Source organism: Arachis stenosperma, chromosome 6, assembly GCF_014773155.1.
Source record: "Arachis stenosperma cultivar V10309 chromosome 6, arast.V10309.gnm1.PFL2, whole genome shotgun sequence".
NCBI classification, from domain to species: Eukaryota; Viridiplantae; Streptophyta; class Magnoliopsida; order Fabales; family Fabaceae; genus Arachis; species Arachis stenosperma.
The window spans coordinates 126,163,601-126,235,689 of record NC_080382.1 but is presented as its reverse complement, the minus strand read 5'-3'; the positions used below and the strand labels follow the sequence as shown (position 1 = coordinate 126,235,689).

Genomic DNA, 72,089 nt, shown 5'->3' with positions numbered 1-72,089 from the left:
GATATTTTGAAAAAGATTTAATTTTTAAAATGACTTAGCTAACAAGAAACAACAAGATAAGATTCTAGAATTTAAAGATTGAACCTTTCTTAACAAGAAAGTAACAAACTTCAAATTTTTGAACCAATCACATTAATTGTTAGCTAATTTTCGAAAATTAGATATAAAAGATAAGAAAAAGATTTTTGAAAAATAATTTTTAAAATTTTTTGAAATTTTCGAAAATGATAAAAAAAATGAAAAAGATATGATTTTTGAAGAAGATTTTGAAAAGATAAGATTTTTAAAATTGAAATTTTGACTTTGACTTGTAAGAAACAACTAATTTTAAAAATTTTTGACCAAGTCAACCCAAAATTTCGAAAATTTGAAGGGAAATAAGGAAAATATATTTTTTTTATTTTTGAATTTTTAATTATGAGAGAGAAAAACAACAAAATTACTCAATGCATGAAATTTTTAGATCAAAACAATGAATGCATGCAAGAATGCTATGAATGTCAAGATGAACACCAAGAACACTTTGAAGATCATGATGAACACCAAGAACATAATTTTGAAAAATTTTTGATGCAAAGAAAACATGCAAGACACCAAACTTAGAAATCTTTAATGCATGGACTCTAACAAACAAAAAATGCATATGAAAAACAACAAACAACACAAAACAAGAAAACATCAAGATCAAACAAGAGGACTTATCAAGAACAACTTGAAGATCATGAAGAACACTATGAATGCATGGGATTTTCGAAAAATGCAAGAAAATTTTTAAAAGCATGCAATTGACACCAAACTTAAAGATTGACTCAAGACTCAAACAAGAACACAAAATATTTTTTATTTTTATGATTTTATGATTTTTTTTTGGATTTTTTATTTTTTTTTTTCGAGAATATTTTTGAAAAAAACGAAAAAGAAAAGAAAAATTTTGAAAAAAATTTTTGAAAAGAAAATTACCTAATCTGAGCAACAAGATGAACCGTCAGTTGTCCATACTCGAACAATCCCCGGCAACGGCGCCAAAAACTTGGTGGACGAAATTGTGATCCATATTCTTTGTATTTGTATGAAATCATTATTATGGCACCGGTTGAATTCACAACTCCGTTCAACTAACCAGCAAGTGTACTGGGTCGTCCAAGTAATAAACCTTACGTGAGTAAGGGTCGATCCCACAGAGATTGTTGGTATGAAGCAAGTTATGGTCACCTTGTAAATCTCAGTTAGGCAGATTAAATTGGTTTATGGTTTCGAAAATTAATAATAAACTAGAAAATAAAAAGGGATAGAAATACTTATGTAAATCAATGGTGGGAATTTCAGATAGGTGTATGGAGATGCTGTGTTCCTCTTGAAACTCTACTTCACTACTCGCTCTTCCTTCAATCCTTCTTACTCATTTCCATGGCAAGCTGTATGTAGGGCATCACTATCATCAATGGCTACTTTTAATCCTCTCGGGAAAATGGTCCTATGCGCTGTCACTGCACGGCTAATCGTCTGGAGGCATCACCCTTGGTTGATAGCTACATCCCATCCTCTCAGTGAAAATGGTCCAAATGCTTTGTCACAGCACGGCTAATCATTTGTCGGTTCTCAATCAGGTTGGAATAGAATCCATTGATTCTTTTGCGTTTGTCACTAACGCCCAGCCTTCAGGAGTTTGAAGCTCGTCACAGTCATTCAATACCGGAATCCTACTCGGAATACCACAGACAAGGTTAGACTTTCCGGATCCTCATGAATGCCGCCATCTATCTAGCTTATACCACGAAGATTCTGTTGGGGAATCTAAGAGATATGCGCCCGGCCTAAGGTAGAACGGAAGTGGTTGTCAATCACGCGCGTTCATAAGTGAGAATGATGATGAGTGTCACGGATCATCACATTCATCAAAGTGTTGTGCAACATATATCTTGGAATAAGAACAAGAGAGAATTGAATAAAAAGTAATAGTAATTGTATTGAAACTTGAGGTACAGCAGAGCTCCACACCCTTAATCTGGTGTGCAGAAACTCCACCGTTGAAAATACATAAGTAAAAGGTTCAGGCATGGCCGAATGGCCAGCCCCTTGAGTGATCAAGAGACCGAATAATCAAAGGCTAAACAGTCAAGAGATTAAACTGTCAAAAGATGATCTAATACAATAGTTAAATGTTCTATTTATAATAAACTAGCTCCTAGGGTTTACATGAGTAAGTAATTGATGCATAAATCCACTTTCGGGGCCCACTTGGTGTATGCTTGGGCTGAGCTTGATCAATCCACGAGCTGAGGCTTCTCTTGGAGTTGAACTCCAAGTTATGACGTGTTTTGGGCGTTCAACTCCGGATCATGACGTTTTTCTGGCGTTTAACTCTAGACAGCAGCATGTACTTGGCGTTCAACGCCAAGTTACGTCATCAATTTCCGAATAAAGTATGGACTATTATATATTGCTGGAAAGCTCTGGATGTCTACTTTCCAACTTCGTTGAGAGCGCACCATTTGGAGTTCTGTAGCTCCAAAAAATCCATTTTGAGTGCAGGGAGGTCAGATTCCAACAGCATCAACAGTCCTTTTGTCAGCCTTTTTTCAGAGTTTTGCTCAAGTCCCTCAATTTCAGCCAGAAATTACCTGAAATTACAGAAAAACACACAAACTCATAGTAAAGTCCAGAAATGTGAATTTAACATAAAAACTAATGAAAACATCCCTAAAAGTAGCTTGAACTTACTAAAAACTACCTAAAAACAATGCCAAAAAGCATATAAATTATCCCCTATGAGGAATCTAGGAGAACGTCTATGTGGGACTTGATGCATGCTGGTAACCCCCTATCCCAACCTCCCTATCTGTGCGGAAACGCTCAGCTAAACGATCCATAGTCACCGGCGCGGCTGTGTGAAGCTGGAAGGCGTCATCAAGGAGGATCTCATCAAGCATCTCCTTCTCCTCCTGTGGGTACCAGAAGGACCACCCTCAGGCCAACCAGGAGGTGATATATCCCAATCTCACATAGGCTGTGCTCCGCCGCTCCCAGATGCATGCCAAGCTCTATGTGACGGAGGAGGAGGTGGAGGTAGAGGCCTCTCTGTCCTGTGGTATGTCTCCATGCTCCTCTTGGTGGGCGTACTATGCCTCCTCATCAGACTTAACTACAACCACGACCCATCGTTGGCGGGCCCTCTCCCTCCTCACCAGCTCGCCAGGCTGACGCTCTCCGTAGCCCATGTCCCTCCGAGTAGTTCGTCGAGCATCATTCTTACCATCCCTCGCACGTCGATGTCGATCTGGCACGCCTCGAGGAAGGGCGAGATTGTCCCTGGGCTGGCTGGTAGTGGGCTGTACGTCAGGGGGTAACTTTGCCAGCCTCAGGTCCTCCAATACCTCCTGCCCCGATAGATGCCTAACACGACAAGCCCCACACCACTAGTCATAGTACTCCAAGGTCGGCCTCGTATCAAACGTGTGGTGCACAATGATCCAGCGACCGGGCTCAAACCTCTGATGCTATCTATCGTACCACCCCTTCAGCTTGAGTAGCCACCATACATCCTCACCTCGACCAGTAGTAGTCAGGTACCTGTCAATGAACATGTTGTGTTAAATACTTCGTTAAGTCATAATAAATGAAATATTTTAACGGATAAGTAAGTAGAAATACAGCATCAATCTCACCCATCAAGATTTACTGGAGTGCCCGGTACCTGCTGCACTCCATTAAACTGCCGTTTCACCCAGTCAACGTGGTGAAATCGACGATATTAAAGCACAACAGGGGGACGGCTGACAACCATGTCCCCCACTCCTCCTCCTCACGAAACCAGGGCGGACACAATGCCTGCAGGGCAGGGTCATCGTAGACTCTCCATGCAAACTGAAGAAAGAAAGTTTTCACTATAACACAAACACAATTATTATATGAAATCTCTTGAATTATCCTTATAACAAGCACACTAAAGGATACGATATCTAACTAATTATAGAAAATAAAAACATACGCATAATAACTACTGACCTCGTCGAGCCGTAGCCGGTCGAGGGAAACCCTCCAACACAGGATCCTGGTCTCATGTTGATCCCTGCTTTGCTGCGGCAATCCAACCAACCTAACACATCGAACGAGAGCAAAAAAGGATTTGTTAAGTAACATACCAAAAGATTTGACAAAATTATTTAACTCAAATACATAAAAAAAACATTTCTGACCTCGCACCCAGCGGATACTAGTAGACACCTCTATCTAGTGGACACCACTGGGAGAATCTCTGATAAATCCAGGACATCTACAATGGAGTGCAGCCAGCGATATCCGTGATGCCCCGCTGAGCCGCCAAAGAAAGGGACTGATATGTCCAGCCCAGCAGAGCGGAGCCCCAGGAAAATGCTCTACACTCCGCAAAGTCTCTGAGCAACGGTAGCCAATGAAGATGCACCAGATTATTGGACTTGTCGGTCATCAGATACCCTCCGATCAGTAACATGATATAACACCTGGCGTATTGTCGGAGGGGATCGGGATCGTCTGTCTGTGGCATCTGGCGGACACGATCCCGTAGCCACACAAGCTTCAGCGTGAACGACTCCTTCCTCTACGCCGCCTGCTGTGCTGCCACGGGAGGCCAAGCACCGAGGAGCTGCTCCACCAATGCCCACGTCTCCGTATGGTACCACCTACCAAAGTCACAGAGGCAACCCTTGACGGGATTACCGTGTGCACGTAGGCCTAGGTGGTACGCCACGTCCTGCAAGGTGATAGTGACCTCACCTCATGGGAGATGAAACGTGTGCATCTCTGGACGTTATCGCTCCACCAGTGCCGAAATTGGGGAATTGTCAAAGGTAAAATTCCTGAGGGACACGGTGTCGCCGAATCCGTCCTCAGCCAGATACGGGACGATGGCGTCCGATGGAGGTAAAGTATGGCTCACTCGTCGGGGCAGTAGGAGGCGAGGCCTATGAGTAACGACAAACGAAAATATAGTTAAATTATATAAAATCAATTATAATTAATATATTATTTGTTAACATTTTAAAAATTAATTTTACTTCTCATAATATTTATCTCTCAAAAGTCTCAAGATTAATTATTTTTATTGTTACTTTTATTACAAATTAAATAATATAATGCAACAAAATAAAGTTTTAAATTTTAATAAAATAAAAATATCAAAATTTATTAACGTAACTAGTGTTATACTATAACAGCATTAAATTTATAAATACTAACAAAATAGCACAGAAATAACGGGTTCCAAACTAATCATACCTCAATTCATACGAACCTAGCACAAGCAGATAGAGTTCTAAATTAAGCCTACAGACCTAACTACTAACTCGTATACCAATGTTTCAGATATTCATGACTACCCTAACAATGGCAACATCATTAAATTTAACAACGATAACGAAACTAATCTCAAAGTCGGCAGCACCGGCGTAATGTGTCATCTCGTTCAGCTTGTTTATGTCCCCATCATTCCCCACTTGGCGTGTCATCACCGCTTGAGTCAAAGGTATAATCAGAAAGGGTTAAAAGAGGAGAGAAAGATGTTGACAAAGTGAAACTGGGGCTGGAAGTCGGCTGTGAACGACTTCTATATATAGGCGAGTACGGGCCATATCTCGTTTATAGTGTAAACAAGATATGACACATTGACGTGTTTATCTCGTTTACAGTAAATGAGATATGCGTATTGTCATCTCGTTTACACTGTAAACAAGATATAAAAAGGAAATTTAAATCGGTAATTTTCCAAAAAAAAATTTATTTTCATAATTATTATATTTATTTTATTTATTAAAATAAAAAATCCTTTATTCAAGTAGTAAATTTAATTGTAGTTATGAATTCATCGAATTTTAATTTTTTTAATTTGTAGGTTTAGATATGAAAAATATTGGTGAACATAATGTTATGAGTTTTACTAATTTATAGATATGAAGTTATTTTTTCTTTTAATGGTTCATGATTAGATAAGTTTTAAAAACCATTTATTAATCTTTGATTTTTAATTTAGTTTTATGATTAATATCTTTGATAAGTATCCCCAGATTCAATTTGTAGATCCAAATCTAATAAATAAAAAATAAAAAATTATATATATGAGAAACTTTTGGGGTAGTCATTTTTAATATTTTTAACCATTATTTAACTAGCACAAATACTAAATTGTCTTTAACAAATAAATTTTACTAATTTATCTGTGTAAACTCTAAAAAATGTGAGTACAAATTGTATTGATTCATATTTGCAAATTTTGATAAAATATAGATATAAACTATAATATGATTTTGAGTCGCCCTACACATACAAGCCTTTTTGTCAAACAAGTCCAACCAAGTTAACCATAATCTAACAAAACCCACTTACACAAAGTGCGCGTGAAATCACGCCGTTCTTTTTTGTATTTTTTCTTCTTCTTCTTTGCATTCCTCCAATGTTTGTATCCCGCGTTCCTCCTCATCCTCCTTCTTCTTCTCCTTTTTCATTGTATTTCTCCTTCTTTTTCTTCGCGTTCATTCTTTTTCTTTGTGTGTTTCATCCTCATCGTCGCTCTTTTTATTACTGTTGTTGTTGCTTCATTTTTTTCTTCCTCTTATTATTGATTTTGCAACATTATGTATTTTTTCTTCTTTGTTTGATTTTTTCTTTGAAGAATAATTATAAGAAGAAAAAGAGCAGAAGATGAGGAAGAGATAAAGGAAGGGTTTTGAATTATGTAGAACTTATCAGAATAAAAATACACTTAAATTTTTTAACAATAACACATAAATTTCTTAATTTTTACACAAAAATTTTGCTACAAATACACAAAAATATTTTTTATTGCTGTATTTTTTATTCTTTTTTTCCTTATTTTTTCTTTCTTTTAATTGAATAAATGTAGGTTTATCCTCTTTCTAGAAATTTTGCAGTATTATGTATTTTTTTCTTTTTTATTTGATTTTTTCTTTTTTTTTCTTATTAAGAAGTAAAATAAAAAGAAGAAGATGATAATGATGAAAAAAAAAGGAGGAAGAGGAGTTTTGAGTTATGTAGAATTTATCAGGAAATGACACCGAAATTTGTTAACCATTGCACAGAAACTTCTCAATTTTGACATTGAAATTTTTTAATTGTGACACAAGATTTTAAGAGGGTTATATCATTAAGTAATTTTGGTGCATTCTATATTTAATTTCGGTGCATTATGGATCTAAATAAGGTGCACTCTTGGTTTGAACTTGTTTTTGGAATGCACCTCAATTAATTCTGACATTAGAATAAAAACACACCAAAATTTTTTAACAATAATATATAAATTTCTTAGTTTTTACATCAAAATTTTGTTATAAATGTACAAAAACATTTTTTTTAATGCTACATTTTTTTCGTATTTCTTTCTTTCTTTTAGTTGAATGAATGTAGGTTCATCATCTTCTAAGTAATTTTGTAGCATTATGTATTTTTTTCTTCTTTATTTGATTTTTTTTGTTTGTATTCTTATTAAAAGAGTAAATCAAGAAGAAACTTAAGAAGGTAAAACAAAAAGGAAAAGATGAATAAGAAAAAAAGAAGAAGAAGAAGATGATGATGATGATGATGAAAAAGAAGAAGAAGCAGCAGCAAAAGATGAGGAGGAGGAGGAGGAGGAAGAGAAAGAGTTTTGAATTATGCAAAACTTATCAGAATATAAATACATCAAAATTTCTTAACAATAATACATAAATGTCTTAGTTTTTACATCGAAAATTTGCAACAAAAACACAAATGTTTACAATTACACAAAATTGCACAAAATCCAAGTGAACGAGACCAAATACACCTCAATTAACTCAGAAATGCACCAAAATTACTTAATGATTGCGATATACAAATTCGGTTTGAAAACAACACAAAAAAATAATTGAATTATCAACAAAACACATCCAAATTAATTTTGAATCAAGCAACATCATCAATATGGTAAAAATTCTACGATAACGACAATATTAATGACGATAACGATATGTATAAGAAGAAGACGACGATGACTATAACGATGATGATCATGATGATGAAGATGATGAAGATGATGAAGGAGAAGGAGGAGAAAAAATTCTAATGAGAAAAGAAGAATGAGAGGAGGAGGAGGAGGAGGAGGAGGAGGAGGAGGTTGTAAACCCCGCGTAACTACTGAATAATTAGCAAATAAATTAATTATTAATAAAAAATTAGAAAATAGAATTTTATAGTTTAATGAGTTAGAATTAAGAGTAAAGTATCGTTTTTGTCTCCAACGTTTAGGGTAAGTCCCAAAGTTGTCCCTAACGTTTTAATCGTCCTATTTAAGTCCCTAACGTTTTTAAAACTGACTCAATGTTGTCCTGCTGTTAGGGATCCGTTAATAGAATTGACGGTGGACAAAATTGAGACGATTTTGAAACGTTAGGGACTTAAATATGACGAAAATGTTGGGGACAAAAATGATACATAGAAATAAATTTTAATTTTATCCTTCAATAATATCAATTTTTTACTATACATAGTATTCAATTATTTTTTAACCACATCTAAGTAAATTACACTTAATCATATTACTTTCATTTTAAATTAATTAATTTTTTATAATTTTACTCTTAAAAATTTTTAGTTATCATGAAATGTTTGTAGAATGACTACTATATAAACTTGTAGAAAAGAAAAAAATAATATATATACAATAAAATATAAATTATATCTTTTGTCTCTAATGTATCAAAATTCTTTAAAATTATAAAAAAATAAATTTATTTAAAATGAAAGTAATGTGATTAAGTATAATTTATTTAGATGTAATTAAAAAAATTAAATACTATGTACAGTAAAAAATTAATATTATTGAAAAATAAAATAAAATTAAAATTTATTTTTATGTATCATTTTTGTCCCTAACATTTTCATCCTATTTAAGTCCCAAAAATTTTAAAATCATCTCAATTTGTCCCGCCGTCAATTCTGTTAACGGATCCCTAACGGCATGACAACATTGAGTCCATTTTGAAACGTTAGGGACTTAAATAGGACGATTGAAACGTTAGAGACAATTTTATGACTTACCCCAAACGTTAGGGACAAAAATGATACTTTACTCTATAATTAATTAAAACATTAATTTTGACACTAATTTTAAAAATTTTGTCCCGAAAATTAGGCCAAACCGGGCCCAAGGCCCAATCCAACTTACTTAAACACATAAGCATCAACTCTTCTCGCCCTCCAACATAATGAAACACTATGAGCATCCATGGAAGGAGAAGGAAGAACTTTCACTCCAATCCTTCACTAAATTTCACATATCTCATAACTCCGAACTCCGATCGCGGTGCCATTTGCGACTACGCGTCCACCGCGTCGAGCTCTAGAAATCCCAATACTCAATTTGGTAAGAACTATAAAGCACAGACACTTTGCTGAGTTGCTGTGTCAGCATGTCGAGCACATTTTGAACACGTCACTCACCGACACTTGTCCGACACGCGTGTTTGCTGTGTCCAACCGTATCTCAATAAAAATAAAAAATTCTTCTCCGAATATGCTTGGACACAGCTAAATACCATCACGTGTCAGCGTGTCCAGTCTTATTCTTAACATATATTCTTGAAATATATTTAGATATAGTATATATTATTATTTTTTAAAACAAAAAATATTTTAAATACTTGATATAATTAAAATAGACATTAATAATAATTAAAAAATTAATTTATATTTTAATATCAATAAAATATTAAAATATCATTACGATTTATCTAAAAAATACTTTATATTTCATATGTATGCGTGTCCCCGTGTCTTATAAGATTTTAAAATTCGCGTGTCAGCGTGTCCCGTGTCGTGTCGTGTCCTGTGTCCGTGTCAGTGCCGTCCATCGCAGGGTAAGAAAACCATGTTTTCATCCTCAACCTCTCTTCTCCCAATTTTGAAATTTCAAGGTTGTGGGTATTGAGATTTTTAATTCTTTGATGTTTTAGAGTCCAATTAGCTTGAGAGATTTGCGGGTTTTCATTCGATTAAGGCACATATAAGGTAAGAACTCTCAAGACCTTGTAAATTCTTGGATTATGTGAGTTTGAGTATTGAAATTTGGTATATGAATCTGATAATATGTGTTAAGTAGAGTATATGTGAACTTGGAACTCATGTGAAGAGATTAGAAGCTTGGTGGAGCTTTAGGTGCTAGAATCTTGAAGGTTGAGGATCTTGGGCTGAGTTTTGTGCCAACTTGTGGTCTCTTTAGTTTATGAGAGAAATCGACCAAGGTATTATTTTAGTTTCTCGTATATAATATGTAATGTGTCGTAAAAACTTAGGCTAGACGACCTAGGATAAAATGAATTGTGTGTTTGATGCCTATTTAGTGATTTTAGTTAATGCATTATGGGTTAGATTGATGTGGATATTTGGTACGTTGGTGAAAGGTATGAATATGGTGTATGGTTAATGAGGTGATGGCTTTAATGAACTATAACGATACATTAATGATTGATGTTGTAGCGAGATTAATGAACATGAGTTATTATTGTTGGTATATTGATGAATAATATGTATTGAATGTAATTATTGGAGTTGGACTTGATGTTTTTGCGGAATGGGATATCATGATATGAAAATAAAGTGTTGAGGTGTGGTTTGGTATGTATTGGTGCTGTGTATAGTTGTCAAAAATTAGTAGGAAATTGTAATTTGGTGAAAATAGAGGTTCGAGCATTTTTGTGAAAAATTAATTTTTGACTGAACTTTGGCGAGTCATAACTCGGCTTCCAGATCCCCAAATCTTTTTAAACGTCATTTGAAAATTGAATCCGTGAAATTTACGCCGTTTAAAGAACGAATTCAAAATTATTTCTAATGAAAAAGTTATACATGTCGGAAGTTAGATGTGAAAAATGTGAATTCTGCACTATTAGTAGTTTTTTTAAGGAAAATGAAGGGGGCACGTACGCGGAAGGATGGCTGCCTACGCGGCCATTCGCCTCTGTCCAGTACACTCGTGTACGTAAGCAAGGTTTGCATACGCGGCCTGGGAAAATGTGGCACACGCATACGCAAAAACATGGCTGCTTAAGCGACCATTTGCCTCTATCCAGAATGCTCGTGTACACGAGTTGGGAAAAATCAGACCACCGCATATGCGGGACATGGTTTGCATACGCAAGCCCTATTTTTCAGCAACTTGAGTTTTATTATTTAAATATGATTTTGAACTTCTAAACTTCTATTTTTACTCTCTAAGACCCTAGAATTGAATTGTAATGATAGTGAAGGGGTTGAACTAGAAAGCAGAGGTAACTTGGAAGTAAAGGGAGCCTGAAATATGATTAATTATGTATGAGAAGTGCATTAATGTGATACATACATACATACATAAATACATACATACATACATACATATATATATATATATATATATATATATATACAATTTTTTATTTTACTTATATTCAATTTATTTTAATTTTAAAGTCACTCATTTTAAAATTAATAATATTTTATTCAACTATAAATTTTATTAAATATATACAAATTAAAAATATAAACAAAAAAAATTTATTAATCACAATTTATTTTTTTATGATTGTATGATATCTATTAATATTATTTTTTCAATAAATACTTGTAGTATATAATAATAGGTAAAAACTCACATGCAGTTATTTTCATATGAAGTTAATAGTTAAAAAATTTTAGATGATATTTAGTCAAACTTGTCAAATTATCTACCGGTTCTTAAATATCAACTTCACATGAAAATAACTGCATGTGAATTTTCACCTATAATAATATAATAATACAATAAATATAAACTAATTAATAAAATATTAAAATTTGAAAATAATAATTATTTTTATAGAAACAAAATAAAAGTACTTATAATAAAAAATAATTAAATTTTATATAATTATTTAATTATACCGGGTTAACCAGTTCGACCAGTGGTTCACCGATTGAACCAATGACCTAGTAACCCAGTAACCTTATATCGGTTCGGTTCTCATGTCCATTAGGCTGGTATGGAGTGCAATAATTTGCATGAGTTTAATGCAGGGTAGACTTGTAATTACTTTGTCCAAAAGATATTTTTTATGTTTGGGTCTTACAAGTAAGTGGACAAACTTCAATAAATTATTATGGTTTCTATTTTTCCTTTTCCTAATACTGGTCCAGTATAAATGGTTATGGATTTGTGAAACAAAACATCTTCTTCATTTACTGAAATCAGCTATCTTTTGTGCAAAACAATGATCTGTTTAGAGAAAAGTTTATAATTTAATTCTAATAAATAAAAAATTTTAATATAAAAATACAACAACGATTAAATTTTGTAAAATATTTATTATTCAATACTAAATATTTTTTTCTATAATATTTGTATAATAATTAATAGATAAAAAAAGATTATGATACATATCGAATTTTGTTAATGTTTAAATTAAATAAATTGTATTTTTAACTGCGAAACAAATTTTATTTTATTTTGCGAGAATATCATTCTTTTATAATAGATAATTATATAATTATTTCTTTAATTACATCTAACTGAATTACTTTTAATTATTCTTAAAATTAATAATAAATTATCTAATATAATTTAGATACATTAATTTATAATTTAAAATTATACGCTATATTATTTAAACTAATAGATTCTAAATATCAATATTAAAATTTAAAAATTATTAGTTCAAACTACGTCCAACTATCACATTTAAAATAAATCTAAATAGATCCAAAAATAATAATCAATGTTGTTGTATTTTTAGATTGAAATTAAATTTTTCTCTAAATAGATCCTTTTTTTGCACAAAAGATAGCTGATTTCAGTTAATGGAGAGGATGTTTTGTTTCACAAATCTATAACCATTTATATTGGGCCAATATTAGAAAAAGGAAAAATAGAAACCATAATAATTTATTAAAGTTTGTCCACTTACTTGCAAGGCCCGAATATAAAAAATATATTTTGGCCAACGTAATTATAAGTCTACCCTGCATTAAACTCATGCAAATTATTGTGCTCCACATCAGCTTAATGGACGTCAAAACAGAACCGGTGTAAGGTTACTAGGTCACTGGTTCATTGGTTCAATCGGCGAGTCACTGGTCAAATCGGTTAACCCGGTATAATTAAATAATTATATAAAATTTAATTTTTTTTATTATAAGTACTTTTATTTTGTTTTTATAAAAATAATTATCATTTTCAAATTTTAATACTTTATTAATTAGTTTATATTTATTGTATTATTATATTATTATAGGTGAAAAGTCACATATAGTTGTTTTCATGTGAAGTTGATATTTAAGAACCGTTAGATGATTTGACAAGTTTGACTAAATACTGTCTAAAATTTTTCAACTATTAACTTCATATGAAAACAACTGCATGTGAGTCTTTACCTATTATTATACACTACAAGTATTTACTGAAAAAATAATATTAATAGATATCATATAATCATAAAAATAATAATTGTGATTGATAAAATTTTGTTGTTTATCTTTTTAGTTTGTATATATTTAATAAAATTTATAGTTAAATAAAATATAATTAATTTTAGAATGAGTGACTTTAAAAATAAAATAAATTGAATATAAGTAAAATAAAAGATTGTTATATATACTATAATTTGGCTATATTAATAAGAAGCATCCTAGCATAGTGGTATCATCTTTTTCCTTGTATCCTTGAGGGCAAGGATTCAAACCCCCTTTTGTGAAGCATTTTACAATTTTCCAAATATCAAAAGTTTGACACTTGGCAACACTGGAGCGTCATAGATTCGCTTTCAACCTATTGTATCATCACCTCTCCTCTTCCTATAGGCTAGTTAACTCTTGGCCATTCTTAGCCACCACTTTCTATGCCACCATAGAACTTCCCATTTATATATAGCCATAATGAAAATGTATATGAACGAATATGGTAACTAGTCAACTCTTACCCATTCTTAGCCACCACTTTCTATACCACCATAGAACTTCCCATATATATATGGCCATAATGAAAATGAATATGAATGAATATGGTAAATAAGTCATGATTGAGGATGTTTGATGATGAGTATGCTATGTTTTCTCTCTGGTTGTAAGGGTGACAGGGCATCGATTCTCTCTAATGGTGACAGGGCACATATTCCATCTAATGGTGATAGGGCACTCTTCCTCTAATGGTCAGCCGATGTGCTGAGATATTTATGCACAACAGAGAGATAATGCTCGGATTAGCTACCAGACATGTCGGGTTGGTTGTATAACCGACAAATAAGCTCATTAGCCATAGCACAGACATACATCATATGAATATGTTTTGTTTTGTTTTTCAGATGCAAGTCGAGAGACACCTCGTTAGACATCTGGAGTTTCTATCGCAGCGGAGTAAGATATTACTTTTTGGGGTGTTTATGTATATGTATATATATGTATATGTATAGACTTCTCCCATGTTATGTTTTGCTGCTATACCTCATAGAGGCTTTTGATGGAGAACTAGGGTTTATTTTAAGTTCTTTAGACTTGGGATTATATGTATGTATGTAAATATTCTCTGGCCAGTCTTAGCTTCGCAGGTTGAGCTTCGAGCTTGAATATTTTGTATCCTTGACTCTCCACTCTTATTTTATAATATATATATATATATATATATATATATATATATATATATATATATATATATATATATATATATGCTTTCTTCATACGCAAGTAAACGTTATCTTGAGCGTTGCGCTTTTATTTTCACGACTTTGCTTTAACCAACCTTCAAGGCTCCTCGAATATTATATTCCTTCAACTATATTATGTACGTATGTTTTATTTTAGAGATCGTAATATCACACCACCTCTGTTTTACAGCTTAAGCGTAAAGTCCTGTGTGGTAGGGTGTTACATTATGCTATCAGAGCAGTTCGTTTTTGTAGAGCTTGAGGGACTAACTGACTGTACTTCTGGGCATATTCTGGGAGTCTTTACATGCTAAATTAGGTTATCTAACTGATATATGTGGCATGAATGTTCATGAGCATGTATTTGGGGCTTGAAAGCACTAAACTTGCGATATTGAGATTGATCAACTTGATGTCACTTGTTTGGTGTGAACAAGGACCCGATGTTGACTCGTAGACACAGTTGCAGGTGAGGCAGAGGTAGAATAGGTAATGTGAATCCTGAAATAACGGGAAACGACCTTGTGGACTTTATGGCTCCCCTGGAAAACATGGCAATATACCTTTATGGAAAACATGGCAATATACCCTAGAATTTGCCTTGCTTTTGGCAACATACCTTTATGAAAAATTTGTTGATAGACTTTTGCCAATGATGCAACCAAAGGTGTATATATGGAGAGCTTTTCCACATGTGGAACTGATGACTTCAGAGTATTTTGCCCCGAACTCCTGGCCTTATTAGGCGAGGGGGCTGGATTCTTTCGTATCGTTAAAACTACTCTCAAAATGTCTTTGTTCCTCATGTATTCTAGAGCAATTTTATGGATTTCTTTCATAGATTTGACATCTTTAGAAGTGAGATATTTTCTGAAATCTTCTTCGAGTAATCCAGCTATGAGACAAAGACACATGACTTCAAGAGTTCGTGTGTTAACTTCCAAAAGTGTCTTATTGAAGTGATCTAGATAATCTCAAATGCTTTTTCCAACTCTTTGCTCTACCCCAAATAGTGAAATGGGATGCTTAGCTTGAGTTTGTCTTGTAATGAAATAAGCAAGAAACTTTATCTTGATATCGTGAAACGATAAAATATAACCAAAAGGTAAATTATTAAACCATGCCATCGTAAGCCCAAATAGTGTCACCATAAATGTCTTACACTTTATAACATCTCCTACTCCCTCTAAGTTCATTCATGCCTCAAAGGCGTCAATTTGCTCTTGAGGACCTGACTTGCCTTCATACTCTAGTCTATTGGCTTGTCAAAGTATTTGGCAGCCTGAGTTGAAGAACATGCTAAGTGAATGGAGTTTGTCCCATGATTATGTGTTTCCAAGAATTCCTATGCCTTCTAGGACTCGGACTCCTTTGTGAAGTTCGCTTCCTTTTAGACTGACAGACTTGGAATTAAACTTTTCTTGTCTCTCATGATTCCGATGTACTTTCTCATGTCGAAGAGACTCTCTCTTATTCCTTCGTGGCAAATGGGATCATTGGCATTCGTGCTCATGTCTACGGCATTAAAATCTCTTCAACATTCTCTTTTCTCGGTTGTTCCATCAACCTCTTATCATATGACTCCAATATCGGGATTGTCGAGATGGCAAATATTTAGCAAGTTTACGCTCTAACTCCTGCATCTTATGACGCATCTCCTGCATTGCATGAACATAATCTGCCAGGCCCAATCCTACGAAGTGCTGAGCTTCGGTATTATGGTTCTGATGGTGCTCAAAACCTGGAGGAACTTGATGCTTATCCATGGTGTTGAGGTCAGTTTCGTGCCCATCTTTGTGAAGCCTTTCTTTATGGGGAGTGTTTGGGTTAACAGTTAATTGTATTTTATGATAAGCCATGGTACTACGCGTATGAGGGTCCCCACAGATGGTGCCAAATGTCTATACCTGATGCAAAATTTTTCAAAACTACAACTCGGCAAGTACACCAAATCGTATCAAGTAATACCACGGTGAGTGGGTTATTGTTCCCACGAGAATTAATGAATTAAGCAACAATTATTAATTGATTATTCTAAATAGACAAATAAAAAATAGAGGAGTGAATTATTCAAACGTGTAACCAGAGGCAAACAGTTAATAAAAACAATGATGATGAGAATGTTAAGGTTTTAGAGATGTTCACTCTCTAGGAAAACAATCATTGTGTTCATTTATTTAAGGCATGCAGAGATCAATCACGACAAATCATAAATAATCAAATTCCAATTCTTAGACAACTCAATTTCTCTTTAACCTAATTAATCCCTAATTCCTTAGTCAATTATTTAAGAAAAGAGGTGAAGCACAAATCTGATTTAGATTCAAATAAGATTCAAGAATAGTCCTTAGGTTGAACTATATGTCACTTATCCAAACTAGTCCTAAACAATTAAAACTTACAAGAAAGAATGATTTTCAAAAGTTTTCTAATCCGAATTATATGTCACTTATTCAAATTAGAGCAATTGCAAATGATAAAGTATCTCACACTCTTCGAAACACTATTCCTAGTTAAATAAAAAAGTTGTGAGAAAGAGTTTTTAAGCTAATTCCAATATTACTTTTTCCAAAACAATATTCAAAATCTAAAATGGAGTTAGAATGTTTTCCAACAATTTTAAATCTTTAGGGATAAATAACGAAAACTCAATCATGAAATAGATCAAAGCATAAACCTCAAATAAAGTAAAACACTCAGATTAATAATCTATAAAAGAGATAAACAGAGCTCCTAACCTTAACTAAAGAGATTAGTTGCTCATGGTAGAATGAATACAAAACTGTAAAGTGTGGTGTGTGGTATATGATGATCAATCCCCATGTTTGTGGACAAGGACTTACTTAAAACCTAAACAATAACCTAGAATTCAAACTAAATTAAAACATAATCAAATCTAATTCAAATCAAATCTTTTCTTAATAAATCTTAATTAGCTAATGATCTTTATTGCAATTGTAATTCAAAACTTGGGGCCTTTCTTAATTGAAATCATGGGCTTGAAACTTAATATTGGGCCACCAAAGCAATCACTTGAAGTTGGAGAGATTAGTGAAAGAATGAGGTGATTGGATTGTGTGAAGAAGAGAGAAGTGGGGTAGATGGGGATCCTGTGGGGTCCACAGATCCTGAGGTGATTCTGTGGGGTCCACAGATCTTGAGGTGTCAAGGATTTCTCATCACTGCATCTTTTAGGCGTGTAAAACGCCCTCTGTAAGCAATCCTGGCATTTAACGCCAGACTGCAGCTTGTTTCTGGCATTAAACGCCCAAATGTAGCCTGTTTCTGGCGTTTAACGCCAGCCTGATGTTTGTTTCTGGCGTTAAACGCCAGCTTGGTGCTTGTTTCGGCGTTAAACGCCAGACTGATGCTTGTTTCTGGCGTTTAAACGCCAGACAGCTCTTCCTCCAGGGTGTGCTTTTTCTTCTGCTGTTTTTGATTCTGTTTTTAATTTTTGCAATTATTTTGTGACTCCACATAATCATAAACCTAATAAAACATAAAAGAACAATAGAAATATAGATAAATAAAAATTGGGTTGCCTCCCAATAAGCGCTTCTTTAATGTCAATAGCTTGACAGTGAGCTCTCATGGAGCTTCACAGATGTTCAAAGCATTATTGAGACCTCCCAACACCAAACTTAGAGTTTGAATATGGGGGTTCAAAACCAAACTTAGAGTTTGATTGTGGGGGCTTTGTTTGAATCTGTATTGAGAGAAGCTTTTCATGCTTCCTCTCCATGGTTGTAGAGGAAGATCCTTGAGCTTTAAACACAAGGTAGTCCCCATTCAATTGAAGGATTAGCTCTCTTTTGTCAACATCAATCACAGCTCCTGCTGTGGCTAGGAAGGATCTTCCAAGGATGATGCATTTATCCTCATCATTCCCAGTGTCTAGGATTATGAAATCAGCAGGGATGTAAAGGCCTTTAACCTTCACTAACACGTCCTCTACCAATCTATAAGCTTGTTTTATTGACTTGTCTGCCATCTCTAATGAGATTCTTGCAGCTTGTACCTCAAAGATCCCATGTTTTTCCATTACAGAGAGTGGCATAAGATTTATACCTGACCCCAGGTCACATAGAGCCTTCTCAAAGATCATGGTGCCTATGGTACAGGGTATTAAGAATTTACCAGAATCTTGTTTCTTTTGAGGTAGAGTTTGCTGAACCCATGTATTTAGTTCACTAATGAGCAAGGGAGGTTTATCTTTCCAAGTCTCATTACCAAACAACTTGGCATTCAGCTTCATGATGGCTTCTAGATATTGAGCAACTTGCTCTTCAGTTACATCTTCATCCTCTTTAGAGGAAGAATAGTTCTCAGAGCACATGAATGGCAGAAGAAAGTTTAATGGAATCTCTATGGTCTCTATATGAGTCTCAGATTCCTTTAGGTCCTCAATAGGGAACTCCTTTCTGTCTGGAGGATGTCCCATAAGGTCATTCTCATTGGAATTCACATCCTCCCCTTCCTCTTTGGATTCGGCCATTTTGATTATATCAATGGCCTTGCACTCTCTTTTTGGATTCTCTTCTGTATTGCTTGGGAGAGTACTAGGAGGAGTTTCAGTGATTTTTTTACTCAGCTGACCCACTTGTGCCTCCAAGTTTCTAATGGAGGACCTTGTTTCATTCATGAAACTTAAAGTGGCCTTAGATAGATCAGAGACTATGTTTGCTAAGGTAGAGGGGCTCTGCGCAGAATTCTCTGTCTGTTGCTGAGAAGATGATAGAAAAGGCTTGCTATTGCTAAAGCTGTTTCTTCCACCATTATTAAAGCCTTGTTGGGGCTTTTGTTAATCCTTCCATGAGAAATTTGGATGATTTCTCCATGAGGAATTATAGGTATTTCCATAAAGTTCACCCATGTAATTCACCTTTGCCATTGCAGGGTTCTCAGGATCATAAGCTTCTTCTTCAGAAGATGCTTCTTTAGTACTGTTGGATGCATTTTGCAATCCATTCAGACTCTGAGATATCATATTGACTTGATGGGTCAATTTTTTGTTCTGAGCCAATATGGCATTCAGAGTATCAATTTTAAGAACTCCCTTCCTTTGAGGCGTCCCATTACTCACATGATTCCTCTTAGAGGTGTACATGAATTGGTTATTTGCAACTATGTCAATGAGTTCCTGAGCTTCTGTAGGCGTTTTCTTTAGGTGAATGGATCCACCTGCAGAATGGTCCAGTGACATCTTAGAGAACTTAGATAGACCATCATAAAATATATCCAAAATGGTCCACTCTGAAAGCATGTCAGAAGGACACTTTTTGGTCAACTGCTTGTATCTTTCCCAACCTTCATAGAGGGATTCACCATCTTTTTGCTTGAAGGTCTGAACATCCACTCTAAGCTTGCTCAGATTTTGAGGAGGAAAGAACTTGGCTAAGAAGGCCGTGACCAGCTTATCCCAAGAGTCTAGGCTATCTTTAGGTTGTGAGTCCAACCATGTTCTAGCCTTGTCTCTTACAACAAAAGGAAAAAGCATGAGCCTGTAGACTTCAGGATCTACTCCATTAGTCTTAACAGTATCACATATCTGCAAGAACTCAGTTAAAAACTGATAGGGATCTTCTGATGGAAGTCCATGAAACTTGCAGTTCTGTTGCATTAGAGCAACTAGTTGAGGTTTCAGCTCAAAATTGTTTGCTCCAATGGCAGGGATTGAGATGCTTCTTCCATAAAAATTGGAAGTAGGTGTCGTATAATCACCAAGCATCCTCCTTGCATTGTTGTTGGGCTCAGCCATGTCTCTTTCTTTTTCAAGATTATCTGTAAGATTTTCTCTGGATTGTTGTGTTTTAGCTTCTCTTATCTTCTTCTTCAGAGTCCTTTCAGGTTCAGGATCTGCTTCAACAAGAATGTCCTTGTCCTTGCTTCTGCTCATATGAAAAAGAAGAGAACAGAAAAGGAAGAGAAATCCTCTATGTCACAGTATAGAGATTCCTTTTTGTGAGTAGAAGAAGAAAAGAATAGAAGAAGGATGAGAAAAATTCGAACACAGAGGAGAAGAGAGGGTTCAAATTTTTAGATGAAGAGAATAGTTAGTAAATGAATAAATAAATAGAAAGAGGTGAGAGAGAGGAGTTTTCGAAAATTATTTTTGAAAAATGGTTAGTGATTTTCGAAAATTAAATCAAAATTAAAATTTGAAATAATTAGTTAATTAAAAAGAATTTTGAAAAAGATGGATGGTGATTTTCGAAAATTAGAAAGAGAAAAGTGGTTAGGTGGTTTTGAAAAATATAAGAAATAAACAAAAAGTTAATTAGTTACTTAAAAAAGATTTGAAAATTAATTTTGAAAAGATAATGAGTTAGAAAAAATTTTTGAAATTGATTTTGAAAAAGATATGATTTGAAAAAGATATGTTTGAAAAGATATGATTGAAAAGAAAAGATATGATTAGGAAATTAAAAAGATTTGATTTTTATAATTAAAATTGATTACTTGACTAAAAAGAAACTAAAAGATATGATCCTAAAATTTAAAGATTGAACCTTTCTTAACAAGAAAGTAACAAACTTCAAATTTTTGAATCAATCACATTAATTGTTAGTAAAGTTTTCGAAAATCATGAAATAAAGATAAGAAAAAGATTTTGAAAATCAATTTTAAAAAAAAATTTCAAAAATAACAAAAGAAAAAAGAAAAGATTTGATTTTGAAAAAGATTTTGAAAAGATAAGATTTTTAAAATTGAAATCTTGACTTGACTAACAAGAAACAACTTATTTTAAAAAATTTTGACTAAGTCAACCAAAAATTTCGAAATTTATGAGTAAAACAAGGAAAAGATATTTTTTTAATTTTTTTGAATTTTTAATGAGGAGAGAGAAAAACACAAATATGACTCAAAACATGAAAATTTTGGATTAAAACACATGATGCATGCAAGAATACTATGAATGTCAAGATGAACACCAAGAACACTTTGAAGATTAAGATGAACATCAAGACTTATTTTTGAAAAATTTTCAAGAAAAGAAAAACATGCAAGATACCAAACTTAGAAATTTTTCATGCTTAGACACTATGAATGCAAAAATGCATATGAAAAATAACAAAAGACACAAAACAAGAAACTATGAAGATTAAACAAGAAGACTTACCAAGAACAACTTGAAGATCATGAAGAACACCATGCATGAATTTTTTGAAAAATGCATAAATTTTTAAAAACATGCAATTGACACCAAACTTAAAAATTGACACTAGTCTCAAACAAGAAACACAAAATTTTTTTTTTGATATTTTTTATTTTATTAAATTTTTTTGGGTTTTTCGAAAATTTCTTTTTGGAAAAACGAAAACAAATAAAAAATTTTGAAAGATTTTTGAAAATTTTTTGAAAAGAAAATTACCTAATCTGAGCAACAAGATGAAACGTCAGTTGTCCAAACTCGAACAATCCCCGGCAACGGCGCCAAAAACTTGGTACATGAAATTGTGATCTCAATGGCACCAACAACTTGGTACGCACAATTGTAATATCACTCTTTTTCACAACTTCGCACAACTAACCAACAAGTGCACTAGGTCGTCCAAGTAATAAACCTTACGTGAGTAATGGTCGATCCCACGGAGATTGTTGGTATGAAGCAAGCTATAGTCATCTTGTAAATCTGAGTCAGACGGATTCTAATGGTCATAATGGTTTTCGAATATAAAGATAAATAAATCATAAAATAAAGATAGAGATACTTATGTAATTCATTGGTGGAAATTCCAGATAAGCGCATGAAGATACTGTGTTTTTTCTGAATTTTTGCTTTCCTACTGCTTTCATCCAATCATTCTTACTCCTTTCCATGGCAAGCTGTATGTAGGGCGTCACTGTTGTCAATGGCTACTTCCCATCCTCTCAGTGAAAATGGTCCAAATGCGCTGTCACAGCACGGCTAATCATCTGTCGGTTCTCGATCATGTTGGAATAGAATCCAATGATTCTTTTGCGTCTGTCACTACTACGCCTAACACTCGCGAGTTTGAAACTCGTCACAGTCATCCCATCTCAGATCCTACTCGGAATACCACAGACTAGGTTTAGACTTTCCGGATCTTAGGAATGGCCGCTAATAATTCTAGCTTATACCATGAAGACTCTGATCTCACAAAATGGGAGGCTCGATTGTCAGGTGAGGCAACCATGCGTCGTGGTTTAGGAATCTAAGAAATACACACTCTAGCTTTCGCAGGTAGAATGGAAGTGTTTGTCAGGAACGCGTTTATAAATGAGAATAGTGATGAGTGTCACGGATCATCACATTCATCAGGTTGAAGTGTGAATGAATATCTTAGAATAAGAGTAAGCGTGAATTGAATAGAAGAACAATAGTACTTTGCATTAATACTCGAGGAATAGTAGAGCTCCACACCTTAATCTTTGGTGTGCAGAAACTCCACCGTTGAAAATACATAAGAATAAGGTCTAGGCATGGCCGAGAGGCCAGCCTCCAAAACGTGATCAAAGAATCAAGAGATAATCCAAAGATGTCTAATACAATAGTAAAAAGTTCTATTTATACTAGACTAGTTACTAGGGTTTACAGAAATAAGTCTAAGTGCAGAAATTCACTTCCGGGGCCCACTTTGGTATGTGCTTGGGCTGAGCTTGAGCTTTACACGTGCAGAGACTTCTCTTGGGGTTAAACGCCAAGTTATAACGTGTTTTTGGCGTTTAACTCTGGTTTGTGACGTGTTTCTGGCGTTTTACTCCAGAATGCAGCATGAAACTGGCGTTGAACGCCAGTTTGCATCGTTTAAACTCGAATAAAGTATGAACTATTATATATTGCTGGAAAGTCCTGGATGTCTACTTTCTAATGCAACTGAGAACGCGCCATTTGGAGTTCTGTAGATCCAGAAAATCCATTTCGAGTGTAGGGAGGTCAGAATCCAACAACATCTGTAGTCCTTTTTCAGCCTCCTATCAAATTTTTGCTCAGGTCCCTCAATTTCAGCTAGAAAATACCTGAAATCACAGAAAAACACACAAACTCATAGTAAAGTCTAGAAATATGAATTTTGCATAAAAACTAATAAAAACATCCCTAAAAGTAGCTAGATCCTACTAAAAACTACCTAAAAACAATGCCAAAAAACGTATAAATTATCTGCTCATCAGTAGTCATACATTGACTTAATCACACACACACACACACACACACACACACACACACACAAATCTTATCTGTATAAAAGATAACTCACGTTTGCATGCCATTAGGCCAAATCCTCATCCGTATGACGGATGGTGGTAGAGGGGCATTCTGTTGGGACACTTTAGACGAATCACCCACCACGGGCTCTATCGCTGGATCTGTAGGGGAGCGTAGTAGAAGGAGACACGTAGTTTGGATTCGGGACTATGATGAATTGCTGGTCCGCTGGACCCATCTATGACGTCACATGGATTGACGGGATAGTCGGGGTAGAAGGTGATGATTGAGCAGTCCCTGGGGATTCGGTGAAAATCTTTCCTCTACCATGATCATGAGACACACTCGATCTACCTCTGTTATCTATCGTCATATCTGCAAAGAGACTGTATTATTAACACTAATCAACATATATACTACACAAATCCTTCAATATTTATATTATTTAAAAAAAAATTGATATAACCTCCCTTAAATTTGGACATATATCCATATTTACGGATTTTACAAATCTAACCAACCTCAATTCACAGCATCAGTCAAAACTCAATTAAATTCATAACAATTAAACTTAATTAAACAAGAAGCCTTCATAATTCAAATCCAAAGCAATAATCCTTAATCTCATGAAGGTTGGAGATATAACATGTAAACTAGAAGACTAAAATTTTATACCTTAGAGTGATAAATAAGCCTCAAACATGACTAATTTAAAATCTAGAACATCCATGTTGATGCATGATTAACAACATAACAAATATGGTACTAGTATATACATATGTCTTGAAAGTTTAAAATCATATACAAATGAAATCACAAACACAAGTTCTATTTCAAACATTCTAGAACCTTTAAATCAAGGATAATTAAATTTTCTTACTTTCACAATTACTCAACAAATTAACATAATCAAGTATAATAAGATGTGCATATATAAATCCAATGCAAAAGCAATATGCAAAACTGTAAATATGAATTCGGTTGAGTGAATGGGATTGTGCCATGGACTTCTACAACTTAGCAATTCAATCTACAGAGATGTGTGTAACAAGTTATTATTTAAATTTGTAATGACCTATATCACATGGAAACACATTATTATAAAACACAACTGGATTGTTATAAGATTAGATTTGTGCAAAATGAAAGTTCAACTATTTATTCTTAATGGCTAACTAAAAATTATAGTTAAAAAAAAAATTCATTTTAATTTCATAATTTATAGATCAAATAACAAAAATAATTTATCAAAAACATACACACAACAAATAATGAATATATTAGTATTATAACCAAATTCGCATGTTTATATCTCGAGTCTTATACTAATTTTTTAATATAACTATTTTTATTTGATACCCTTACATAAAAACCCATCAATTTTCTCAAATAACTAAAGTCGTATTCTTAGAACAAACTTTTTTTGTTCTTATATTAAGTTTATAATTAATATAAATACAATGAAATAACATACCTTATTATCATACTATTATAAATAATATTGAATGATTAATTGAGTTGTTACAAAATTTTAAAGTAACAAAATTCAAACTCTAAACCCAATTTCACAGTAATCAATTCCAAACCCTAAACCTAATTTTATGGTAACATAATTTAAACTCTAAACACTAAATTTACATAAATCTGTTTAATTTGTTCATAGAACATATATTAAAATCTATTTCACAGCAAAATCCAAACATTAATGGTAAAAACGACCAACTTACTTGAAATGGAGGAGGTGGTCGGTAGCATAGCAGACTCTTTGTCGCAGTGGTGAGGCAGTGCAGATTTTTTACAGGGCAAAGGTATGGCTTGAGCAATTCTCTAGTCGCGGAGAAGGGATAGTGCAACGAGAGGAGGGAGGCGGCAGCGGTACTGACGAGGTAGCGGGAAAAGGAGACAGGTAGAGAGAAAGTGGGAAAAGAAAAAGCGTATAGAGAGAGAGAGAGAGAGAGAGAGAGAGAGAGAGAGAGAGAGATTTTGAAATGAAGGAGGAGAGGGTTCGCACTTTGAATTTTAGGATTCTTTACCAGCGGATAAATCCAACGATAACGCATTGCGGTCACTAAAATGCAGTGTTCTACTAAAATGGATTTACCGACGAATTTTTCTATGAGTAAATCCCAAACTAAATTTCGCGTCTATTTTTCTCGTTTTTCCTCAAATTATTACCGGAGAATTTATCGTCAGAAACGAAAAATTTGCCGATAATGATTTGACCTGATGAATTCTACATAAAAATTGTCTCTAAATTCGTCGGTAAAACCGACGCTAATATGTGACGCTAAATCCAATAATACTCAGTATTTTTCTTATAGTGTTAACCAAATTGTCAGTATATATTTTTGTCTAGAACAATTAGATATTTTTTATATTTTTTAATTTTTTTCATAGTTTTATTTTTTGTTTTTATTATTTTAAAGATTATTGGAATTGGTGAGAACTTTGATTTTAAATGTTGGAAACTTAAATAAAAATGTCGAAAATTTTGTTTGAGGTCAACTTGACATTTTATATAATAATAATTTCATTATACATTGTAGAGATAAGTATTAGGATATATAAATTATTATTATCCTTAACATGCTATGACATACACAAAACACTAAGGTTCAAGTGTTCAACGGAAAAATCAAGAACATACATGAATTTTAATTCAGATAAGAAAAAAGAATTCTAACATGTGATGATGAGGGTTTTATTGTAAATTCCAATTAAAAAAATTAGGCCCTGATAGTTTACAAGGAAAAACAGTAGAATAGTTTTATTTGTAAATATAGTAAATTGACATGTAAACAAATAATTATATTATTTCAAAAAGCTTATAGTGTCTTATTTTTATTTTTATTGTTATTTAATTTCTTTGGAATTAAGTGTTGGAATGCGTTACTCCATGCTCCCATAATTCTTTTATCATGGCATGGCAAATGAAAATGATGAAAATAAAACTTGGTGAAATTATGAAATTGCATTATAAAATATAAGCGAGATTAACTAAAAGAAAAACAATACTTCAACTAAATATCTATTCACATCGTTGTCAATACTTAATTATGTACCAAATGTTTTGATTCAAAAAGGAAAAGAAGAATTTTAATTACTAGGGAAATAATGAAAATTTTTGATAATGTGTATAATGAATTTTAAATTTGGTCTAATATAAGAAAAAAAAAATTTACATAATTATTTTAAAAAATTAATCATCTCAATTTTAATTTATCAAAAAAATTTATTTAAATATCCTCTTTTTCTCGTATTCATTTGTTATTCCATCCTCGTTCATCATTCTACTTCTGTGGTGTTAGAAGCTTCATCCACGTAATTATTATTAAAATAATCATATGATTACTTAGTAAAATAACCATCTAATATTTATTAATTGTATATATTTAAATCGAATCGAATAAAATATTCAATTAAAAATTAAAATAACTATCTGCATACAACTAACCATAGATTAAAATATTAAAATTAAGAATTAACCATCTAGTATATTTGACCATTTTTGAAATTAAAATATCAAAATTATTATTAGGGTGGTAGAAATTTAAGAAGAAGTGAAGAGAAGTGAAGACATGAAACAACTAAGAAAAGGAAGTAGACAAGAAAAAAAGAATACAGAATAGTTTTTTTTGAACTTTGATTAAAAATTTGAAAATGAGTTAGTTAATTGACCATAAATGATAAAGTTTTAAGCTTACTCTTGGTATAGTTTTTAACACTTGGCTGCAGATATACTACCAATAATGATTTGGATTCTACGCTGGCTTTCCTTTTGGGAATCATGGGTGCCGCTGCGGATAGATCTGCCTTTGCTACGGAAGGACAGCAATTGGCTGTGACGGCGACGACACGGCGGACGAACAGGGGCACGAGATGATGCTTTGATGGCGTCGGCAGTAACCCGCAGTGTCGTTGGCAGAAACTCGCGGCGGTGACGACGGCACGATTTCAACGACAAGGGGAACGGGAGAGGGGCTTCGGATATGGAGACTGGGGAGGTCACAATCACATTAGAGGTAACCATTAGTAATGAAATGAGTTCAATGGGTAATCCTAATTTTTTTGAATTCAAAATTTAAAATTATTAAAAATTAATTAATTTAATTATTATTTAAATTATTTTTTTAATTTTTATTGTACATGTTGTACACTAATATCATTGTTTTCTCGGACTTTCTCAAAGAAAAATTACACGAGCTCAACTGAAAATTGAATGAAAATAAGGGCATGCTTTGAAGTTTGGAATACATGTAGGCCTTGTGTCTCAGACTCTAATCAAACATGCATCCCCATACAATAATACAATACAATACAGTACAAAATAAAAGTAAAACATTTGTGGTACCCCCACCTTTTTCCAAAAAAAAAAAAACCCATCCACATGCACGTATACATGCATGCAAGCAGTATGCCGAACCCCTTCTTTCTGCTCCATCTTCATGCTTCTTACAATATTCTTTTTTTTCCCCTTTTGTATTTTCAATTTTTTATTCTGTTTAAAAGTTAAAAAAAATATATAAATATGTATATATATATATATATATATATATACTTGCGTATATAAATATTGTCATATATATAACTACTCATCATCCTCACGATCATATAGGAAGTTTTGGGTGATGGTGGTGGTAATGGTGGAGAAGGATAAGATGAATAATATAAATAAATTGAAGGTCATGTTTTCCTTTTGGCAATAGACTGATGAGGCTTTCCATCAAATAACTCATCAATATAGTTCTCTATATCTTCAGGTTGGTACTTGATATACTTCTCTGTTTGGCGGCCAGGATCCAATACCTGAGCGTATTTTCCAAGAAAAGCCCTGTAAGCGGGGATGATTACAGCGGAGATGGAGACCCTAAGCTCTGATTGGAGCTGCCCGTCCTTCACAACCCACGAGCTCTGTGTCCTGTGGATCTCGTCAAACAAGGCGTTGAAGGTCTTGAACCTTTCCTTTAGTTTAGGTTTATCAACCTTGCCGTTCACCGTCAGCTCCTCATGTTTCAGGGATTCTAACACTTTGTGCCATGTGTCTCTCATATATTTTTTGTGGTATGCTCGAAGCTCTGAGGATCTCTTCCGACACCAGTTGTCTCCCATCACTTGCGCCATCTCAATTGACCCCTTTATCTTTTGCAGAATGTACCTGATCTCATCATACCAATCTAGTTTGTTACCTCATTATGCTTGTCATGCGCCACTCGCTCTATGGACAGTAACTTGCACAAACCACAAAAATTGGATCTCGACGAACATGCAATTACAATTTTAACATGAAAAAGAAAAATTATAGCAACTAAAATACTAAACAATATAAATAATAGATATATTAATAGTTCAATAGGTATACAGATAATTATATCTATTATTTTTAATTAGATAATTATCTTTTTATTCGATTTATTTATATACAATTAATAATAATTGGATGTTCAATTTACTAGATATATAAATAATTATCTTAATATTAAGATTTAAAAGATAATTTAGAATAAAATATTTTTTTATTTTATTGAGTCATTTCTAAAATCTATTATTCATATTATTTACAAAAGTTATTGTTTACCTAATAAAATCTTTTTAACATAACTAAAAAATAAATTGTTTTCCACTCTTAAATTTGGTGTAGTGCCGGTCACCTCTTTTGAATGATTAAACATGGACATATTCATTTATCAAAATGGAAAAGTTTAAGGGCCCGCAATTTTATTGAATTTTGGCTAGCATGTAACCAGCAGAAGAAGGTGAGCCATTAGATGAAATCTCACACCATCAAATCATCATTGATGGCTAGTTGATGACTAACAATCACAAAAATTGCTGCCCCCTAACATTGTTCTATAAAAATTATTTGGGGCAAAGTTTGCTGGCAAAAAATAATCATAATTTGTTTTTTTATTCATTAAATATAACTAAAATAAATATATAATATTAAATATAATAGATATATAATTATAAATATTATATATAAAATATTATAAATATTAATTAAATAAATTAATTATAAATTATTATCTTTTTATCTTTACTCTTAATATTTTTTTATTGGCTAGAGATGAGAAGCACGATAAATTTATTTTGTGATATGACACCTGAATAAACTATCAAATAAGCAGAAAAGGAAAAAAGGAAATCAACAAAGATTTATGTCAACTGTAGAGGGCAACATCATATGTTGATTTATTTTTGCATTAAATTGTAATGGTGGATATTCTCGTACCGACATCTTTCTATAAAAATAATATTATAAATTATTAGATAATTGAATATATTTAATTAAATATTTAAAAATTTAGAAGATGTTATAATGATGTCATAATATTCCTTGGAAAAAATTGCTGCAAAGAGCAATAAAGCTAAGAAGAAGAAGAAAAAAAAAACATATTTTTCATCCTAAATGAGTATCAGACTACATAGAACAATACTTTATATTTTCGTGAAACTACACATAAAAAATTAATGGCAATTATCTTTTAAAAAATTCATGAGGCAAAAATAAAAATTTAGATTTATTGATTGAATCATGTACGTTATATAACTAAAATAAAAATTGAGATTTATTTGATGTTTCCTACCAGAAAAGATAGGAATGGAGAGAGAGAAGATACCTTCCATTGTTCATCATGAAAAAGGAAGTTAGAGAACCATCCTTGTAGAGCTTGGCCTTGGAGTCGAGGTAGGAGTCCAGCAAGTCCATCACCCTCATCACCTGCGCTGCAAACGGCGACGCAGCTGCCTTCTCATCCTCTTTCCCATTCTGCCCCTGACTCTCGCCGTGGGGCCTACTGGTGGAATCTGCGCGCTCGATCTTCGAATGCTCCTTGAAAACCTGCTCCAACGTCTCCTTGTAATCACCACTTGTAGTAAGGTAGTTCATCACATAGCGCGTCACAGGGTGTACGGCGCCACCTGGCACCGGCGTCTTTCCGGTATCAGACTTTATATTGTTCTCGAAGTCGCCGAAGATGGAGATAGTAGCCTCGCCAAGCCTCGACTTGGCCAGATTCAGCTCCGTCTTCAGCTCTTCTGCCACGTGCTCCTCGGAGAAGAGCTCGTCCATTTTCGGGATCACATCCCGGACGGTCTCGTACATGTCGAGGAGCTTGAAGAGCTTCTCCGCCGCGCGCTTTGTCATCGCTGTTCCCTCCAAGAAGTTCAGCAGCTGGATCACCACGCCGCGACAGAGGTTGCTAAAGATCCCCGCTGCCAATTCAGGCCGATCGGCGAACACCTCATCCACCAACCTCCTCTCGCCGGGGAAGTACACGGCGGCGCACTGCTTGAACGTGTTGATCCAAGACGGGATCATCTCCCTCGAAAGAGTCTCCCAATGCGCCTTCTGGACCTCGTCGATGCTAAACTTCTCGAACCCTAATTTTTGCAGAGCATCGTCGAACGCGTTCCTCCTTGAGGTCATATAAACCTGGCAGCACTCAGCGGAGTAACCGCCGGCGACCATTTCGCCGGCAATCTCTTTCAGGCTGGAAACAGTTTCCTCGGAATATCCCGGGAAATCCAACTCGGATTCCTCCGGCGCGTTCTCGGAATCCTCCTGCGGCTGTTCCTCCACGTGCTTCCCCTTGTGGTCATGGCCGCCGGGATCTGATTCCGTAGCATTTCTATATTGTTCCATCAACAACCGGAAATCTTCCTCCAAGTACGTCATTGCACGCTGCTGGATCGAGCCGATGCGGTTCATGAGCGGTTCTGGTTGGTGCTGAGTCTGTACGGTTTTCATTAGGCTCGAAATCCGGCTCACTGCTTCCAACAACGACGAATCATCCGCTCTATGGTCTCCCGCGTCGTACCTTGCTATCTTGTCCTCCACCAGATCCAAGAACTTGTCAAGGAAAACAGGCATCTCAACCGACGCTTCCTCCTTCTGTTTCAGTGTTTCGAGGAATTGATCCATGTCTTCGTGCGCCTTCTCGAGGCTTAGCGGGGTTGAAAGCGGAGGATCATCAATAACATCCTCTGCGGTCTCTTCCTTCTTCTCTGCGCTCTCTGCATCCTCCCCTCCCTCGTTCGGCGGTGGCTGTGAGTCGGTTTCTGATTTGGTTTCTAGTTTGGGATCGGATTCTTTGGGGTCCGACATGGGAGAACGTGGCGGTTCGTCGCCGGCGTCTTTGTTGTTCTCCATTATGGTAGTTACGACCGTTATGTTTCCCCTCCTCACAAAAAGAAAAAATGAATAAGCGTTTCCAAATGACAAATGCGAGAACTGAGGAGGATCTCTCTTATTTTTATTTATTTATTTTTTCTTTTTAAAAATTTAATTAATTTCCCCTTTTCGATGGAGAAAGTTTGACCGTTGACGTTTCTTTTCTTCTGCTACGTCGTTTTGTTTGTGCTCCCCCACTAAGATTCATTGAAAGAGATGTTTCCTTCTTCTGACGGATGCGGTGCGTAATGCGCGCCACTCATTCACACGAGCGGGTTCGGATTCAGATAATGATGGTGCGGGTTAGGGTCGGATATAAACCCGATAGAGGCACGCGTAATTTGCCAACACACTTACACACCTAAGAGAAAAAGGAAAAGGAAAAGAAAAAGAAAACACAACACACTTCAGAGTTCAGATCCGTCTTAGCAGGCACACGAAGCTAGCTATGCTAAGCTGAGCTTGTTGAGAAGCTGCAAGAACAACAGAAAAACATTGAGAGAGAGAGAAGATGAGATATGGAGGAGGAAGAAGGAGGCGAATGTTGTTGCAACCGTTTGTGGTGTTGTGTGCGGTGGTGACGGGTTTGGGGCTGTTGATGCTGGCGTTGAGGCCGATGGATCCTCCGATTACCGTCGATTTCCCGCAGGATTTCGAGTTCGAAGAGTCCAATAGCTCCAGTTTAGACGGCATCGGCGGCGACGAGGATGGAGGCGACGATGCCGATGCGACCATCGGAGTGGGGAACGCGGCTGAGGAGGGCGTGGGAGAGAAAACGTGCGCGACGGTAGAGAAGATGGGGAAGGATTTCAGCAGAAGCGTTGGGATTGAAACCCTCAGAGCGAGGAGAATTGTTGAACATCATTTTTATGTGAATGGTTAGCCTCGTTCCCCTTTCTCTCTTTCTCTCACTCTCTCTCTCTCTCTCTCTCTAAGTTTCTCGCATTTCTTTCCTTTCTTTCTTTCTTTCTTTTTTTTCTTGAAAGAAAAATGATGTTTTGGTTGAAGGAGTTAAATATCTGAGTTTTGCATAAAATTGGCTTTAGTGGAACGTAACTTGTGTAGCTCTTACTTGGCTTGTATGTTTCATCAGCTCAGGACTTTGCTAAATACTTCTTCTTCTGTTGTTTGGTGTAATGAAATTTGGAGGACGCTCTCTACAAGACAAGAACTTTGATGTTGTGTAGTTTCTGAACTTCTGATTAGTATTTCAGACTTTTCTTACTTGATGTTACTAGATTTTGCACTCAAGACTATGTTCCTAAAGGGAGCACTTGCTAATGGATAATGGCCAGCTATTATCTATGCTATTTTTTAATGATGCTCTTTTATTCCTTTTATTGAAAAAAAAAGGGAAGAGAAATAGTGATAGGAACCTACAGACAGGAACTATGTGCATCTGCAGATAACAATTATGAAATAAGATCCTGTCATTTGTTTCAGGAACTTTGGTGCTATGTAGTTTCTGCGCTTGTGATTATGTTTCAGACTTCCCTTACTTAAAGTATTCTAGATTTCACACTCAAGACTTTAATTCTGTTGTAAAGGGAGCACTTGGTAATGGATAATAGCCATTTTTCAATGATCCTCCTTTATTTCTTTTTTCGGAAGGTGGAAATAGTAATAGGAACCTACATATAGGAAATATGTGCTTCTGCAGGTAACAGTTATGAAATCAGGACTTGACATTGTTTGATGTTTCAGGTGCTGCAAGAGTCAGGGATTGGCCCCCGGAGCAGTTCTGTAGGCATGGCTTCGTACTTGGAAAGACAGCTGAGGCAGGTTTTGGGAACGAAATGTACAAGGTTTTAACTGCTGCAGCACTGAGTATAATGTTGAATCGGTCCTTGATCATTGGCCAAACCAGGCATATTGGTTCTTTCCCAAGCCTTTCTTTTTCATTTTAAAGAATTAACTTTGCTTTGCTTTTTGGGAAAACACAAGTTCCATCTAGTAGTTCCTTTTTGGTTAATCTTGTATCCTATAATAATGTGGGTGTGAAAAATCAAGGACCCGTTCTGCATGAAAAATTATATACAGGAACTAACACCATAATTCTTCTCTGTTAAACTTTAGGTGATAACCAAACTTCCCCTTTGAGCATCCACTATGTCATTGGCTCCAATATTAACTATCTGTGTTAGCTTAAATATGCCTTGTACTAAAAGCATTATTGAACAGTCAAATAGAAACTTATGTTCACTTTCCATAGTTTACATTCATTAGTAATGACCTTTGAGATGGAATAAATTACCTTTTTTGACCATGAAAGATTCAAATACCGACAATTCTAGCCATGAAAGATATAAACTAATTCAATACTCATCAATGATTGGATTAGTTCGATAAAACTACCTAATGAATCTCCCATGTGGGTAGTTTTGTTAAACAAACCCAATCCTTGACGGGTATCAAGTTTGTTTTTATTTTTCATTGTTCAAATAGTTGCCTGCCATTGTTGAATTTGCAAAACTGCTCTGGTTTTGCAGCCTAGCTTCCTAGGATCCTCTTCAGATTTTGCTTAGTGGACATATCTCTATCTTTACACTATCTAATTATCACTTGCTTTTTGCATTTCAGAGGTAAATATCCTTTTGGAGACTACATTTCTTATTCCAACTTTACCTTTACGATGAAAGAAATAAAGCATTTATGGAGACAAAACAATTGTGAAAGCAAATATGGAAGGGCACTGGTTATGAGGACTGATGATTTTGAAAAGCCAACTGAATCAAATGTTCTCTGTAGCAATTGGAAGCAATGGAAGCAACCTATCATATGGTAAAATGAGGTCCTCTTCTACTTATTACTCTCCTAGGCATCATGTAATGACTATTAAGTATTAACCTTACATTTTAGGTTTCAAGGAACAACAGATGCTGTGGCAGCACAATTCTTCCTGAAAAATATACACACTCAGATGAGGGTTGCTGCTTCTGATTTATTTGGTGATCCACAAGTTCTAGGATCTAGGCCGAATGTATTTGGGGAGCTCATGAGAGTCCTCATATCCCCTTCCAAAGATGTTGAAGCGGCTGTCGATTGGGTTATTGGTGGTGGGGAAAACCCTGACATCTCATTGCATATGCGGATGCTTATGAATAGGTAATGTGAGTACATGCTAATTTCATGCAAGAGGAATTATCATGTTTGTTTGATGAATGAGGCTGGTGATTGGTGAAGCCTTTCTTTTCTTTTCCTTTTTGAAGTTTTACTCTTTTTCAACAATAGAATGTGATAGGACCAGCAATAGCAGAATGGTTAAGCTTTATTGATAGACAGGGATGGCCAATTAGCACTCCCTAGAAGGTTCTACATAGTTGGAACTACCAACTCAGGGAGAGAGATTCCCTTCAACTTCTAACAGAATTCACAACAGAAAATACACTCCCCTAAACTAGCTATAACCTAGCTATTTATATTCAGTGAGTAATAGAGTCTAACAACCTATCAGCTAACTGGACATGCCCCCAACTCCTAAAACAAACCGTTACTTAACCGCTAACCTCTCCTTTTGTAACACAGCCCAAACCTGTTAGTAGTAGGCGCCTCTCCATCAATACTCCCCCCTTGGACAACCACCTTGTCCTCAAGGTGGAACTCCGGAAGGGTGGCCCGCCACTCGCTCCCAGCTGTCCTCACAAGGGGAGAGGCCCAGCCAGCGCAGCAAATACTCCAAAGCCCCGTCCTCTGCGGTTCGCGATGCCATGATCTGAGACGGATGCATAACCAGCTCACCATCCTCAGCCAGCCCTAGTGGAAGCATCTGTACCTGCTGCTGCGGCGGAATGGCCTTTTTCAACTTGCTAACGTGGAAGACCGGGTGGAGTCTGCACCCTTGAGGCATGGCTAACCTGTATGCCCCTGCTCCTATCTTCTCAACCACTTCAAACGGTCCATAGTAACAAGGGCTTAGCTTTTCATGACCCTCTGCGCTAGTGTCCGCATCCGATAAGGTTGCACTTTCAAATAAACCCACTTGCTAGGCTTGAACTCCACATCCCTTCGATGCCCATCTGCTCCTTGTTTCATCCGCTGCTGAGCCTGCACCAAGTGCGTCTTCAGCTCTGCCAACACCGCATCCCTGGCTGCGGTCAATGCTTAGCTTTTCATTGACCCTCTGCGCTAGTGTCCGCATCCGATAAGGTTGCACTTTCAAATAAACCCACTTGCTAGGCTTGAACTCCACATCCCTTCGATGCCCATCTGCTCCTTGTTTCATCCGCTGCTGAGCCTGCACCAAGTGCGTCTTCAGCTTTGCCAACAACGCATCCCTGGCTGCGGTCAATGCTGCCACCTCCTCAACCTGCGATGGAAACGTCTCTCCACGGAAAAGAACAGGTGCTGGCACACCTAAAGTGCTTGAAATGGAGTTGTTTGGGCTGAGGCATTGTAGAAGGTATTTAACCAAAACTTCGCCCATGGTAGTCACTCCAACCATTTCTTCGGGTAGCCCCCCACAAAGCACCGCAAATAAGTATCCAAACAGTGATTCACCACTTCGGTTTAGCCATCAGTTTGAGAATGAAATGCCGTGCTGTATTTCAAAATTTTGTCCCTGCGACTTGGAATAGTTCGGACCAAAACTTACTAATGAACACCCTATCCTTATCCGATATGATTGGCTTAGGAAACCCGTGTAGTTTAACCACCTCCTTAATAAAGGCTAGTGCCACCTCCTTGGCTGAAAATGGATGAGCTAGGGGGATGAAGTGAGCATATTTAGTTAACCGATCGACCACTACCAGGATAGTGTCCATGCCGCCACAAAATCCATCGTAACGTGCTCCCAAACTCTCCGGAACTGGTAGGGGCTGCAACAGCCCCGCCGGTTTCAACACGGCATGCTTGTTTTGCTGGCAAGTGTGGCAGCCTGCAACATAATCCCTGATCCGTTGCCTCATGCCGCGCCAATGAACCGCTGCTGCCAGCCGCTTATAGGTTCGAAAGAAGCCTGAATGTCCTCCCGCCCCACTATCATGGGACTCAGCCAGCAAAAGTGGGATCTGAGAAGAATTTGCGGGCAACACTGCTCTCCCTTGATAAAACAGCCTACCCTTGTGTAGGGAATACCCTGGATAGTCATCCAGCCCCTGCTGCAGGGCGACCAGGATCTTTTGCAGCTCTTGGTCGTGAGCCACCTCCTCTTCCACCGTTTCCTAGAGGTTCATATGCACTACCAAGATTGCCCTTGCCATCATTTGTCGTGACAACGCATCTGCTGCCTTATTCTCAAGGCCTGGCCGGTATTGGATCTCAAAATCCAAGCCTAACAATTTAGTGGTCCACTTCAAGTAAGCTGGGTCCACGAGTCGCTGGTCCGTGAGGAATTTCAGACTTGGCTGATCTATGAGAACAATAAAATGGTGGCCCAACAAGTAATGCCGCCGCTTTTGGACAGGAAGACAATGGCCATCAACTCTGTCTCATGCAGATTTTTGCCGGGCCCTTGGAGATAGTGCTTGGCTTAGAAATGCTATTGGTCTGCCTTGCTGGGACAGCACCGCACCCAACCCCTCACTCGATGCATCAGTTTCCAACACAGAGTCTCGATTGAAATCCGGGACTGCTAGAGTCGGTAGGTCTGCATCAGCCTCTTCAATCTCTCAAAAGCCTCCAGGGCCTTGTCATTCCATTCAAATGCATTTCGCTTTGTCAACTCCGTCAACGGCTTGGCAATCACCCCGTATCCTTGCACAAAACGCCTATAATAGCCGGTAAGGCCCAAGAATCCCCATAAAGCCCGCTAGTCCGTAGGCACCGACCATTCTAGCATCGACCATTCTAGCATCGCTATGGTTTTGTTAGGATCAGCCGAGACCCCTTGTGCCGAGACAATGTGACCCAAGTAGTAGGCGCCTCTCTATTAGAATGAATGAATGGGATAACAACAAAGCCTTGTCCCAATAGGTGGGGCAGCTTTGCAAAAAGAACTAAATAACTTAATTTATCTGTGATAATTTCATTGCATAATGAAGCAAATACACTGCATATATCAGCAGGTGCTTGTAAGTCTTTCCTTGACAGATTAGAAATTAAGGCCAGCCTTAGATATTCCTTATCAACTCAGTGAATTCATACTGTAATTAGGAATAGCAGCAAACGTGCCTTGGTTTGGGAGTATCATGATTCTTGTTTCTGCTCCGTACCTCCACGGACAGTATTCCTACCTCCTCATCCTGTTTTGATTGTTTCCCTCTCCTCCTATCCAACTATGGCAATGCGAGTCTTAAATATTGCAAGGCAATTTGAAGAGATTTCTGTTTATAAAATCTTAAACCGGTTTTTCAACCACTGTTCAAACTGGTCAATTAACACCTCGGAACACATCAAAATGTGAATAATATTTTTGGGGCAATGGTTATATTTTGAATGATCCTGGTTTTCATCCCCTCTTGCCACCATTCTGATCTGTACCCTTTCAACTTCTATATAAATCAAGGCAAACAAGTCAAGAGAAACGTCTACTGTGCCCCTTAACAATGTAAAATAACTTAGCTTTCTTGTTAGCTTATTATTTCATTTGTACCATCTGTTGAAATTTGGCATCTTCCATCGAGCTTTCAACTGTTTTCCTGACTTCTGTTCAGCAATAGGCAATTTCAACCTCTACAATGAAATATGGCTTTAATTGATGGATACAATTTCTTCCATTTTTTCAGGTCTATAAGAGCTGTACAGGCAGCATTGCGTTGTATAAAAAAAGCCATAGAGAGTCAACACCTAACATCAAGACCAAAGGTGGTTGTTGTGTCAGATACACCTACCCTCGTTAAAAGTATCATAGCCAATATAAGTGAATTTGCTGAGGTAAAGTTTCAGTTCTTAAGTGTGTGAAATTTATTGTCAATGTAATGTGTTAAGTAATTGTTTCCTCCATCTAGTTTAATACTTTTCTGAATATGATGTATGAGGTAGCCATCAATAGACGCAGCAAAATTCATGTGCCTTTGATTATATGCTTGACCAGGTTATTCATTTTGATTATGAAAACTTCAAGGGAAGTATGTTTCAAGGATTGCAGAAGGCTGAGTTTAGAGTGAAGGATTGGGGCCCAGCTCCCAGATGGGTTGCTTTTGTTGATTTTTTCCTTGCATCTCGCGCTAGATATGCTGCTATTTCCGGAGCGCACCGGCGAGTTGGTACTACCTATGCTCAGTTAATTGCTGCCCTCGCTGCAGCACAAAATCTAGGTGTGCACAACACAACCTCCGTCCCTTCTATTGATTTTTCTTTCATTATTAACTATGCAGAATAATGTCTAAATATCATGCCACAACTTAATGATCTGACAAATGTTTTTTTTTTTTTTTTTTTTTTCCTTTAGGAAACAACTCAACCGGTTCAAATTTTGCATTCTTTAGCAGCTTCCAAAGTAATTTGTTGAATGATGGTTTGAAAAACCAGATTGGTTGGGGCCATGTTTGGAACAGATATGCCGGGCCATTGAGTTGTCGCCGTCAGCCCAATCAATGCGCCTTCACGCCACTTCTCCCTCCTGCCTGGTGGGATGGCCTTTGGCAATCTCCTCTTCCAAGGGACATCAATAGACTCGCTTCCTTTGGCATCAAACTATCTACCATGGGCACAGTTGATACCGATTCCCTTCAGAATCATTGTAATTCAAAGAAACCTGTCGTGAGAACTGTTAAATTCGATTTGTAGTTTTTGGAAGTCGTATTTAATTGTATTCTTTTTTGAATATTTATAATAATTATTAGTATAGAATGTTGTATCATTTGTTTAATTTGCATCCAAGTATTCCTAGTCTCGTTTCTTCAGTATTGCTGCTTATCTGTATAAATTCAATCCAATATGATTCTAACTTATTATGGGTCAAATATCAAAATTTAAAAGACCATATTAAGTTAAAGTCAATTTATGAGTATCACTATGGATGTTGCAAAGAATCGAGTCAACTAAACTAGGGGTGTACAAGAGTTGGATGAAATTGGGTTTGTCTTAACCTAGACCTGACTCTAAATATATACCGGATATATTTTTTAAATCCTAATCTGACCATAGATTTGATGAAAATTAGATTTTTAAAACTTTAACAATAATTTATAAAAAATTTTATTTATAAAAAATTTATTTATGATAAATTTATTTATAAAGAAGTAACTTGTTATCGAGAAGTTGATATTCATATTTCAATTTGAATTTGTCTATAAATTCTAATTTGATGTTTTTTTGATTTTTTTTTTCTAATTTAACAAGTGTGATTAAAAATAAAATAATAAATTTATAATTAATATAACATAATTATTTTTATTGATTAAATTATATTTTTATAAGAAAAATTATTTTTTTAATGATCAAATTATTTTTTTCAAAAACACAAATAATAGTCACCCTTATTTCTGAAGATTGTCATTGAAAAATCCATACTTCTTCTCCATATGGCTTTCTTTTCAGATTTTTTTAAATTTTTTTTAAAAATATTTTAGTATAAATACAATTTAATCAATAGAAAAATAATTTATTAAAGGATATTTTGAAAAACAAAATTTAATAACAAAAAAAATAAAATTTTTGTTAAAAGATATTTTTGTAAAAAATAATTTATTTTTTTTAAAAAGGATAAAATTAACGTTAGTTAACACAAAATTTAAAATGGATTAAAGATAAGGTTTTTTAAAAGTTATAAGCGACTCCAGTTTGGATGAGTCACAAGAGCAACTCCAACGCTCCAGTTTCAATAACATTTTTTTTGGCAAACAGAGAAATCAATCATTAGAGGGAAGAGAAGAAGGGTCCTGTACGATTTTCGAGAAAAAAAAGTTTCTCTGAATGAAAACTTGTGATAACTAATAATAATTTGCCAAAAGAGAGTCTCTGAATGGGGACTTGTGATAACCAATAATAACTTGTCAAATGGCAAGTTATTATAAAAATAAATAATTGTATAAAATCTTAATTAATTAAATAATTATATTAAATAATTATATTTTTATTTAATTAAAAATTTATATTAATTATTTATATCATAATAAATATTAAATATTATTTATATTATTATATTAAATTATAATTAATTAAATTTTTTTACATAAAAAATAATTTAATTTTTACACCTTATAAAATAATTTTTGGTTGGGTTGCTTATTTTTATCAATTATAGAGTTTAATTATATTTTTCTTTGTATTAAGTAATTTTATAAATCAGTGTAATCTCGAATTATATATTGTATATTATTGTTATATATGAATTTTTTTAATATTTTTTTAACAGTGAATTATTTTTGAATTTATAAATTTAAATAATATTATTAAAAAAATAATTACATTAATTTTAAGTATTTTAATAAATTAATTAAGTGGGACTACAACAAGGACTAAAGTTAGTTTCTCCTAATAGAGAAGAGAGAGATATTTTGAGTTCCTATTTACTATTTACGGTTAAATACGATTTTGGTTCCTAATGTAGAGGCCAAAAATTTATTTTGTCCCCAGCCTTTTTTTCGCTACAAAATGGTTCCAAAGGTTCCAGTTTGTTTTAAAATCGTCCTTCGGACAAAAATACCCTTCCCCTTATTCTTGAAAATCCACCAAAAAGCTGAAGTTGAAGCTAAACCAGAAGCGGAAGAACAGCAGAAGCAACAACAACAACCAGACGCAGAAGAACAACAAAAATAGATCATGTATACAGTTTAACTACAGAAATTCAATAGCCTCAGCTAATTCTATCAAATCTAAACTAATTCAACAACAACAATTCAGTAGCAACTTTCAGCAATTCAATACCCACCTAAAATCAACTAACAGAAAATTAAAATTCAGCTAAACAAATCCAGAATGAAATCAAGGAACTAACACTAACCAAAAATAGAAATTGAAATCAAAATGGTAACCAGGATTATAAAAATAGAAAATAGAAAAGAGGGGACAAGGGAGATAGTGGTGGAGTGCCGGCGGTCTGGACATGACGGGAAGGGGCTGGAGGTGGCCGAAGAATATGCTAGCCGAAGCTGAAGAAGTGGCCGGCCCAGAGGCGGCTGTGAGTGGCTAGAGAACTAAAAACAGAGGTTGGGCCCTGTTTCACTTGTCAAAGCCACAAAGAACTGGGAGTGGCCAAACAGAAGTAGGGCAGAGATGAAGTGCAGACAGGAGAGAGAAGAGGAACGTGATGGGTTCGCCGGCGGCACGGCGACGACAGGCTGGCTGCGGCGAGGGCACAGAAAAAGGGGAGAAGGGAAAAGAGAGAGAGAGAAGAAGAAAGAAAGAAGGACGAGAAAGAAAGAGGGGAGAAGAGCAACGGCGGCGGCGGCGAGGATCAGTGGCGGTTGTTAGTGCAGAATTTATAACCCACAAACTAACCGGCAAGTGTACCGGGTCGTACCAAGTAATACCTCAGGTGAGTGAGGGTCGATCCCACGAGGATTGATGGATTAAGCAACAATGGTCAAGTGATTGCTTAGTTAGACAAACAGAAAATGATGTTTTAGAGTTCAATTGTATTAAACAGTAAATTCAGAATATCAGAAAGCAAGCAGTAAACAAGTTGTGAATAATATATGGAGAAAACAGTTAAGGCTTCAGAGTTATCTATTTTCCGGATTGAATTTTCTTACTAATTATTTTAATCATGCAAGATTCAATTCATGGCAAACTATATGTGACTAAACCCTAATTCCTTAGACCTTTTTAGTCTCCTCTAACTCTCATCAACCGCCAATTTCTTGGTCAATTAATTCCAATTAGATGGTGAAGTTTAATTCTAGTTTATATGCCACAAAAACCCTAATTACCCAAATATAAGAGGATTATATGTCACGTACCCCGTTAAGTTCAGATAATTAGAAGTTTAGGAGAATATGTTTTCAAGCTGTTGTTCAAGTAAAGAGCTTTTCCAAGTTATAGAAGAACGCAATTAGAACAAGGGTCATACTTCCGTTCCACCCAAAATTCATAAGATAAAGAACGAAAATAATTCTTGAATTATAAATCAGTACATGAATTAAAATAGAAAAATAATAGTATCAATCTATACAATAGACAGATCTCCTAACCTTAACAGTGGAGGTTTAGTTGCTCATGGTTCAGAGAGAAAACTAGGATTCTGTAAAACTATAAAGTGCGAAATGAGGTAGAAGAGAAGAGAGGAACCCTAAGGGCTGATTCTTTTTCCTTTTATATCTAATCCTAATTAATGTAAAATATATTTTCTCAAAATTTAATAATACATTTTCTTATTTATAAAAGAAAAAAAAGTTTAATAAAAATTTATTAAATGCTTCTCGTGCAGCCTCTGGACGTATTGGAGACCACTTATGTATTAATGTCCACGCTGAACTTGAAAATTCTCAAGTTCAGCGTGGATGAGGCAGTGTGTTTCCTTTGTGCTTTTCTTGAGTCCACACTGAACTTGGGAATTCTCAAGTTTAGCGTGGAGTGATGCGCGTGATGTTTCTTTGGTGCGTTGAGTTGACGCTGAACTTGAGAAAGCTCAAGTTCAGCGTGGAGAAGGCCGTACGAAATAGAAGAAAATGGTATACTATTATATATCGTTGAAAAGCTCTGAAAGTTAGCTTTCCAATGCCACTAAAATCAATTCAATTGGATTTCTGTAGTTGAAGTTATTTTTGTTTGAGTGCAAGGAGGTCGGGGTTGACAGCATCATTCGCTTCCTTCCTTTTCTGCTACAAAATTCTATCAAATCCATCCGAATGCTACCTGAAATAAACCAAATTGCACACAACTCAAAGTATCATTCATAGTGGCTCAAAAATACTTAAATCTTAATTAAACTTAGCAATTCTAGTGCAAATTCACTAGAAAAAGATAGAGAAGATGCTCACGCATCAGTCGCCCTTTCCCTTACCTTCCCCCTCTTCTGAACCAACTCCCCCTCCCCCTCTAGCGTGCCTGATTCTTTTCTCCCTTTCTCCCTTATTTACGTTTTTTTATAGTTAGGGGTATTTTTGAAATAAAAATTAAAATTTTGGTAAAAATGACGATTTTAAAACTAACTAAAACTTTCAGAATCATTTTGTAGGAAAAAAAGACTGGGGATGAAATAAATTTTTGGCCTCTATGTTAGGGACCAAAATTGTACTTAACCCTACTATTTATAACGCAAAAGCTGATGTGGAGTTATTTTTTATGACAGGTGGACTATAAATAGAAATTGGAATGAATTTTCTACTGGAGATGGTCTAATAAAAAAAGCGTTAGAGATAGGAAAGATATATAATTATAGGGATAGATGATTATGTGACCAAAAATGGGGAAGGAAAGTAGCATTGATTGAAAGTGAAAGGAAAAAAAAAAGTCAAGTAAAAGGAAAAAATAAAGAAAAAGAAGAAGCAATTACTTGACAAAAAATTTAGAGTAATTATCTAAATCAATCTCCAAGGATTTTAAAAGTGGATATTTTAGTCTAAAAAAAATTTAATACATAGATCAATCTTTAAGATTTTACTCTGGCAGACAAATAAGTCTCCAATTCATTTTTCGACAGAATAATTACTCAAATCAATCTCCAAAAATTTAAAAAACAGACATTTTAATCCAAAAAAAAAAATTCATGTACAAATCAATCAAATTATATATAGTCACTCATACAATATATATATATATTAATGTACATTTTAATCCTCATACAATATATATATAGCCACTCAATAATAATAATAATAATAATAATAATAATAATAATAATAATAATCAATAAAATTATTAGAGATTATTTTACAAAAAATTTAAAATTAAAATTATTTGATATTTTTGTATTTAATATAATCAAAAGATGTCCTATTTTAAAAAATATGTTTGTATTAAAAGAAATATGTATTTAATATAAATCTAAATTATAATATTTTTTTTAATACATGTTTTTTAATACAAACATTTTTTTTTAAAATATGACATTTTTTGATTATATTAAATACAAAAATATCAAATAGTTTTAATATTAAATTTCTTGTAGAATAATCTCTAATAATTTATTAATTATTATTATTATTATTATTGAGTGAATATATATATATATATATATATATATATATATATATATATATATATATATATATATATATATATAGACCTAATGAATAAATTTATCATTATTTTTGTCTAAATATTACAAAAAATTATAGTATAATATTATTATGCAATTAATAATAATTATTATTTTATTTTATTTTATATTTGGACAGAAGACTGTCATGTCTAACGAAAAAAAACATTGGAGATTGATTTGTACATTAATTTTTTTTGGACTAAAATATCTGTTTTTAAAATATTGAAGGACTGATCTAGATAATTACTCTGCCAAAAAATAAACTAAGAACTGATTTATCTGTTGGAATAAAACCTTAAAATTAATCTATATATTAATTTTTTTTAGAAACTAAAATATCTACTTTTAAAATTTTTGGAGACTAATTTAAGTAATTATTAAAAAATTTATCAAATATAAGAATATTGTTAGAGGGTTTACGGTCAAGATGGATAGTAATCGGTGTTTTTTGGTTTTCTCCTGTTGCACTTGATGGTTAAGGTGAATAAGCAACCTTGCAATATAGAAGTAGGTGAGTGATGATGCGAATGAACTAATAAGCCACGAAATACATGAAATTTGCGTTGTTAACATTATCCACGAAGGGTGTGATCAAATAAGGCAATTAAGGAATTAATTAGAAATATTTAGTGGAAAAAAGTAATTCATACATTGATTGAGAACGTAATTGAGTAATCATAGTGTTTTTTTTTATTTTTTAGTAATTTTAATTGGGTGTTGAATCAAACTTGTATTAATATTTTAATTTGGAAAAATTTGACTCCCTTTAAAAAAGTGAATTCAACCCAAAATTTATTTAGTATTTGTGTCGAAATTAAGAAAATAAATAAAGTTTAAAATGGACAAGAAAGGAAATAACATCTAAAAATAAAATACTTGAAAAAAAAGAATAAAATAACGTAAAGATACGAGGACAAAACAAAAAAAAAGTTGATAAATAAATGATAAATTTAAATAAATAGAAAAGTGAAATAATAATTGAAAAGAAAACAAAATACTTAAAAAAAAGAAGATAAAAATATTTAAAGAAAAGATAACAAAGGAAATAAAATAAAAGTTGACTCCAGATACTCACATACACTTATACTCTATGATTCTCTTTGGTGTCAGTGTGACTTAGACTTTTGCAGAATTTTGTGTGATGATGAAGTGTTCAAATTGAAGATTTTTAGCTTTTCCAAACTTTTCCTATTTATAGATCACAAGGAAAAACTTGAATGCTTCTTTCTTTTTCTCATGCTCTCACAACTCACGACCTTGCCTTAACTGTGAAGAACTTTATTCTCCACGGTGAACACCTCACGTCCTCACGTTTACCTTAGTCTCCAAAACCTACATTCAATCAAACTAAACCACGTGCAATTAACATATTTTTACTTTAGTGATTTCTCGATTCGATTCATCTCATAATCGACACTTTGTTTCACTCACGATCGAGCTTTTATAATAATAAGTTGAAAATTTTGCACTAACACTTAGGGATAAAAGTATGTGGACGAAAGGTTTAATGCTTTTGTGGTGCGTAGAGGTTAAGTTATACTAAGTTGTCCAGAATATTCGAAAGAAGTTAATATGCAAGTAACGAAAGTAATGTAGTTAACATGGGGTTTTGAGAAAAAATTTGAAAGTGGAACTTGATTGGTTTCAGAGAAAGCTAAAGATGTAGAGTTTGATCCGTTTTCATGAGAAGTTAAAATGTGAAATGTTATTAATGTAAATGCGTCGAGAAGATTATCGCTGTAAGAAAGGTCGTAACTAGTAAACAATAAATTAAGTACCATAAGTTAGGGACATTAAAATAGAACAAGAAGGGTTTTTTCGTGATGAAAGTTTTTGGTTTTTTAAAAGTAAACAACTAAAATAGTATTGCATCACTGACAAAATGAATCCCGAAAAATGCCAACCACAAATAAATTTTTGAAAGATTTAAAAATACGACAAAAAGAATTAGATATTAAACATATACTCTAAAAAATAACTTTAGAGATCAAATTTTAATGCAAATTTATGCAATCATTATTAAAAAAGTAAGATATTTTCATCCTTAAAATTTGGTAATTTTTTTATCAAGTAAATTTAAAAAAAAATTATTGTGAATTGTAACACCCTATTATACTTAATCTTATGCTTAACTCATAAGACTGAGATAGTATGATATTACGACTTCTAAAAGTAAAAATATATATATACAATAATAAGGAAAAAGATAATCAACTAGGAGCCTTAAAAAAACGTGTAAAACAAGTTCGCAAAATGAAAAGCACAGCTGGTGCGCGAAATTGTGAACTATACTTTTTCACAACTCTCATAATCCCTGGTAATGGCTCCAAAAACTTGGTGCGCTCAATACCATGGCATTACACAACTTCGCACAACTAACCAGCAAGTGCACTGGGTCGTCCAAGTAATAAACCTTACGTGAGTAAGGGTCGATCCCACGGAGATTGTTAGTATTGAAGCAAGCTATGGTCATCTTGTAAATCTTAGTCAGGCAAACTCAGATATATATGGTGATGAACGAAAATAGCATAAAAGATAAAGATAGTGATACTTATGTAATTCATTGGTAGGAACTTCAGATAAGCGCATGAAGATGCCTTCCCTTCCGTCTCTCTGCTTTCCTACTGTCTTCATCCAACCCTTCTTACTCCTTTCCATGGCAAGCTCGTATAGGGTCTCACTGTTGTCAGCAGCTACCTCCCATCCTCGCAGTGAAAGCTATGCACACTCTGTCACAGTGCTGCCAATCACCGGTGTGGTTCCTCCCCTACCGGAATAGAATAACTCTTTTGCGTCTGTCACTAACGCCCAGTAGGTTACAGGTTTGAAGCACGTCACAGTCATTCAATCATTGAATCCTACTCAGAATACCACAGACAAGGTTAGACCTTCCGGATTCTCTTGAATGCTGCCATCAGTTCTTGCCTATACCACGAAGACTCTGATCTCACGGAATGGTTGGCTCGTTTGTCAGGCAGCACTCGGTTGTCAGGCGATCAACCATGCATCGTGCAATCAGGAATCCAAGAGATATTCACCAAGCCTCAAATGCTTGGTAGAACAAGAGTTTGTCAGCACTTGTCATGAGTGAGAATGGTGATGGGCGTCAATCATCACCTTCATCATGTTGAAGAACAAGTTATCTGGATAAAGAACAAGCGGAATTGAATGGAAGAACAATAGTAATTGCATTAATACTCGAGGTACAGCAGAGCTCCACACCCTTAATCTATGGTGTGTAGAAACTCCACCGTGAAATACATAAGAACAGGGTCTAGGCAGTGTGTGCTTGGGCTGAGCAATGAAGCAATTTCGTGTAGAGACTCTTCTTGGAGTTAAACGCCAGCTTTGGTGCCAGTTTGGGCGTTTAACTCCCATTTGGGTGCCAGTTCCAGCGTTTAACGCTGGGATTCCTTGAGGTGACTTTGAACGCCGGTTTAGGCCATCAAATCTTGGGCAAAGTATGGACTATTATATATTGCTGGAAAGCCCAGGATGTCTACTTTCCAACGCCGTTGAGAGCGCGCCAATTGGGCTTCTGTAGCTCCAGAAAATCCGCTTCGAATACAGGGAGGTCAGAATCCAACAGCATCTGCAGTCCTTTTTGGTCTCAGGATCAGATTTTTGCTCAGGTCCCTCATTTCAGCCAGAAAATACCTGAAATCACAGAAAAACACACAAACTCATAGTAAAGTCCAGAAAAGTGAATTTTAATTAAAAACTAATAAAAATATACTAAAAACTAACTATATCATATAAAAAACATACTAAAAACAATGCCAAAAAGTATACAAATTATCCGCTCATCACAACACCAAACTTAAATTGTTGCTTGTCCTCAAGCAACTGAAAATCAAATAATAAAAGAAGAGAATATGCAATGAATTCCAAAACATCTGTGAAGATCAGTATTAATCAGATGAGCGGGGCTTTTAACTTTTTGCCTCCGAACAGTTTGGCATCTCACTCTATCCTTTGAAATCCAGAATGGTTGGCTTCTTTAGGAACTTAGAATCCAGATAGTGTAATGATTCTCTTAGTAAAGTATGATGATTCTTGAACATAGCTATTTATTGAGTCTTGGCTGTGGCCCAAAGCACTCTGTCTTCCAGTATTACCACCGGACATACATGCCACAGACACATAATGGGTGAACCTTTTCAGATTGTGACTCAGCTTTGCTAAAGTCCCCAATTAGAGGTGTCCAGGGTTCTTAAGCACACTCTTATTGCCTTGGATCACAACTCTTATTCCTTTCTCTTTTTTTTTTTTTCGTTTTTTTTTCGGTTTTTTTTTTTTGAAATGCTTTTCTTGCTTCAAGAATCATTTTATTGATTTTTCAGATCCTCAGTAACATGTCTCCTTTTTCATCATTCTTCAAGAGCCAACATTCATGAACCACAAATTCAAAAGACATATGCCTGTTTAAGCATACATTCAGAGAACAAAAATATTGCCACCACATCAAAATGATTAAACTATTAAAAATTCAAAATTCATGCAATTCTTTTTTTTATCAATTAGGCACGTTTTTATTGAAGAAAGGTGATGGATTCATAGGACATTCATAACTTTAAGGCATAGACACTAAGACACTAATGATCACAAGACACAAATGGATAAACATAAGCATTAAAATTCGAAAAACAGAAACAATAACAAGGAAATCAAAGAACGGGTCCACCTTAGTGATGGAACAATAACAAGGAATCAAAGAACGGGTCCACCTTAGTGATGGCGGCTCTTTCTTGCTCTTGAAGATCCTATGGAGTGCTTGAGCTCCTCAATGTCTCTTCCTTGTCTTTGTTGCTCCTCCCTCATGATTCTTTGATCTTCTCTAATTTCATGAAGGATGATGGAGTGTTCTTGATGCTCCACCCTCAGTTGTCCCATGTTGGAACTTAGTTCTCCTAGGGAGGTGTTTAGTTGCTCCCAATAGTTTTGTGGAGGAAAATTCATCCCTTGAGGAATCTCAGGGATCTCATGATGAGTGAGATCTCTTGTGTACTCCATCCTTTTCTTGGTGATGGGCTTGTCCTCATCAATGGAATGTCTCCCTCTATGTCAACTCCAACTGAATAACAGAGGTGACAAATGAGATGAGGAAAGGCTAACCTTGCCAAGGTGGAGGTCTTGTCCGCCACCTTATAGAGTTCTTGGGCTATAACCTCATGAACCTCTATTTCTTCTCTAATCATGATACTATGAATCATGATGGCCCGGTCTATGGAACTTCGGACCGGTTGCTAGTGGGATGATTGAGCGTTGTATGAACTCTAACCATCCTCTAGCCACGGGCTTGAGGTCATGCCTTCTCAATTGGACCGGCTTTCCTCTTGAATCTTGCTTCCATTGTGCCCTCTTCACATATGACTGTGAGGACTTGGTCCAACCTTTGATCAAAGTTGACCTTTCTAGTGTAAGGATGCTCATCTCCTTGCATCATAGGCAAGTTGAACGCCACCCTCACACTCCGGACTAAAATCCAAGTATTTCCCCCGAACCAGTGAGATAATTCTTTGGATTCAGGTTCACACTTTGGTCATGGTTTTTTGTGATCCATGCATTGGCATAGAACTCTTGAACCATCAAGATTCCGACTTGTTGAATGGGGTTGGTAAGAACTTCCCAACCTCTTCTTCGGATCTCATGGCGGATCTCCGGATATTCACCTTTTTGAGTGAAAAGGGGACCTCGGAGATCACCTTCTTCAAGGCCACAACTTCATAGAAGTGGACTTGATGCACCCTTGAGAGGAATCTATCCATCTCCCATGACTCGGAGGTGGAAGCTTTTGCCTTCCCTTTCCTCTTTCTAGAGGTTTCTCCGGCCTTGGATGCCATAATGGTTATGGAAAAACGAAAAAGCAACGCTTTTACCACACCAAACTTAAAATGTTTGCTCGTCCTCGAGCAAAAGAAGAAAAGAAGAGAGTAGAAGAAGAAGAAATGAGGAAGAAGGGAGATGGTAGTGTGTTCGGCCAAGAAGGGTAAGAAAGGGGGTTTAGGTTGTGTGAAAATGAAGAGTTGAAGAAGGGTATTTATAGGAGAGAGGGGGGTAAAGGTTCGGCCATTATGGTGTGGTTTGGGAGGGAAAGTGGTTTGAATTTGAAGGGTGAGGTTGGTGGGGTTTTATGAAGGATGGATGTGAGTGTGAAGAGAAGATGGGATTTGATAGGTGAGGGTTTTTGGGGAAGAGGTGTTGGTGATTGGTGAATGGGGGAAGAAGAGAGAGAGTGATGGTAGGGTCCTGTGGGGTCCACAGATCCTGTAGTGTCAAGGAAAAGTCATCCCTGCACCAAATGTTGCTCAAAATCACGTTTGAGCCATTTCTGGCGTTAAACGCTGGGCTGGTGCCATTCCTGGCGTTTAACGCCAGGTTCTTGCCCTTTACTGGCGTTTAACGCCAGTCTGGTGCCCCTTTCTGGCGTTAAACGCCCAGAATGGTGCCAGACTGGGCGTTAAACGCCCAACAGCTAGCATTACTTTTGAACGCCAGTTTCTTCTCCTCCAGGGTGCTGTTTTTCTTCCTGTTTTCCATTCTGTTTTTGCTTTTTTCATTGTTTTTGTGACTTTATGATCATCAACCTACAAAAAAGATAAATAACAAAGAAAATAATTAATTATAAAACATTGGGTTGCCTCCCAACAAGCGCTTCTTTAATGTCATTAGCTTGACAGAGGGCTCTCATGGAGCCTCAGAAATGTTCAGAACCGTGTTGAAACCTCCCAACACCAAACTTAGAGTTTGAATGGGGTTTCAACACCAAACTTAGAGTTTGGTTGTAGCCTCCCAACACCAAACTTAGAGTTGACTGTGGGGGCTCTGTTTGGCTCTGTTTTGAGAGGAGCTCTTCATGCTTCCTCTCCATGATGACAGAGGGATATCCTTGGGCCTTAAACACCAAGGATCTTTCATTCACTTGAATGATTAACTCTCCTCTGTCAACATCATCACAGCCTTTGCTGTGGCTAGGAAGGGTCTGCCAAGGATGATGGATTCATCCATGCACTTCCCAGTCTCTAGGACTATGAAATCAGTAGGAATGTACTGGTCTTCAACTTTAACCAGAACATCCTCTACAAGTCCATGGGCTTGTTTTCTTGAGTTGTCTGCCATCTCTAATGAGATTCTTGCAGCTTGCACCTCTAAGATCCCTAATTTCTCCATTACAGAGAGGGGCATGAGGTTCACACTTGACCCTAAGTCACACAAGGCCTTCTTGAAGGTCATGGTGCCTATGGTACAAGGTATAGAAAACTTTCCAGGATCCTGCCTCTTTGAGGCAGTTTCTGCCTAGACAAGTCATCCAGTTCTTTGGTGAGCAAGGGAGGTTCATCCCAAGTCTCATTTCCAAATAACTTGTCATTTAGTTTCATGATTGCTCCAAGGTATTTAGCAACTTGCTCTTCAGTAACATACTCATCCTCTTCAGAGGAAGAATACTCATCAGAGCTCATGAATGGCAGAAGTAAGTCCAATGGAATCTCTATGGTCTCATTTTGAGCCTCAGATTCCCAAGGTTCCTCATTGAGGAACTCAGAGGAGAGTGGTGCACGCCCACTGGGGTCTTTCTCAGTGGCGTCTTCTTCCTCTCTTTCCTCTCCATATTCGGCCATGTTGATGGCCTTGCACTCTCCTTTTGGATTTCTTCTGTATTACTTGGGAGAGTACTAGGAGGGAGTTCAGTAACTTTCTTGCTCAGCTGACCCACTTGTCCTTCCAAATTTCTGATGGAGGACCTTGTTTCACTCATGAAACTTTGAGTGGTCTTTATTAGATCAGAGACCATTGTTGCTAGTCAGAAGTATTCTGCTTAGAACTCTCTGTCTGTTGCTGAGAAGATGATGGAAAAGGCTTGCCATTGCTAAACCTGTTTCTTCCACCATTATTGTTATTGAAACCTTGTTGAGGTCTCTCTTGATTCTTCCATGAGAGATTTGGGTGATTTCTCCATGAAGAATTGTAGGTATTTCCATAGGGTTCTCCTAGGTAATTCACCTCTTCCATGGAAGGGTTCTCAGGATCATAGGCTTCTTCCTCAGATGAAGCATCCTTAGTACTGTTTGGTGCATTTTGCATTCCAGACAGACTTTGAGAAATCAAATTGACTTGTTGAGTCAATATCTTGTTCTGAGCCAATATGGCATTCAGAGTGTCAATCTCAAGAACTCCTTTCTTCTGACTAGTCCCATTGTTCACAGGATTTCTTTCAGAAGTGTACATGAATTGGTTATTTGCAACCATTTCAATCAATTCTTGAGCTTCTGCAGGCGTCTTCTTCAGATGAAGAGATTCTCCAGCAGAGCTATCCAAGGACATCTTAGATAGTTCAGAGAGACCATCATAGAAAATACCTATGATGCTCCATTCAGAAAGCATGTTTGAAGGACATCTTCTGATTAATTGTTTGTATCTTTCCCAAGCTTCATAGAGGGATTCTCCATCCTTCTGTCTGAAGGTTTGGACTTCCACTCTAAGCTTACTCCATCTTTGTGGTGGAAAGAACTTTGCCAAGAAGGCATTGACTAGCTTTTCCCAAGAGTCCAGGCTTTCTTTAGGTTGAGAATCCAACCATATTCTAGCTCTGTCTCTTACAGCAAAAGGGAATAGCATCAGTCTATAGACCTCAGGGTCTACCCCATTAGTCTTGACTGTGTCACAGATTTGCAAGAATTCAGCTAAAAACTGATGAGGATCTTCCATTGGAAGTCCATGGAACTTGCAATTCTGTTGCATTAGAGAAACTAATTGAGGCTTAAGCTCAAAGTTGTTTGCTCCAATGGCAGGGATAGAGATGCTTCTCCCATAGAAGTCGGGAGTAGGTGCAGTAAAGTCACCCAGCACCTTCCTTGCATTGTTGGCATTGTTGTTGTTTTCGGCTGCCATGGGTTCTTCTTCTTTGAAGAATTCGGTCAGGTCCTCTAAAGAGAGTTGTGCTTTGGCTTCTCTTAGCTTTCTCTTCAAGGTCCTTTCGGGTTCAGGATCAGCTTCAACAAGAATGCCTTTGTCTCTGCTCCTGCTCATATGAAAAAGAAGAGAAAAAAAAAATGTGGAATCCTTTATGTCACAGTATAGAGATTCCTTGAAATGTCAGAGGAAAAGAGAAATAGAAAGAAGAAGGAGAAGAAGAATTCGAACTTTAATTAGATAAGGTTCGAATTGTGCATTTAGAAGGAGTGGTACTCCATAAATAGAAGGATGTGAGAAGGAGGGAAGAGGATTTTCGAAAATTCAATTAAAAGATTTTGAAAACATTTTGAAAATTTGATTGATAATTTTCGAAAATTGAAAGTGGAAGAGAAATCAAGTGATTTTTGAAAAAGATTTTGAAATTAGAAATTAAAAAGATTTGATTGAAAACTATTTTGAAAAAGATGAGGTTAAAAAGATTTAATTGAAAAGTTATGGTTTTAAAAAGATGTGATTGAGAAGATATGATTTGAAAACAATTTTAAAAGATATGTTTTGAAAATTATTTTAAAAGATTTGATTTGGAAAATTAGTGACTTGCCTAACAAGAAAAGATATGATTCAAACATAAAACCTTCCTTAACAGAAAAGGCAAAAAAAATGTTCAATCAAATCATTAATTGTTAGTAAGTATCTTTGAAAGGAAAGAAATTAATTTTGAAAACATTTGAGTGAAAAGATTTGATTTGAAAAAGATTTGATTTTGAAAAACTTGAAAAAAATTGATTTGAAAACAAAATCTTCCCCCTAGCACCATCCTGGCGTTAAACGCCCAGAATGGTATACATTCTGGCGTTTAACGCCCAAAATGCTACCTCTTTGGGCGTTAAACGCCCAACCAGGTGCCTTGGCTGGCGTTTAAATGCCAGTCTGCCTTCTTCACTGGGCATTTTTGAATGCTCAGCTTTTTCTGTATAATTCCTCTGCAGTGTGTTCTGAATCTTCAATCCCTTGTATCATTGACTTGAAAAGACACAAATTAAAAATATTTTTGGATTTTTGATAATTAAAATGCAACAAGAATCAAATAACAATGCATGCAAGACACCAAACTTAGCAGTTTGTATACTACTGACACTAATGAACTGAAAATGCATATGAGACACACAAAATACTCAGTCAATAGAATTCAAGATCAGAGCAAGTGAATCATCAAGAACATCTTGAAGATCACTAAGACATATGAATGCATGCAATTGACACCAACTTAGGATGAGGACACTAGACTCAAACAAGAAATATTTTTGAATTTTATGATTTTTTTAATTTTTTAATTTTTTTGTGTTTTTTCGAAATTAAGTGGAAAAAAAAGGTATCAAATTCTTAATGAGAATTCCAGGAATCAGTGCAATGCTAGTCTAAGACTCCGGTCCAGGAATTAGACATGGCTTCACAGCCAGCCAAGCTTCCAAAGAAAGCTTCGGTCCAAAACACTAGACATGACCAAAGGTCAGCCAAGCCTTAGCAAATCACTGCTCCAAAAGCAAGATTGATACGAAATCAACAAGCTCTTGTGGTGATAAGTTGAAACCTCGGTCCAATCAGATTAGACATGGCTTCTCAGCCAGCCAGATTTCAACAAATCATCATGAAACTCTAGAATTCATCTTCAAGAATTTCGAAAAAAAATACCTAATCTAAGCAACAAGATGAACCGTCAGTTGTCCAGCCTAAACAATCCCGGGCAATAACACCAAAAATTTGATGTTGTTGCCGGATCTTGGCACTGATGTTACCAAAGGCTTGCTCAAAACTAGAACAATCCCCGGCAACGGCGCCAAAAACTTGGTGCGTGAAATTGTGAACTATACTTTTTCACAACTCTCATAATCCCTGGTAATGGCTCCAAAAACTTGGTGCGCTCAATACCATGGCATTACACAACTTCGCACAACTAACCAGCAAGTGCACTGGGTCGTCCAAGTAATAAACCTTACGTGAGTAAGGGTCGATCCCACGGAGATTGTTAGTATTGAAGCAAGCTATGGTCATCTTGTAAATCTTAGTCAGGCAAACTCAGATATATATGGTGATGAACGAAAATAGCATAAAAGATAAAGATAGTGATACTTATGTAATTCATTGGTAGGAACTTCAGATAAGCGCATGAAGATGCCTTCCCTTCCGTCTCTCTGCTTTCCTACTGTCTTCATCCAACCCTTCTTACTCCTTTCCATGGCAAGCTCGTATAGGGTCTCACTGTTGTCAGCAGCTACCTCCCATCCTCGCAGTGAAAGCTAATGCACACACTCTGTCACAGTGCTGCCAATCACCGGTGTGGTTCCCTCCCCTACCGGAATAGAATAACTCTTTTGCGTCTGTCACTAACGCCCAGTAGGTTACAGGTTTGAAGCACGTCACAGTCATTCAATCATTGAATCCTATCAGAATACCACAGACAAGGTTAGACCTTCCGGATTCTCTTGAATGCTGCCATCAGTTCTTGCCTATACCACGAAGACTCTGATCTCACGGAATGGTTGGCTCGTTTGTCAGGCGAGCACTCGGTTGTCAGGCGATCAACCATGCATCGTGCAATCAGGAATCCAAGAGATATTCACCAAGCCTCAAATGCTTGTAGAACAAGAGTGGTTGTCAGTCACTTTGTTCATGAGTGAGAATGGTGATGGGCGTCAATCATCACCTTCATCATGTTGAAGAACAAGTGATATCTTGGATAAAGAACAAGCGGAATTGAATGGAAGAACAATAGTAATTGCATTAATACTCGAGGTACAGCAGAGCTCCACACCCTTAATCTATGGTGTGTAGAAACTCCACCGTTGAAAATACATAAGAACAGGGTCTAGGCATGGCCGAATGGCCAGCCTCCCAATGATCTAAGAACTAAAATGTCCAAAGATGATCTAGAGATCTAAAAGTGATCAAAAGATTTCTATACAATAGTAAAAGGTCCTACTTATAAGAAACTAGTAGCCTAGGGTGTACAGAAATGAGTAAATGACATAAAAATCCTCTTCCGGGCCCACTTGGTGTGTGCTTGGGCTGAGCAATGAAGCAATTTCGTGTAGAGACTCTTCTTGGAGTTAAACGCCAGCTTTGGTAACAGTTTGGGCGTTTAACTCCCATTTGGGTGCCAGTTCCAGCGTTTAACGCTGGGATTCCTTGAGGTGACTTTGAACGCCGGTTTGGACCATCAAATCTTGGGCAAAGTATGGACTATTATATATTGCTGGAAAGCCCAGGATGTCTACTTTCCAACGCCGTTGAGAGCGCGCCAATTGGGCTTCTGTAGCTCCAGAAAATCCGCTTCGAATGCAGGGAGGTCAGAATCCAACAGCATCTGCAGTTCTTTTTGGTCTCAGGATCAGATTTTTGCTCAGGTCCCTCAATTTCAGCCAGAAAATACCTGAAATCACAGAAAAACACACAAACTCATAGTAAAGTCCAGAAAAGTGAATTTTAATTAAAAACTAATAAAAATATACTAAAAACTAACTATATCATATCAAAAACATACTAAAAACAATGCCAAAAAGTATACAAATTATCCGCTCATCAACAGCGCTCGAGGAATCGAATTACTTGCGTGTCAAGAAGCCTAAAAGGAAGTGATAAAGATAAATAAGAGAGAAGGGAAAGCCAAGGAAATAACATAACTAGCTCCTGACTAAGCCTGCGAAGCTAAGGCTGGCCGGAGGATATATATATATATATATATATATATATATATATATAAAACATCATAAATATTCCTAAAATACGCCAAAGTACCAAAGTAAACTCTTATCTCTCCCTCAACCTCTAAGAGGAGCAGCATACATAAGTTACTTGGAGAGTAAGCTAAATACATATTTACATATATACAAACAGAGAACCAAAATACACCCAAGGACTACTTCGCTTCCTAGGATCCATACGCCTAGCGAGGAGCCTCTCGACCTGCATCTGAAAAACAACAACACAATATGGAATGAGAACCGTAGGTTCTCAGCATGGTAAAAGTGCCACGCGTATAATAAATAAGGTCCTGAGATTGTCATAGGCAATCCTAGAACTCCATTATTCAGTTATCCAACTTAAGTACTAAACAGAAGCCATGAACAGGGGTAGGTATTCTAAATCTACCTAACTTACTCAAGTTCAATCCTAACTTAACACCAAACCTTTTTTCCATCTTCTTCATCCCTCTATCATCCATAATGCAACAGAAACAAGCAACCAAACAAGTTCACGCACAAGAAATGAACAGATAGTACAAATACCAAGTATAACAGGTAGCAAGTGATATATATGATTTAGGAAAACCCAGGAAATGCATAGCAATCAAAACAAACAAATGCATATGATGCATGCCTGTCCTATGGCTGATGGGGCCCATTTGTCGGTTATCCAGCCAACCTGACAAGTCCGAAAATCTTAGACTGTCCCGCGTCGTTGGTGTGCGAAATTGTGATCACTACTTTTCACAACTCAAATAATCCCTAGTAATGGCCCCAAAAACTTGGTGCTCAATACCATGGCATAAACACAACTTTGCACAACTAACCAGCAAGTGCACTGGGTCGTCCAAGTAATAAACCTTACGCGAGTAAGGGTCGATCCCACGGAGATTGTTGGTATGAAGCAAGCTATGGTCACCTTGTAAATCTTAGTCAGGCAGACTCAAATGGGTATAGATGATGAATGAATAAAACATAAAGATAAAGATAGAGATACTTATGTATATCATTGGTGAGAGCTTCAGATAAGCGTATGAAGATGCTTGTCCCTTCCGTCTCTCTGCTTTCCTACTGTCTTCATCCAATCCTTCTTACTCCTTTCCATGGCAAGCTTATGCAAGGGTTTCACCGTTGTCAGTGGCTACCTCCCATCCTCTCAGTGGAAATGTTCAACGCACCCTGTCACGGCACGGCTATCCATCTGTCGGTTCTCGATCAGGCTGGAATAGAATCCATTGATTCTTTTGCGTCTGTCACTAACGCTCCGCCCTCAGGAGTTTGAAGTACGTCACAGTCATTCAATCATTGAATCCTACTCAGAATACCACAGACAAGGTTAGACCTTCTGGATTCTCTTGAATGCCGCCATCAGTTCTTGCCTATACCACGAAGACTCCGATTAAAGAATCCAAGAGATAAACATTAGAGCCTTGTTTGCTTGTAGAACAGAAGTGGTTGTCAGTCACTTGTTCATAAGTGAGAATGATGATGAGTGTCACATAATCATCACATTCATCAAGTTCTTGAGTGCGAATGAATATCTTGGAATAAGGACAAGCTGAATTGAATAGAAGAACAATAGTAATTGCATTAATACTCGAGGTACAGCAGAGCTCCACACCTTAATCTATGGTGTGTAGAAACTCCACCGTTGAAAATACATAAGAACAAGGTCTAGGCATGGCCGTGAGGCCAGCCCCCAATGATCTAAGAACTAGATGTCCGCAGATTAGAAGATACAATAGTAAAAGGTCCTATATATAGAGAACTAGTAGCCTAGGGTGTACAGAGATGAGTAAATGACATAAAAATCCACTTCCGGGCCCACTTGGTGTGTGCTTGGGCTGAGCAATGAAGCATTTTCGTGTAGAGACTCTTCTTGGAGTTAAACGCCAGCTTTTATGCCAGTTTGGGCGTTTAACTCCCATTTTGATGCCAGTTCCGGCGTTTAACGCTGGGATTTCTGAGGGTGACTTTGAACGCCGGTTTGGGCCATTAAATCTTGGGCAAAGTATGGACTATCATATATTGCTGAAAAGCCCAGGATGTCTACTTTCCAACGCCATTGAGAGCGCGCCAATTGGGCTTCTGTAGCTCCAGAAAATCCACTTCGAGTGCAAGGAGGTCAGAATCCAACAGCATCTGCAGTCCTTTTCAGTCTCTGAATCAGATTTTTGCTCAGGTCCCTCAATTTCAGCCAGAAAATACCTGAAATCACAGAAAAACACACAAACTCATAGTAAAGTCCAGAAAAGTGAATTTTAACTAAAAACTAATAAAAATATACTAAAAACTAACTAAATCCTACTAGAAACATACTAAAAACAATGCCAAAAAGCGTACAAATTATCCGCTCATCAGTCGTGCATCTCCAAGAGTCTATGCATAGAGTTCACATTCAATCATCATATAAATCACTCAATGGGGGCTATCCATACCTGAAAATTTATACGTGCCCGGTCACCCTTACGACGTAGGGTCAACAGAGTATCGAGATTCAACCTGGAACACGTGGTGGCGAGCCACGGTTTTTACCCAGGAAAACTCGTATCTCAGATATCATTATTCATAAGCCATGGCAATTTCATTATCAATATATCATCACTTATCAAGCCTTAGCGTTAAACTTCGTTGACATACTTATTTCCTTCATAAACGCCACCATTTACAACTTTTTTCACCCTCAAGATATCTTATTTTCCTAGCTTCTTTTATCCACTGGACCTAAAACTATACTTTAAACCTTAAAGGAAGAAAATGGAGGTTCAGAAGTGGAAAAATTAGTTTAAAACAGTCAAAACCGGATTTTACAACAGGCAGCATCCACGCGTACGTATAGGCCACGCGCACGCTTGGAGCGTACATTGAGTCACGCGTACGTGTAAGTCATGCGTACACGTGAATATGCACCCACGTGTACGCATGCTTCTCGCGCATGCATTGCCAAAATTCCACGCCACGCGTACGCGTGAGCCACGTGTACGTGTGGATGGGTGTTTTTTCAAAATAGGCAGAATGCCCGGAAAGCATACTGCAACCAGTTTTTGCCATTCCTACAACAAAGCTTAACACCCAAACTTGCAACGTCCATAACTTTCTGTACAAAATTCTGTTTTTCACAAAATTGGTATCAATCAAAAGCTCTTAAAATCATCTTTTATTTGTAACAAATCACAACTTAATCCAACATTTGACGAAAAAATTATGGACCTTCAAAGTTCACTCAAAAATCACTTTTTACCAAAACACTTCCAAACACCATTTTCAACACATTCATAAATCCTTACCTTTAAATCCTACGTATTGCTAACATTACCATTCACAACTCACCAACAACCATTTCAAGCTACCATTGACCAATCTAATAAGCCATATTCACAACTTTACATTAACATATATCATATATACATATATGAGCAACGCTTCACATAAACGATTCCATTAATGCATTTATCAATCCTTCACACACATAATTCCATTAGCACATTTATTAACTCTTCATACATTAATCCATCAACTCATATAACAATCTTTTTTTTAACAAACACCAACCATGATCCATCAAAAATAAATACAAGAGCATACCATTAATAACTTCCACACCTCATAATTCCAATACATATCCACCAACAAATCTATTCCAATAATATTATAAGACTAATCATTAAATACAACAACCAATTCAACTTATCCTATGGTTTCTCTAACATAAGTTTTCACAACACTGTAAATATTAAACGTACGAAACTTAAACCATACCTTGGCCGATCACTTAGTTTCACCCAAGGCAGCCCATAACACAAAACGCAGCCCCTCCAAGCTCAATTAAAATAGCCACAAACCAAGCTTTGGTCACCAACAAGCCTCCAAATATTCTCAATTCAATTCCAAAGCATATATACCCACTTAATCTATACCTAATATATATACATGTTCCAATTCAGTTTTCCCATTATAAATACAAGATTGAGCTAGGGTTAGAGTATACTTACCATACCCATATGCTCAATAGCTTGAGCTCATAAGTCCCGAGAGCTAAATTGAGCCTAAAACAGAAAATTGAACAAGATTTAACTATAAGATTTCAATTTCACCAAAGAAAGGGGGGTAGAGATTATGACTCAAAAGTTAAGCTTATCAGTGAAATTGATCTAATATAAAGGTAGAGCTCGACACGCTGGACGCGTGGCCGCAAACGGTGCGGCGATCGGAGCTCAAACGCGGAAGATACGGTGGTTTGAAGATTGGATGAGGGTTAGGGATCTCCTCCGCTTCCCCTTTCTGTTTGCTGCATGTATGAAGTGAGGAAGAAGAAGCTGATGCTTCTTTTATATTATGGGTCCGGTTTGGACCCCGGTTCAACCAGTTCGGCCTTTCGGGTCCGATTTTGGGCCAGATTTTCAAAATTGATATCAAAATTTTCATTTCGACGAGCTCTATCCTATTTTAATATTAGTTTTGCATTTTTAGATTTCCTAAATAAAATACAATTTATTAACTAATTAGTTACCGATTTTAGCGGGGTTTACATCCTACCCACCTAATTAGGAATTTTGTCTTCAAAATTCAGGGTGAGTTACTTGAAAAGAGATGTGGGTAGTCCTTCTGTATCTCAGATTTAAGCTCCCTGGTATGTTCTTCCATACCAGCCCGACTCCAAGTTGTTTGTACCAAAGAAACCTCTTTCCCGTGTAAATGCTTAATGCTGGTATCATTAATTCTAACCGGAGTTATTGGAAGCGTCAGATTTTCTCTCACTTGAACTGATTTTGGCCTTAGGACATGACTAGGATCAAAGTGTATTTACGAAGCTGTGATATGTAAAGCACGTCATTCACGTTCGATAGATGTGATGGTAAAGTGATCTTACACGCCACTGGTCCAATTTCGTTCAGGATTTCTAACGGCCCAATGTAATGGGGATTCAGCTGTTTAGTTTTTGATTGGTCATCCGATTCTAGTTTGTTGAAGTAATCTTCAGAAATAGGTATCCTCCTCCTTCCAACTTGAGAAGTCTTATTCTTAGATCCGCCTAACTCTTTTATCGGCTTTCATAGTAAGAATTCTAATTCAGATTTGCGTAACTCTTCCTCTGTTGTCTCCGCTGTCAAATTCAGGAACTAAGACGTTCGATATTCCAGTTTTCAATTAATTCAAAGGTGTTTAGCGTACTGTGGAGTCTCGCCATCTCCCTGATGTGTAGTCTCGTTGATATCTCCAAAAAGTAATTTGTTCTGATGGGCAAAATGGACTTGAGTATTTGATTCCAAGATTTTCTAACAGCATCATCTTGTGTCCTAGACCTTGGCAACCTACTAAGAAATTGATGGCTATTCTGCAAGCGTCAAACGTGGAATCACATAAATTGTCACTTCGTTCTTCACTTCTGGCTGCTTAAAATATCCTTTGGATTTGCGATACATTTTAGAAATCTCAAGGTAACTTCGAAAATCCTCTTTTGTAAGCTTCAGACAACAATTTCTCATTCCAATTTCTGATCTTGACACATAACCCTCTCTTGGTGTCTTCTTGATTCAACCGCGTCGGTACTCTTAGTACTTCCTTGTTAGCAGTATTGCACTTCCTAAGTCCTTAACTCTAGGATCACTATTTCGGCATTTGCATTAGGCATATAGATCTCTTTTTAATTTTCCTTCATTTACCAACCTTCGATATCTTTGGTGGCTCCTTATTGCCTCGTTACGGTCCCGTATCTCATCGTTACTATGTTGTAATCTAGTAATGGTTTTAGTCCGGCAAGTCCAATCACATTCTCACTCTCCGACTTAAATCTTTAACTTATCTAACATTTTTCTCCTTTGGAACTAACGTCCAAGAATCCTTTAGAAACTTCTTGCCTAAGGCGTCTACGAAAATCTTACGGTGTTGCATCAGCACGCATCTTAAGTCCTCCAATAATACATCATAGTCATTCCCGAAGTGGTTCATTAGGCTTAAGTGATGCAAGTATTGGCATAAAGATCAATCTTCCTTCTATGGCTCGAAGGCTTCCATCGTATCCTGGGTATTTCATTCACACGGTGCACCTCATTGCATCTATTTAGTCACGAGTGATACGATCGGTGAGGATTAAGGTTTTGAATTCCCTCGTAAAGTCGTTGGTTTGCTTTCATGTTCAAAAGTCTTGCTTTAAAGGTTGACTCTCCAATAATTGCATCTAAGAGTTATACGTGACGCAAAACCCAAAACGAGCTTATTTTTCAAAGAAATGTTATGTTCAAAGGAATAAACGAGTAGCACGAACGGTGTTCATAAGAATTCAAAAGAAAGTCTTGCATACAGCTAACTGGAGTTATACAGAACTAATGGGATGTACAAGAAGAGAAATCTAGTTGCATTTCAGAAAAGAAGTTCGAATTAAAGCTTAAATAGAAAGAATAAGGCATATCGGATTGAATAGGTTCTAGTTGGCTTGAAAGGAATGCGAGTTTCCGCAAGGGAGCAATTTCACACACCGCAGGTCACTAGGATTCAACTGTGATTATATTAGGATGAGTTCAGGATGAACTCAAAAGGGGCAAGCTTTGTACGAGTAAGGAATAAGATCGGAAGAACAATGAGTTGGGCTTTTACAGAAGAAGGTTCAAGATAGAACTTTTAATGTAGGCTATAAGAGAAAGGTTAGATTAAGTCGTGAAGATTAATTGGCACACTCTCGCGGAGAAACAGTTAGTTAGACGATCCTCTCTTCCAGTAATCTCTTTGACTCGGTCTTGAACTCTATTAATTCTAATAAGGTCTTCACTTGTGGTGCAATCAACACTGATCCGATTTTTGACACTACGTCAGTGACAACTCACGTTCTCTCTAAGGTGGAAATTCTGGTACATCTTCAAGAACGGTCTTGGAAACTCTCTCGTATAGGAATTTGGTCTCACATCTACTTGTCTCTCGATCAATTAATAACTAAAGGTTGAACTCGCTCTATTCCTTTTCCTTGAAATGTTAACGTCACTGGATTTCAAACGGTAACTCCGCAGAGCTCTCAACGGTTCCAATTCCTTAGGTATAATTCACCCGGCTTCCACTTCGTCATTCTGATTTTTATCTTCCAAGAACCTAGCCACTCATCTAAGTTAGCTAAGTATCGCTCCATCTCAACAACCAGTAGTCTTCGACTAACCATCGGCTCGGACTCCACGATCATCAAAACTTGTGCTTCACAAATGGATCATACATATATTAATGATACGCAAGGTAGTTAAAAACTCAACTGCTAGCTTATGGTTACCTCGGGTCTGAAGATCGGATTCGACTGCATCCCAGTGTTTCTTGTGTGGACAGTCTCGAGCTATATGCCCCGACTTCCCGCACTTGTAACATACGCGTAGTCCGGCTCTATGCGGCTCATCCGGAGTAGTCTCTCCATAGCCTTCCTGTAACATTGTTGACTTCATGGAGTAACGTTCTGTGAATTGACTTTTCATAACCAATTCCGGGAAATTTGTTAACCTTTGCGAACTCACGCAGTTGAAGATGTCTCTTCTAAGCCCTTTCTCATACTAAACACACTTCCACACCTCATAGTCGACTGGATTTCCTTGACAAACTTTTGAGAGATGACACAAGTTATCAAATTCACGAGTATAGTCAGAAACAGACATATTTTCTTGCTTCAGTTGCATTAACTCCAATTCTTTTGCAATGCGAATCGCATGTAAGAAATATTTCCCGTAAAATTCTATCTTGAATTTACTCTAAAGGATATCTGTTAACTCCATCTGAAAGGTGTGATATAACTCCTGCCACCCTTCCTGAGCATCTCCCTCCAACATGTAAGTCACTATTTCCACCGACTGTACTTCCGGTATGTGCTGAGCATATAAAAATCTCTCCACGTCTCGAAACCACCGATCAGCCTCTAACGCATTGGCTTTTCCGTTAAACCGGGGTGGAACACTTTTGATGAAATCAATAAGGGTCATGGACCTATAGTATTGATCTATATTGCTCATACTAGCACCCGAGCTTCCATCTCGGGGTCCTCGCATTGGTTCGGTCCTAGGATTTTCTTTCCAATTACCTCGCTCAGATCCGCGAGTCGATATTTAGTCCCTGTTCATACCAAACAATTGATATTAAGGTGATCAGTCTCAATATCTCAAGTTTAGTGCATAAAAGTCCCAAACGCATACTCACGAACATGTATGCTACACATATCAGTTAGATATCCTAATAGCACATAGACACATACACAGAGAATGCACAGTAGCATATTCAGTCCGTCCTCAAGCTCTATAGGAATAAACTGTTCTGATACCATAATGTAACACTCTACTATACTTAATCTTATGCTTAAGTCATAAGACTGAGATAGTATGGTATTACGACTTCTAAAAGTAAAAATATATATATACAATAATAAGAAAAAAGATACTCAACTAGGAGCCTAAAAAAATGGGTAAAACAAGTTCGCAAAATGAAAAGCGCAGCGCTCGAGGAATCGAATTACTTGCGTGTCAAGAAGCCTAAAAGGAAGTGATAAAGATAAATAAGAGAGAAAGAAAAGCCAAGGAAACAACATAACTAGCTCCTGACTTAGCCTGTGAAGCTAAGGCTGGCCGGAGGATATATATAAACATACATGAGTATTACCAAAATACGCCAAAGTACCAAAGTAAACTCCTATCTCTCCTTCAACCTCTAAGAGGAGCAGCATACATAAGTTACTTGGAGAGTAAGCTAAATACATATTTACATATACACAAACAGAAAAGCAAAATACACCCAAGGACTTCTTCGCTTCCCGGGATCCAGACGCTTAGCGAGGAGCCTCTCGACCTGCATCTGAAAAACAACAACACAATATGGAATGAGAATCGGAGGTTCTCAGCATGGTAAAAGTGCCACGCGTATAATAAATAAGGTCCTGAGAATGCCATAGGCAATCCTAGAACTCCGTTACTCAGTTATCCAACTTAAGTATTAAACAGAAGCCATGAACAGGGGTAGGTGTTCCGAGGGTCACCTAAAACTGTAGGTCGATCTCGGACGAGACCTTCTGTGTTGGTCGGAGCCGACGTGTCCGGCAGGTGTACAGCGGCCGGAGCTGGTGTGTCTGACTTGTTGGACTTGGTGATGGTGCTGATCCTTCGTCCCCGGAGGGTGGGGGGTACCTGCAAGGGACTCCGATGCTTAAGTTAGCAAGGGTATTAAGCAGGTATTAAGTAGAATCAGAGTATGAGTTATACCTGGGTGCTCCAGTGTATTTATAATGGTGAGATGTGGCCTTCTGTGGATAAGATAAGTTAGTTATCTTATCTTATCTTATCTTTTAAGTGAGGTCATCTTATCTTTAAGGGAACCGCCCTTCTCTCTGTAGGCTTGGGCTGCCTTAGGATTTGGGGCGTGTTCCTCTATTTGGGCCCTTTGTTTGGGCTTTCCTGTGACTTGGCCGAGCTCTTTGAGAAGATGTCGGGTTGTCCTGACCCGAAGAGGTCGGTCGCTCTGTGTTCCGAACATCCCGGGTCGGACAGCTCGACCCAGGGTATGAACAGTGCCCCTGCTTGAGCTCGGTCTTTCTGTTGAGGTCGAGTTTTTGACTTCGGTCCTTTTCATAATAAAGCCGAACTCAAGCATTTTGTCGATTTCTTCTTTTCGTAGAACCTTTTGAATGTAGAACATTTTCCTCTAAAGGCGCGCGTTTTTATATCAGTGCTTTGCTTTGGAAATGTGAAAGGGTTTAGTACCTTCATTAATTGGTATTAATTGCCCCGTTTTCTCCTGGCTTTTATTTTGAATCTCTCAAAAACGGTTTCTCTTCTTCACTTTTTCTTCGTAACTCCTCCCTTTGCTTTCTCATTTTCTGTTTCTTTGCCCAGGGTTTGTAGTTTCTTCGTCTGTTCTGCTACTGCGTTTTTCGGAAGAGGGCAGATTCCACCTTCTCTCCTTCTGTCTTTGCATTCTTCTACTTTCGAGGGGGTGGCTTTTGTTGCTTCTGCTCTTTTAGCTTTCTTCGAGGTTTTCTTCTATTCTCCAGGTTAGTCCCATTTCGTGTTTCCTTTGTTTATTTCCTGATTTTGCGATGGAGTTTTCCTTTTGATCTTCCTTTTTTGGAAAAGGTTTGGATCTTTCTATTTTTATTGTGCTTGACTTGTTGCATGCTATGGCTTTTTCTCTTTTTCGGTGCGAATCTTTTTGTTTTGCTTGAATCTTTTTCTTTTGCATGTTGCCGCTGTTTCTGTCTATGCCTTGGATGATGATTTTTGCTTGATTTTGAAAAGCTTGTGCTTTTGGTGTTCTGATGAACTGTAGCAGTAGTGTTGGTAAACTGTAGGAGCAATGCTTTTCCTGATGAACTGTAGAAGGGTGGATTTTTTGCATTTTTTTGCTTCCTTCGCTTTCTTTTCTGGACTTTATTCTGATGAGTGCCGAGATGTAGATTGTAGAAATGATTTTGAGGACCCTTCTTGTTTACTGCCTCCAAGGGATGCTCCAAGACTTCTTTTCTTGAGTCTTTGGGGTTTTTCCCTTTTTGGTTAATCCGTCCGTTTGAGATGTTTTGACCCATGTCCGAGATGTTTTTAAGTAATCCACTCTTCTTTTCTTTTTGTAGGATTTTAGTTGGCCTCATGTCTTCCCGAAATAACGTTGTAGAGATGCCTTCCCAGGTTCCTGCGGGTATGGCCGATTGGGTGGACTCCATGGTTCTCCTGTGTGTCTCGCTGGCTGATTCTGAGTTTTGTGCTCAGCTTAGGCAGTTTCATAGTGTCTGTAGCAACTCTGGTGACGAGAAGAACTATGAACTTGTTCCTCCTTCTTCTGACGAGAGAGTCTGTTTTTCAACTCGGGTTGTTGATGGTCGCCCTTTCTTTTATGTTTATGACTTTTTCTTTGGTTCGCTGGGTATTACTCTTCCTTTTACTCAATTTGAAACTGACCTGTTATGGTCTTGTAATATTGCCCCCTCTCAACTTCACCCTAATTCCTGGGGTTTTTATAAAGATTTTTCAATTGTTGTGCAATGGTTTTGGTATCCCTGCTTCCTAATCTCTCTTTTTCTATCTGTTTGTCTTGACTAAGCCCGGAGTGGTAAAAAAGAAGGCAGCTTGGGTCTCCTTTCGCTCTACCCAAGGAAAAAAGGTCTTTTCCATGTTTGACGAGTCATTCCGTGATTTTAAAAATTACTTTTTCAAGGTCCGAGCTGTTGAAGGAGCTCGGCCCTTTTTTCTGGACGAAAATGATGAGCCTGCCTTTTCCCTGGAATGGCAAAAAGATGTGAGGGTCTCCAGGTATTCTTGGGACATGTTGGATGAGGCTGAGCGGGCCTTTGTGACTGTTTTGGAAGAGCGCTGGGGTCAGCCTCCCCATCTTGATACAAAGAAATTTCTAACCAATCATTCTCTTCTTCGAACTGAACTGGGTATCTTGTGTTTTCTTTGCTATCTGTTTATGTTTACTTGTAGCTGTATTTTTGACATGTTCGATTTGTAGCTTGACTTCTGTTTTATTTGCAGAGGCAATGAAGAATAACGAATCCATGAAGGCTTTTAAGAGGGCACAGAAGGCGACTGCTGCCAGAAATATTGCCGCTAAGGCGGCTGGGGAGGGGTCCTCCCAAGTACGCGAGAAGCCATTGGTGCCGAGCTCCCCTATAGTGAAGAAAGCGATTCCGACACCTCGGGTCCGCTTGGTGGATCCTCATCCTACTTCTGCCGTTCCATCTGCTGCCCCTCCAAGTAAGAAGCAAAAGACGGTTGAGCCCTTCGACCTTAATGCCCCTGACTTCAATGCCATCGAGTTCATAGATAAACAAATTGGGCCCTATGGTACCCTTTCGATGGATGACGTGTCCATCCTCCATCATTTGGAATTTATGGCCCGGAATCACGTGCATATGGCGTTTATGGCAGCCCCTATACACCGGACTGCTCAAAGTCTCCCTCTTCATGCCACCAAGGCATTTATGGAGGAGGCAAAGCAAGAGTTTGACCGGATGAAGGGGCTGAAGGAGGAGCTTGAATTAAAGGTGACCAAGTTAGAGAAGGATCTAGAGAATGAGAAGGCGAGTTCCCTTTCATTGGCGGCTTCTTTGAGGTTGGCCGAGGAAACAGCTCTAATGCATAAAGATAGTTATGTTACAACTTATCGGGAGGTGATGCGTCTGAGGGGGGAGTTGGACAGTGGTCGGGAGGATTACTCTGAGCTCCAAGGTCATCTTGTCGGCAGCGTGACTGCTGCTTACGAGAACTTGAAGGAGCAAGTTCGGGTCATTGCTCCCGAGGCCGATCTTACCCTTTTCAGTTTAGATAATGTTATCAGAGATGGCAAGATTGTCCCTGATGACGAGGGTGATGATGACGCTGATCCTCCTCCTGTGTCCTCTGCCAAAGTGTCGACTACCTCTGCTCCCCCGGTTGCACCTGATTCGGATTGCCAAGTTCTGAACCGGGAGGATGGAACTGTAGATGCCGTGCCTATTCAGACTCGTCCTCCTTCTCCTTGTCCTGATACTGCCAAAGATGCTCCTGATGTTTGCTGATCTTTTTCTGGATTCTCATGTTAGTTGGCCCGGCTTGTGGGCTCTTAAAATTTTTATTTGCTAACGTTTTCTGGTTGTTTTGTTTGGCAACCTTTTGAAAAACAAAAGTAGCTCGTTATCCTTTTTTGATGGCCTCCGAGGCTTTAGAACTTTGTAGATCGTATCAAGGTTTTTGATATTTTCTTCTATTTTCTGAGAATGTTGGTCCTTGCAATTTGACTTTTTTGGATTGCCTCGTGCTTATCGCTTGGATCCTCTGTATTTGTATGGATCCGACTTGTTTTCTCATTTTTGTAGGTATTTTTGGTGTTTCTCCAACTGATTTCTTTGTGTTGATTCCCTTTATTTCTTGTAATCCTCTTTCCTGGACCTTCGTTAGGTCTCTTTCAGGGATTGCTTTGTTCGTAGGAGTCCGACTTTATTTAGGTCGGTCTCTTCTGAATTATACCTTTTCAGTAGCAAGAGTCCGACTTCGTTATGTCGGTCTTCTTTAAGTTATAGCGTAATCCTCTTTCTTGAATCTTTATCAGATCTCTTTCAGGGACTACTTGTATAACTTTTTTAATGGTAGGAGTCCGACTTGATTATGTCGGTCTCCTTTAAGTTATTTCTGTAATCCTCTTTCTTGGATCTTTGTCAGATCTCTTTCAGGGACTACTTGTATAACTTTTTAATAATAGGAGTCCGATTTGGTTATGTCGGTCTCCTTTAAGTTATTTCTCGTAGTCCTCTTTCTTGGATCTTTGTCAGATCTCTTTCAGGGACTACTTGTATAACTTTTTAATGATAGGAGTCCGATTTGGTTATGTCGGTCTCCTTTAAGTTATTTCTGTAATCCTCTTTCTTGGATCTTTGTCAGATCTCTTTCAGGGACTACTTGTATAACTTTTTTAATTTTGGGCTGACTTTGTTATGTCAGGCCCTTCTAAGTTAAAGTAATCCTCTTTAATAGGGTTGGCCAGACCTCTTTCCAGGGTTTACTTATAACTTGGGTTGACTTGGTCCGATTTCTGAATATCGGCCAGTCTTTTAAGTTATTATATTAGCTATCCGTAAGACCTCGTCAGGTTCTTTTTTTGGATTGCTTTCGATAACTTCTTACATTATTCTGTGTTCATCTTTGCCGATTTGTAGAAAATGGTTGGCGTCTTTAGATCGTCCTTTGGGTGAATCGCGTTTTCACCTTTATCGGACGATTATCTTTATCGTGGTCGCGCAGTGAATTTGTTTTTCACTTTCTCCTGACCTGTTGCTTTATAATCGAACGATGAATACTTCAGATTAATGCGTCTTGGAATCGTGTAGAATATCTATTTAAACTTTATTCAAAGAAAAAATGCAAATATATACATGTGGGAATTCCCTTGTTCCTAGGTCTCATCATGGTGCCTCATTAAAAAACCTTTTCAGGAAAAAGAGCGCATCCATTTAGTGAGATCCTTTACCTTTCCTAACTGTAGTACCTTCTTAGGTTGCAGGCGTGCCATGATCGAGGAAGCTCCCGTCCATCAAGCTCGGACAATCTGTAGTAGCCCTTCCCCAGTAGTTCAATGACTCGGTAAGGTCCTTTCCAGTTTGCCGCCAGCTTTCCTTCTCCGGGTCGAGTTGTTCCAATATCATTTCTGATTAGGATGAGATCATTCTCTGCGAAACTTCTCGGTACTACCCTTTGATTATATCTGGAGGCCATTCGTCGCTTTAGAGCTTCTTCCCTGATCCGAGCTCTTTCTTGGATTTTGGGTAACAAGTCGAGCTCTTCTCTCTGAAGTTGGGAGTTTGCTTGTTCATTGTAGTGGACTACTCGGGGAGATCCTTCTTCGATTTCTATTGGAATCATTGCCTCCACTCCGTATGTTAGTCAAAATGGTGATTCGTTTGTAGTAGAATGGGGTGTTGTTCGGTATGCCCATAGGA

At 36.8% G+C, this 72,089-nt stretch overlaps 2 protein-coding genes and 1 non-coding gene across 3 annotated transcripts; 2 read left to right on the top strand and 1 right to left on the bottom strand.

The window, feature by feature from the left end:
• Positions 1-28,001: 28,001 nt before the first annotated feature.
• On the bottom strand, positions 28,002-32,033 carry LOC130933407 (exocyst complex component EXO70B1). The gene is made up of 2 exons (XM_057863015.1): positions 30,441-32,033; positions 28,002-28,978 (listed from the first exon to the last, which is right to left on the bottom strand). Exons 1-2 carry the CDS (start codon positions 31,970-31,972, stop codon positions 28,507-28,509), a joined length of 2,004 nt encoding a protein of 667 aa, XP_057718998.1. The 5' UTR covers positions 31,973-32,033; the 3' UTR covers positions 28,002-28,506.
• A 326-nt stretch (positions 32,034-32,359) lies between these two features.
• On the top strand, positions 32,360-39,982 carry LOC130936769 (uncharacterized). Its single transcript, XM_057866922.1, has 7 exons — positions 32,360-32,871; positions 33,698-33,860; positions 34,574-34,774; positions 34,853-35,098; positions 38,656-38,803; positions 38,964-39,186; positions 39,321-39,982. The coding sequence occupies exons 1-7, from the start codon at positions 32,505-32,507 to the stop codon at positions 39,656-39,658; spliced, it is 1,686 nt and encodes a 561-aa protein (XP_057722905.1). The 5' UTR covers positions 32,360-32,504; the 3' UTR covers positions 39,659-39,982.
• A 13,411-nt stretch (positions 39,983-53,393) lies between these two features.
• Positions 53,394-53,501, top strand: LOC130937801 (small nucleolar RNA R71). The gene has a single exon (XR_009069000.1). It is a non-coding gene; the product is annotated as a small nucleolar RNA R71 (small nucleolar RNA).
• The last annotated feature ends 18,588 nt before the right edge of the window (positions 53,502-72,089 follow it).

Coding starts and splice junctions, on each gene's coding strand:
- LOC130933407 (XM_057863015.1), bottom strand. CDS start 31,972: ATGGAGAACAACAAAGACGCCGGCGACGAACCGCCACGTTCTCCCATG. Junction 28,979..30,440: donor TTCATGATGAACAATGGAAG/GTATCTTCTCTC, acceptor TGATGAGATCAG/GTACATTCTGCAAAAGATAA.
- LOC130936769 (XM_057866922.1), top strand. CDS start 32,505: ATGAGATATGGAGGAGGAAGAAGGAGGCGAATGTTGTTGCAACCGTTT. Junction 35,099..38,655: donor ATGCGGATGCTTATGAATAG/GTAATGTGAGTA, acceptor CCATTTTTTCAG/GTCTATAAGAGCTGTACAGG. Junction 39,187..39,320: donor CGCTGCAGCACAAAATCTAG/GTGTGCACAACA, acceptor TTTTTCCTTTAG/GAAACAACTCAACCGGTTCA.